Raw genomic sequence first — 72,089 nt, forward strand, 5'->3', positions numbered from 1 at the left:
GCAAAAGAATGTGTCCATTCCATAGGGCAGGGCCCTCAGCACTGGACCATCAGAGTGAGGCAGGAATGTGGGTTCTGTTGTTCCCAGACCTCCTCAGTTTTTAAGGAGCTGTTAGAAATCTGGATCATAAATGCATGTGGGAAGTGCCTATTCACATGTGTGTGTGAATTTTCAAAATTTTTAAATGTTGGCATCTACTCCATAATAAAAATGAATGCAGCACAACATTGTTTAAGCCAAACAGGACATGTTGAGAGCCAAACCTGGCCCGCAGAGAGCCAGCATGCTTACTCCCTCTTTGCAAGGACTGTACTGGTCAGGGCCTTCCTCCTTGATAGCTGTGAGGGGCTCCCAGGCAGGCTGGCTCAAATCTTGGCATACCCAGAGGCTCATCTGTGACATCTATAAATGCTAAATAAATGATCACTAAGTACATCAATGAATGAATGAATGAGTTCTGGAAACTTCTGGTTTGAAGGTTCTTAGATGGGAAATGCTTTTCTCTGTTTCCAGGGGCTGAGTTGTGGTCGTCCCCTGAAGGGGAATGAGGAACCAGCTCCTTCACTTCCCAAGACCCTTCTCAGTCGAGCCAACACTTCTGCAAAATATCCATGTCTTGCTGGCAAAAGGAATTACCGAACGTTCCCTTTTGTGCTGGGGCTGAAAGTTAAAAAAAAAAAAAAAAAAAAGTCGACACTGAAATGTTGGAACACAATTTTAAAATGAATCTTTAACCTAGAGCCATAGAACCCAGAGAGACTTTTGAACTCTTCCCTTCTCCTCACTGCCCAGGGGTTAAGACTGCATGCAGAGGGAGAAGTGACTTAGAGTGTCACCATCTGTAAGTGGACACGCTGGGCCAGGCCGTATGTGTGCTGGTCCCAAAGCCAGGGCTCCTTTAGGACGCCATGTAGAAGTGGACATGCTGCTGAAACCCAACACCCTGAGTCATCAGATGGGAGTGACAACGGGTGAAATTATGAAACCATGCGCTTCCCAGCGTCCTAGTTTTTGATGTATCTAGTACTTTAGAAATACTTGAGGTTTAAAAAAATTTTTTTAATCTGGTGACTTAAAATATAACAGTTAAAGTTTTAACCCTGGGAGCTAAACTTCCTTTTCTGAGCCCTGCAGAACCATCTCGTTACGAACTGTCCAGAATCCAAAGACGGGCCACTGCCCAGAGGAAGCCCTGGTGGGAGAGAAAGACGCACCTGCACGTGGACTGGAAGCGGAGCTGCTCCTTCCTCATATTTCTGTGCTGTGCTCACCTAAATAATTATTTATTTATTATTATACTTTAAGTTCTAGGGTTCATGTACACAACGTGCAGGTTTGTTACATATGTATACATGCGCCATGTTGGTGTGCTGCACCGATTAACTCATCATTTACATTAGGTATATCTCCTAATGCTATCCCTCCCCCCTCCCCCCACCCCACAACAGTCCCCGGTGTGTGATGTTCCCCTTCCTGTGTCCAAGTGTTCTCATTGTTCAATTCCCACCTATGAGTGAGAATAAGCGGTGTTTGGTTTTTTGTCCTTGCGATAGTTTGCTGAGAATGATGGTTTCCAGCTTCATCCATGTCCCTACAAAGGACATGAACTCATCATTTTTTATGGCTGCATAGTATTCCATGGTGTATATGTGCCACATTTTCTTAATCCAGTCTATCATTGATGGACATTTGGGTTGGTTCCAAGTCTTTGCTATTGTGAATAGTGCCGCAATAAACATATGTGTGCATGTGTCTTTATAGCAGCATGAGTTATAATCCTTTCCAGTAATGGGATTGCTGGGTCAAATGGTATTTGTAGTTCTAGATCCTTGAGGAATTGCCACACTGTCTTCCACAATGGTTGAACTAGTTTACAGTCCCACCAACAGTGTAAAAGTGTTCCTATTTCTCCACATCCTCTCCAGCACCTGTTGTTTCCTGACTTTTGAATGATTGCCATTCTAACTGGTGTGAGATGGTATCTCATTGTGGTTTTGATTTGCATTTCTCTGATGGCCAGTGATGATGAGCACTTTTTCATGTGTCTGTTGGCTGCATAAATGTCTTCTTTTGAGAAGTGTCTGTTCATATCCTTTGCCCACTTTGTGATGGGGTTTTTTTTTTTTTTTTTCTTGTAAGTTTGTTTGAGTTCTTTGTAGATTCTGGATATTAGCCCTTTGTCAGATGAGTAGATTGCAAAAATTTTCTCCCATTCTGTAGGTTTCCTGTTCACTCTGATGGTAGTTTCCTTTGCTGTGCAGAAGCTCTTTAGGTTAATTAGATCCCATTTGCCAATTTTGGCTTTTGTTGCCATGGCTTTTGGTGTTTTGGACATGAAGTCCTTGCCCATGCCTATGTCCTGAATGGTATTGCCTAGATTTTCTTCTAGGGTTTTTATGGGTTTAGGTCTAACATTTAAGTCTTTAATCCATCTTGAATTAATTTTTGTATAAGGTGTAAGGAAGGGATACAGTTTCAGCTTTCTACATGTGGCTAGCCAGTTTTCCCAGCACCATTTATTAAATAGGGAATCCTTTCCCCATTTCTTGTTTTTGTCAGGTTTGTCAAAGATCAGATGGTTGTAGATGTGTGGTATTATTTCTGAGGGCTCTGTTCTGTTCCATTGGTCTATATCTCTGTTTTGGCACCAGTACCATGCTGTTTTGGTTGCTATAGCCTTGTAGTGTAGTTTGAAGTCAGGTAGCATGATGCCTCCACCTTTGTTCTTTTGGCTTAGGATTGACTTGGCAATGCAGGCCCTTTTTTGGTTCCATACGAACTTTAAAGTAGTTTTTTCTAATTCTGTGAAGAAAGTCATTGGTAGCTTAATGGGGATGGCATTGAATCTATAAATTACCTTGGGCAGTATGGCCATTTTCATGATATTGATTCTTCCTATCCATGATCATGGAATGTTCTTCCATTTGTTTGTGTCCTCTTTTATTTCGTTGAGCAGTGGTTTGTTGTTCTCCTTGAAGAGGTCCTTCACATCCCTTGTAAGTTGGAATCCTAGGTATTTTATTCTCTTTGAAGCAGTTGTGAATGGGAGTTCACTCATGATTTGGTTCTCTGTTTGTCTGTTATTGGTGTATAAGAATGCTTGTGATTTTTGCACATTGATTTTGTACCCTGAGACTTTGCTGAAGTTGTTTATCAGCTTAAGGAGATTTTGGGCTGAGACAATGGGGTTTTCTAGATATACAATCATGTCATCTGCAAACAGGGACATTTGACTTCCTCTTTTCCTAATTGAATATCCTTTATTTCTTTCTCCTGCCTGATTGCCCTGGCCAGAACTTCCAACACTATGTTGAATAGGAGTGGTGAGAGAGGGCATCCCTGTCTTGTGCCAGTTTTCAAAGGGAATGCTTCCAGTTTTTGCCCATTCAGTATGATATTGGCTGTGGGTTTGTCATAAATAGCTCTTATTATTTTGAGATACATCCCATCAATACCTAATTTATTGAGAGTTTTTAGCATGAAGGGCTGTTGAATTTTGTCAAAGACCTTTTCTGCATCTATCGAGATAATTTTGTGGTTTTTGTCTTTGGTTCTGTTTATATACTGGATTACGTTTATTGATTTGCGTATATTGAACCAGCCTTGCATCCCAGGGATGAAGCCCACTTGATCATGGTGGATAAGCTTTTTGATGTGCTGCTGGATTTGGTTTGCCAGTATTTTATTGAGGATTTTTGCATCAATGTTCATCAGGGATATTGGTCTAAAATTCTCTTTTTTTGCTGTGTGTGTGTTTTTTTTTTTTTTTGAGACAGAGTCTCACTCTGTCGCCCAGATTGGAGTGCAATGGCACGATCTCGGCTCACTGCAGCACCCGCCTCCTGAGTTCAAGTGATTCTCCTGCCTCAGCCTCCTTAGTAGCTGAGATTACAGGCAGTGCGGCACCATGCCCAGCTAATTTTTGTATTTTTAGTAGAGATGGGGTTTCACCATGTTGGTCAGGCTTGTCTTAAATTTCTGACCTCAAATTATCCACCCACCTCTACCTCCCGAAGTGCTGGGATTACAAGCGTGAGCCCCCCCACCTGGCCTCACCTAAATAATTTTTACATTTGAAAACTTTGTACTTTTTAAGCAACAATAATAAACATAATTTTGACATCCTAAGTACTATATGTCAGCATGTGGGAGGCCAGCTAAAGTGCCCACCGTGAAAACAAGGAGAAAAATGAGAAAATGTGCAAAAAAGAAAATAAATTAAAAACAGCTCTTTTTAGGAACAAAGGTGAAATGTAAAGGCTCGGAAATATGATGGCTGATAAACTAGTACATTTTAGAAAAATTTTCATTTTCCAGCCTCCAGAGCATCTACCCCAAAGCTCTGCATCTGCTCAGCTCCTTTATGTGTTTTTGGTAAAGTGCACAGGTAGGATATTTTGGCTGCTCATGGCCAAGAACATCATCTCTGCTGTTCCACTTCCCCTTTGTCACACTATAGCTGACAGTCACCCCATATGCAGCGGTCAACTGCCTGTCATCCCTCTATGGGAACAGCTTGCAGGGATAGTCTTCCCGCCCACCTGCTGACTCACCGAGGTCAGACACAAAGGTACAAGGACACAGAAATTATTGAAACACAGATGTGTCCTCCAGTGCCTGACACTGGATGCATGTGGGCAGTGGAAGAGAATCAAGGCTTGACATGTATAGAATCAGAAATTACTTCATAGAAAGTTCTTCCAACATCTGGCATGAAAAGCGCGAGCTGAAGATTTAGTTCTCATGGATGCCTATTCCGAGTTAAAGCTCTCTTGTCTCAGGAGTATACTCCATAATTCAGGGCATGACATTATAAATGTGCTGCACAGCTTTGTTCCTCTTTGGTGGGAATCACACAAAATAGAATTTATCAGAACATCTGTGTTTGAAGGGCACGACCTGTTGCAGTATGGCAAAAAGTGAATCTGTCTGTAATAGCACCACGGGAGGGGAGCCCAGTGGAGATTTTTCAGGTTTGAAAATATTCCTAAAACTTTACACAGCATCATCAAAAATGACTTGGGAAGCTAACAGAAACTTTTCCTAACTGTCAATAGTAAAACAACCATGCTCAAGAGAGGACTGAAGTATCTTGATTTTCTCTATTAAATTGTCATCATAAGAAATGATCAGAATATGGGGCCAAAAATGCAAGGGAAGAGGCGTTATACAGCCAGGTAGGTAATTAAATAAAAGCAGTGTAATATTTTTCCAGGTCTTATGATGTTTCATAAGACAGCTTTAAAAAATTTTAATATATTGTGGCTTCTTTTCTCATTCTAAATTAATGTTTTCATTTTGTAGTCATCTTTATGTTAAAACCTTAATATTCTTTTTTCTTAAAGTGGACCACTCCCAAACTGTGTATGCTTCAGGCCCTAAAAAAGCAGATTCACTCCTGTCTCTGGTTGAAAGAAGAGAATAATATTCAAGAGAAATGTGAAACACTTATTTTCCTGCTGGCAAAGGAGAAAAAAATTAAGTAAAAAAAAAATTCTAACAACAAAATAACTTGAGGTGGGAAAATCCAAACACAGGTAGAATTTAGCAAAGAAACACAAATGCTCTGGGCCATACGTTTGCAGCCTCCCCCCTCAGCTCATGTCCTTCTAGCACCAATAGCTTTCCCAGGTGCAGCTGGGATGACAGACAATGACCAGGCTCCTAGGAAATGTCAACAAGGGTCCTCATTCAGAACCTGGCTTCTCTCCCTGTAAGACTCAATCTGGAGCTTGAGGATGGAGAATGAAATCGCATCTCTGCCTTGCAGTCCTCAAAGATGGTCCATCTCCCACAGGCAGATGCTGTCTGCTATGGTTTGAATATGTCCCCAAAATCTTATATATTGAAATTTTAATTCACAAATTTATATGTTGATGGAGGTGGGGCCTTTGGGAGGTAATTAGGATTTGATATGGTCAACAAGGTGGGGCACCCATGATGGGACTGGTGGCTTTATAAGAAGAGGAAGAGTCCTAAGCTGACATGCATGCTTTTGCCCTCTTGACATGTGATGCAGCAAGAAGGCCCTCACCAGATGCTAGTGCCATGTTCTTGCGCTTTCCAGCATACAGAACCATAAGTTAAATAAACTTACTTTCTTATAAATTACCCAGTCCACAGTCTGTGGTATTGTATTAGTCAGGGTTCTCTAGAGGGACAGAACTAATAGGATATTGAACGCTGATTCAGAGCATACACAGCCTTCTGGAGAACTTTGCTCCAGACCTGCAAAGTATTGTCACTTAGTTGGCATTGTAATTGTGACTTCAAAAGGCCATTCCACCATTTTATCAATCCAGCTGCTTCAGGATGATGGGGAACATGGTAAGACCAGTGAATTCCATGAGCATGAGCCCACTGCCACACTTCTTTAGCTGTAAAGTGAGTGCCTTGGTCAGAGGCAATGCTATGTGGAATACCATGATGGTGGATGAGGCATTCCATAAGTCCACAGATGGTAGTCTTGGCAGAAGCATTGTGTGCAGGATAGGCAAACCCATATCTGGAGTAAGTGTCTATTCCAATGAGGACAAACCTCTGCCCTTTCCATGATGGAAGAGGTTCAATATAATCAGCCTCTCACCTGGTAGCAGGCTGATCACCCCAAGGAATGGTGCCATATCAAGGGCTCGGTGTTGGTCTCTGTTGCTAGCAAATTGGGCACTCAGCAGTGGCTGTAGCCAGGTCAGCCTTGGTGAGTGGAAGTCCATGTTGCTGAGCCCATGTGTAACCTCCATCCCTGCCACCATGGCTCCTTTGTTCAAGGGCCCATTGGGTGATGACAGGGGTGGCTGGGGAAAGAGTCTGAGTGGTGTCCACAGAATGGGTCATCCTATCCACTTGATTATTAAAATCCTCCTCTGCTAAAGTCACCCTTTTGTGAGCACTCACATAGGATACAAATATCTTCACAGTTTTTGACCACTCAGAGAGGTCTATCCACATACATCTTCCTCAAATTTTGTTGTCACCAATTTTCCAATCATGCTTCTTCCAAGTCCCTGACCATCCAGCAGCCAAACCATTGGCTACAGCCCACGAATCAGTATATAATCGCATATCTGGCCATGTCTCCTTCCATGCAAAGTGCACAGCGAGGTACACTGCCTGAAGTTCTGCCTACTGGAAAGATTTTCCTTCACCGCTGTCCTTCAGTGATGTCCTAGAAAGGTACTGTAGCATGAACTCAAACAAATTTACAAGAAAAAAACAACCCCATGAAAAAGTGGGTGAAGGATATGAACAGACACTTCTTAAAAGAAGACATTTATGCAGCCAAAAAACACATGAAAAAATGCTCATCATCGCTGGCCATCAGAGAAATGCAAATCAAAACCACAATGAGATACCATTTCACACCAGTTAGAATGGCGATCATTCAAAAGTCAGGAAACAACAGGTGCTGGAGAGGATGTGGAGAAATAGGAACACTTTTACACTGTTGGTGAGACTGTAAACTAGTTCAACCATTGTGGAAGACAGTGTGGCAATTCCTCAAGGATCTAGAACTACAAATACCATTTGACCCAGCCATCCCATTACTGGATATATACCCAAAGGATTATAACTCATGCTGCTATAAAGACGCATGCACACGTATGTTTATAGCGTCACTGTTCACAATAGCAAAGACTTGGAACCAACCTAAATGTCCAACAACGATAGACTGGATTAAGAAAATGTGGCACATATACACCATGGAATACTATGCAGCCATAAAAAATAATGAATTCATGTGTTTTGTAGAGACATGGATGAAACTGGAAACCATCATTCTCAGCAAACTATCGCAAGGACAAAAAACCAAACACTGCATTTTCTCACTCATAGGTGGGAATTGAACAATGAGAACACATGGACACAGGAAGGGGAACATCACACACTGGGGACTGTTGTGGGGTGGGGGGAGAGGGGAGGGATAGCATTAGGAGATACACCTAATGCTAAATAATGAGTTAATGGGTGCAGCACACCAACATGGCACATGTATACATATGTAACAAACCTGCACGTTGTGCACATGTACTCTAAAACTTAAAGCATAATAATAATAAAATCAAAAAAAAAGAAAGGTACTGTAGCGCTGCAGCTCTCCACTTTTGCATGGTGCCTGCATATTCTGCAGAAACATCTGTGAACCAGGTCCTAGTCTTCTCTTCCTCTGTCAACTGATCACAGAGAACTCTCCATGAGGCCATCAGTGCAGGTTGGTGGAGAGAAGGCAGGAGTGTAGGCCATAGGCATTTGAGCCACTTCCTCATGTAACTTACTTGTGCTTTCAGGACCTGTTCGAGCCCGATCATGTATATACCACTTCCATTTGATGAAGGAATGCTGCTGTGCACAACCTACTTTATGGCTAGATGGGCCAGAAAGGACCCAGTTCATGATAGACAGTTCAGGTCACATGGTGACTTGATGATCCATAGTCAAATGTTCAGTTTCCACCAAAGCCCAGTAACATACCAAGAACTGTCTCCCAAAAGGAGAGTAGTTATCTGCAGAAGATGGCAGGGCCTTGCTCCAAAATCCTAGAGGCCTCTGCTATGATTCACCTAAGGGGGCCTACCAAAGGCTCCAAACAGCATCCTTATCTGCCACTGACACCTCAAGCACCATTGGATCTGCTGGGTCATATGGCCCAATAGACAGAGCAGCTTTCCCAGCAGCCTAGACCTGTTGCAGAGCCTTCTCCTGTTCTGGACCCATTCCAAACTGGCAGCCTTTTAGGTCACTCAATAAATGGGCTGGAGTAACACACCCAAATGAGGAATGTGTTGCCTCCAAAATCCAAATAGGCCCACTAGGCATTGTGCCTCTTTCTTGGTTGTAGGAGGAGCTAAATGCAGCAACTTATCCTTCACCTTAGAGGAAATATCTTGATAGGCCCCACACCACTGGACCCCTAGAAATTTTACTGAGGTAGAAGGTCCTTGAATTTTAGTCAGATTTATTTCCCATCCTCTGGCATGCAAATGTCTCACCAATAAGTCCAGTGTGTTTGCTACTTCTTGCTCACTGGATCGAATCAGCATAATGTCATCAATATAATAGACCAGTGTGATATCTTGTGGAAGTGAAAAGCAATCAAGTTCTCTCTGAATAAGATTATAACACAAAGCCAGAGAGTTGATATACTCCTGAGGTAGGATGGTAAAGGTATATTTCTGGCCTTGCCAGCTGAAGGCAAATTGTTTCTGATGGGCCTTATGGACAGGAATGGAGAAAAAGGCATTTGCCAAGTCAGTGACTGCATACCAAGTACCAGGAGATGTAATTTGTTCAAGCAATGAAACCACATCTGGTACAGCAGCTGCAATTGGAGTCACCACTTGATTAAGCTTATGATGATCCACTGTCATTCTCCAAGATCCATCTGTCTTCTGCACAGGCCAAATACGAGAGTTGAACGGGAATGTGGTGGGAATCACCACCCCTGCATCTTTCAAGTCCTTGATGGTGGCACTAATCTCCGCAGCCCCTCCAGGGATGCAAATTGTTTTTAATTTACTGTTTTTCTAGGTAGAGACAGCTCTAGTGGTTTCCATTTGGCCTTTCCTACCATAATAGCCCTCATCCTACCAGTCAGGGATCCAGTGTGGGGGTTATGCCAGCTGCTATGTATATCTATTTATGTCCAATTATGCATTCTGACACCAAAGAAATGACCACAGGATGAGTCCAGGGACCCACTGGACCCATTGTAGGTTGGACCTGAGGTAAAGCTCCATTAATTTACCTGACCTCCATAAGCCCATACTTTAACTGGAGAACTACAATGATGTTTTGGGTCCCCTGGAATCAATGTCAGCTCAGAGACAGTGTCCAGTAGTCCCCAAAATGTCTGATCATTTCCCTTTCCCCAGTGCACAGTTATCCTGGTAAAAGGCTGGAGGTCTCCTGGGAAAGGATGGGAGAAAGACTAACAGCATAAATTGTCAGTAGTGTAGTGGGGTCCTTGCTTAAGGGGAACCAGCTTTCCCTTCATTCAAGGGGTTCTGAGTCTGTAAACTGGCTCAAGTCTGGAAATTGATTGAGGGGTTTTGATTCTCTGTTTCTGTAATTCAAATTAGTCTTTTTTCCATTTGACCTGAAAGTTTTCTGCTTATATAAATTAAGTGGGAATGCAGTAGGCTTCCTATCAATTTCACTTCTAGGAATATCATGATTAATTAGCCAAAGCCACAGCTCTACATGAGTCAGACTATTCTGATTGCTGCTTTGCCTCTGCTGTCCATTATGGTAGCTATGCCTTTGATGTTTCAGTGCTGACACTTGGCCCCTGCAACCTCAGGATCCAATTATTCCCATTGTATTTAAATTTTGTAGTTGAGTGACTGTGGTTCCCACTGTTAGATTTGACATACAGAGAAGGGCAATTACAGGGCTCTTCAAAGATGCAGGTGCTGCCCTCACAAATCTATTTCACAAAGCATGGGTCAAGGGTACATCTTCTGGGCCCTCCCAGCTGGGATGAGTAGATCTAAAGTGACTAATCTACTCCACCATCCCAATCTCCCTAAGCCTTGGGATCCCTTTCTCTACATTAAAGCAAGGGAGATCAGGCATTTCCAGCTTGCTCACAGTGGGCCATTTTTTAATCCATATTTCAGCTAACCAAGCAAATTAACTCTTAAAACCTTTTTCAAGTCCCCAAGCTGCAACATTAAATGCAGAATCCCTACTTAGTGGGCCCAAATCAATAAATTCAGCCTGATTTAACAGTATGTTCCACAATTATCCTACACCTTAATATCCACTCCCATGCCTATTCTCCAGATTTCTGCTTATATAGATTAGAAAACTCAAGCAGTTCTTTTTTAGTGTAGTGCACTCTGAACCTCACCTCTAGGTGCCCGCCAGGACTTTAGTCTAGTTATAGGTCTAGAAGCAAACAGGGCCATTGGGGGTGGCTCCTGAGGAGAATCAACACTATCTTGCCTGGCAACTGCCTCAGGGGAGGCAATCACTGTTGCCTCAGGCAGTGCAGGGGTTATCTTCTCAGACAAAGGTGAAAAGGTTGATGGCAGTGTGGGTCAGGGAGGGGATGTTGCCACTACCGGGGATGGGGAAGCTGTTTCTTCTGTCAAAAAATATTCATCAGCATTTACAAGCTAAGTGTCCTGAGCTTCTCAGGGTCCTCCCACACGTCCCCATTCAAGTCGCAGGGTCCCATTCTTATCCAGTCAAGGCTGTCACTTTAACAGTAGACACCTGGCGAGGCTGTGCATCCACCTCTTGTTGTAGGTCAGCCACTTGCATGGTATGAGCTTGTGCCTGTTTTTCCACAATTTCAGCTGTTTCTCTACAGGAGATAAGATTCTCACTCAGGGAAGTCTTAGCATATTTAAGGCTCTGTATCTGCTTCTGAAGCCAAGAGTTAGAATCCCTGAGTTCATAATTTTCTTTCATCACTTTGTCCACTGAACTTTGGAACAACCAAACAACTTCATTATGTTCCCTGGTTCTCCACATATGGTCAAAGCTATTATGTATAAAGTCACTAAACCTCTTGCCTCTCATGAGCAGTAAATAAGGAGTGTCACATGAAATTATTTTGTATAACTTTCTAAACAGTTCATGCCAAGGACTATCAGTGTTCTCCATATTATTAGAAGTAGAATCCTTAACATTTTTGGGTCAAATCATATTAAGCAGCCAACTCCAGAAACCCCAAAACCAACAAAAGAACTCTATCCTTAATGTTCTGTCCCTCTAGAACCACTCCTGGTACCAAAATCTGTATTAGTCAGGGTTATCTAGAGGGATAGAACTAATAGGATATATATATAAAGGGGAGTGTATTAAGTGGTATTAACTCACACGATCACAAGGTCCCACAACAGGCCATCCACAAGCCGAGGAGCAAGGAAGCCAGTCCCAGTTCCAAAGCTGAAGAATTTGAGGTCTGATTTTTGAAGGCAGGAAGCATTCAGCACGGGAGAAAGATGTTGGCTGGGAGGCTAAGCCAGTCTAGTCTTTTTGCATTTTTCTGCCTGCTTTATATCCTGACCACACGGGCAGCTAATTAGATGGTGCCCATCCGGATTAAGGGTGGGTCTGCCTTTCCCAGCCCACTCACTCAAATGTTAATCTCCTTTGGTGACACCCTCACAGACACATCCAGGATCAATACTTTGCATCCTTCAATCCAATCAAGTTGACACTCAGTTTTAACCATCACAAGTATGCTGTTATAGTAGCAGGAAACAGACTGAGACACTGTTCTTCATGAACAAATGGGGAGCAACAGACCCAGGGTCTGAGGGTCTTGTGGCTTGTGTTTCTTTTTCCCACTATGAGGATGAAATTGTCCTGAGCCATTGACAGTCTTCCACTACTGGTTGTACAATGACTGTCCATGTTAGGCATATAGTATTCTTTCCAGCCCTGGCCCTATCAGTAATATATCTGGTCTGTTCATAAATCATGCATTTGGCAATTTATTAATGTAAGGAGAAACTAAAACAGGTTTCCAGAACAAGGATAAGGATTTCCCTCTGCCCTGCCCATGTCACCCACTACTGGTCCTTATTTGATATTGGTCTCGTCTTGCTAACTCTAGACCATCGCTCTGACGCCAGCTTCTGGCCCCGCTTCTGTCTTGGTGACTCTCTAAACTCCATTCCTGGCTTAGAAACCCTGGTTTTCCTATGCTGAGTCTGCCTTCATGCCCTATTGCCACCCAGAGATAAGACCTCATGGTCCTGCAGAGGTCCCTGTGTCTCAGAGTCTCCTGGGCTTCCACCTTCTCTCCTGTCCTCTATATGTCCTTGTCCTTGTTCTTGCTGGAGCCTCATTGCTGCAAAACTTTTTTCTCCTTTCTGTCAGTTTCTCCCTAGTCTTTCTGTTCTGACTGATTCTGATGTTGACTTTTGGCTCCAGAGTCTACAGCCCTATCCCTCCTCTATTCTAGGCCAGCTCCCAGAACCCAGGCCAAGTCCAGATCCCTGGAGACCCATTGCCACACAAAGGAATTTGAAGTCCAGCTTTGCTTTTTCCCTCCAAATGAACTTGCGTGTTATGTTAGATAAAGGACCCACACTCTAGCCCGACTCTGCAGTCTCCCAGGTTCACCTCTCCAACAACGGTGTGAGGTCAGGGTTTGGTGACTAAGTGTAGCAGGCTAGAACAGTTGGAAGTTATCTGGCCCAACACTCAGCCTGACTCTGTGGCATCACTAGCACTCTATAATAACCTTTGTTAACCAGACCCCTGGGTTCAGCCTGTTAGCCTCCCTCTTGGTCTGAGAAAACAAATAGCTTCCCAAGATCAAGCATGCCATGTGCAAAGACTAGCAAGAGATCATGCATTCTGTCGGCCTCATTGCCTGATTTAACCCTTGTCTAGGAGCATCTGTGTGAAGGCCAGGCCTGAGAAAGTGGTCACACACATGGATCTCTTCATCTTTCTTTACTTTTAGGTGGTGACTTTTAGGTGGTGATTTTTTTTCTTGGTATTTCAGAATGAGGAGGTCTTTCAAATGGCTGGTGTCTTAAACCCTTCAAAACAAGTTGTTTAAAATAAACTTAATTTAAACAATTTTGTATGAAGCAAATTAGGCAAAAACAATATTTTGATAGTGAAATGTGAGTAATTTCCTAAACATGGCACTTTGTCCATTGCGGAAATGTTTTCCAGCTTTTCCTGAGACCTCAACAGTATGTCAGCAGGACTTGCAACATCATGAAGGCAATTTTAACAGGCTGGGCCATCAGATGTCATATCTGAGAAATACAGTTAAAAGACTGGTGAAGAATTAAGGATTCTATGATTCCAACTGGAAACATTGAAATCTCCAAATTCTTCATTTCAACTGGATTCCAACCAAGTGAAAACACATTGAGAAATTAGGCCTTGCCCTAATCAGACAGGGGTAAGTTGAGAAGTATAGAGTGGTGGGAGGTAGCAGCTTCCTGGATGACAAAGTTCCTGGGCTCTCTCTGGGCTCCTGTAGTGGTGAGACTTGCCTAGAATTGCCACCATTCACAAACAAGTATCTAAGGCCACCTCTGGTCCTAGGAGCACAGGCCAAAGGGAAATTGCCAGAATGGGTTGGCCTGTGTTCCCACCCATGTTCGGTCCTGAGTTCTGTCTGAATCAGTGATCCCAATAAGCAGGCCGCATGGGGGCATGGCTGTCCTCCAAAGACTTCAGTCATTAAAGTTGTATAGTGTTCCCTTAAATCATCCAGTTACCCACTTTGAATTGATTATGCATTAATTACTCTAAGTCTCCCTTGAACAGATGCATACCATGTCTAATTCCTCTTCTGGACATATGAGGGCTCCAAGGTCCTGGTTCCACTTGGGATATGATGTCTCCAAACCCAGAACTGGACATGGGTGGAGGTAGGGGACCGGGAGCAGTACTTGATCACTAGATGCAATGAAGCAGCCAGTGGGAGTCAACTTGCCTTGCATAAGCTAAACAAAAAGACAGGCACACGGTCTAACTGCGTTCCTGATCAAACGAGGAGGGCAGGAAAGCCGTGCTCAGGTGGGAGGCAATGGGAGAGAGATGCAGGAAGAGTGAGGTGGTTCTGAGCAAAGAGTGAGAGAGACAATCTTGAGAAATAAAGAATTCACAAGCAACTTCTCAAATAAACAGCCTTTTGTAGCCTCATCAACTTGTGACTACAAAATAAACTGCACTTCCTTTTAATGTCATGGTTATACAATGAAGTCCCCTAGCGCTACAATTGCCAGTAGTAGCATATAGCACCCTCTGATTACATCTCCCCAGATAATTCTTTTAGCATGTTTTAAGATACTATTATACTTGTATTAGTTATCTGCTGCTGTAATCACAAGACAGTGGTTTAAAACACACATTTACTATTTCATAGTTGCTGTGAGTCAGGAATCCATGCACACCTTATTTGGGAGCCTTGTCTTCAGGGTCTGTCACAGGCTGCAATCTGGTTATCAGCCAGGGCCGAGGTCTCTGGGAAAGGCTCTACTGAGTGAGGGTCCACACAGCTCAAGTGGCTGTGGGCAGGATTCAGGTCCTTTCCGCATGGGACTCTCCACCATGGCTTCTTGAGACCAAGTGGAGAAGGCAGGAGAGATTGCTGGCAAGACAGCAGCCACAGTCTTGTATATCCTCATCACAGAAGTGACATGCCACCACCTTTGCCACATCCTGTTGGTTAGGAGCAAGTCACAGGTTCACACTCAAAGGGAGGGCATTGCACAGCCGTGAATGTCAAGGTGGGTTCATCCAAGCCATTTCACAAGCTGCCTACTGTGCTGTGCTGCCTGGATGAGCCCCTACATTTCCTGCTTCCCTGCCTTAGACCCACTGCTGCCTTGATGCCACCTTGGCTGCAGTGACCCTAGGGACATCCCCACAGTTGTGCCTGGAGCTCCCAGAGCCTGTGATAGATTGGGCTCTGCCCGAAACACACTTCACCAAGAGCCTTTGAGTTTAGGAAAGCACACCTCGCAGCACAGCTGCAGCTGCTCCTGAAGGGCCTTCTCCTGGGGTCCACACGCAGCCCCAGCCCGGCCCCAAGGTTGCTCTCCGGGGAGCTCCTACCTGCATCCTAGCCCACACCCTCTTGGAGCTGCTCACAGTCCAGCCGCTCTCCCAGCCTCTTCCCTTCCTGCTCAAGTCTTCCCTTCCTGGTCTCCCTGCCCTGCCCGGGGGGCTGAGCTTTTCCTCAACGGCTAAGGCTGGGAGCATACCTCCCACTCCCACCCGGAGTGCGTGATTGGCGGTCACTGAGGATCACCGTCCTCCAAACGCGACGATGAAAGACGCTCTGGAATCACCCGTCCTCAGTCCCCTAGTCCTGCGGTTCACCGAGAAAGTCGTGGCCCCAGGGGGTGTGGTGACGTTCAGCTCCTTTTGGTATTCTATTCTTTCCTCCAGAGTCGTGGGGAGGACACCAGCCGGATGTCCCTGAGGGTCTCCTCAGCTCTTGAGCTCCTGGGAGTGAGAACGAGTTTCCAGGCATGGGCAGCCTAACTCCGGGAGGCAACGGTCCTGGGAAATGCCCAGTTCACACCATGGGACTCGGCGCCTCGGCCCGAAGCTTCATTATTTGGGTGATTTCGCTGCATGCAAGGTTTGGCCATCCCCCCGGGACCAAAGGGAGATTGGAAGATATCCTCATCCCTACTTCAGAAGGCAAAACCTCTTTAGGGCTCAAAATGTCTGCCTTTCCAGTTTCAAAATAATGCGAAGTCTTATCAGGCGCCTTCCTCTGGCCGCGAGCGCAGGGAGGGGCGCGTCAGGAGTCCTGGTTCTGTTGTCCTCTTGAAGAGAAGATGCTGTTGATGTGCTTTTTGTGAGATAAAGCAGCCATGCCACATGCTTAGGTTCCCTTTACTTCTTCCGAACTTCACGAAGCACTTTCTCCTGCTGTTCCAGGATGGAGTGAAGGCGCCTAGCAGCCGCCGTGCTCCCGGCTCCAAGCTCAGTCAACACTCAACCGGCCATCACCATCCCTGCCGGAGAGGAGGGCAGAAGCCATGGTCGGGGCAGGTGCATGCGTCTCCCTGTGGGTCACAGCAGTCCTCCTCCCTGAGATGCCAACATCTCCAACCCATGCTGAGACCCCGGCATGAGGGAGGAAGATGTGTGTGATGGGTGCAGAGGTGACAGCACCTGACCCAAGCCTGCCCCCACTTCCCATCGCCCCACAGTGCACAAGGCATTTTCCAGGTCGCCTCCTGTGGCATGTGTTGCTTGGGTGGGGACAGGACGGGTAGAAAGATGAAGAGGAGGCAGGGATTTCGCTCTGAGGTCTGCCTGATGGAAGGGCCAACACCACTTTTCAGGAGGTCCCTGGTCCTGGCTGTGCAAAAGGCTGAGAAGGCAGAGAATCTTGCTGGTGAAGGGTGGGAGAATAATTTTTCTTGCTTTAGCTTGGTCTGTGAACAATTAAACAATGTCAGATGAAAACACTGCCAAGCACAAGTTTATGCACTTCAAAGAATTTTTATTTTTTCAATCAGAGGAGACATGAAATCCCAGACTCTAGATTCTCTATTTCAGTTCCAAATTGTCAAAGTGCTGATGTTGCAGTCTTTCCTCGAGTTTGTTTGGAGAAAGCAGCAAACGTATGAAAAGGAAAAATTGTATTTTACCCAAATGAGCTCCCTGAATTTGTACAGTGTATGATTAAGCGGAGCCTTGTTGGAACAAGAATCATTTTACATTCCTAAAGAGTGACTCTTTGCAACTCTTTGGTCTCAGAACTGGCAAGACCCTGGATGAATGATGGGAAGAAGAATTCAAAAATAATAGAGAATCTGGGGCTTACTGTGGGAAGGATGGCCGGCGGGCACTGCATGGATGCTTGGCTGACTCTGTTAGACCCCATGACACCGGCATGGATCAGGGTCTTGCTGTAGGCAGGCAGCCCTGCCTTGGGGGATCCTAGAAAACAGACCCGGGGTGGTAGATCCCACTCACCCCCAGCCGGGTGCCCTGTGCAGAGAGCAAATGCAAAGCTCTCCTGAGGTCCCTGCATCTCCCAGTCCTTAAACTTCCTTTCTGCATATCCACCAAGCACTCCCTTGCATGTGGACTGCTAACATGAAATTCTTTCCTTCCACAAGCACTAAACTAGAACCTCTAGGGGCTGGTCAGAGTCTCTAGGGAATTATGGGGGAAACAGATATGCAAACGACGGCACCTGGAGAGGAAAGGGTACCCTGAGGCATCTTCCAGAGGGATGTCTCCAGCTCCCAGCTCAAGGAGCTGCAGGGGAGGGGAGCATGGGTGTCAAAACTGAGTTTGGAAGGGTGACCAGGAGTTTGCCAGTAGACAAGGAAAGGAAGGCATTCCAGGCAGAGCAGGAGCCTAGCACAGGCAGAGCAGGAACAACACGCTTTAGGCAACACCATGAGAAAGTCTGTGTGTTTTGGAAAGTCCTCGGCATGTAACACTCTTCATAGTTTTATTTCTAAGTGGCTTTTCTTGGGAAATAAAAAAGACTCTAGTGATGTGTAATTGCTGTGTAGGCCTCTTAAAACTCAAGGAAACATTCAATGAATAATTTTGCTGGGGTCAAAGAGAAAAAACCAGTATAAAAAAAAAAGAAAGAAAATTAACGGAAGTAATGGCATTGAGCCTATCCTCAGGGCACTTCCGGTCTAGTGAAGAACAGCCTCGAGAACACACCACATGCTGCTGTTTGTGGCCTGTTCTAGGAGGATGGTCAGGGAGGCGGGGTGCCCCAGAGTGCTGGAGAAGCAGGGGAGGCTCCCTGGGGGCCAGCAGAGGCCAGGCTTGAAATGGCTCCTAAAGAAAGTGTGGGAGTGGTCAGGGAAACCCCTGTGGGTGGGGGAGATTCAGACAGAGGGCGCCTTGGTGTCTGAGGTATGGCAGGTGTGGGTGAGCACAGGTGGGAAGGAGGATGGGGAGGGGAAGGGACAGACAGCACAGGTGGGAAGGAGGGTGGGGAGGGGAAGGGACAGACAGCACAGGTGGGAAGGAGGATGGGGAGGGGAAGGGACAGACAGCACAGGTGGGAAGGAGGATGGGGAGGTGAAGGGACAGAGATCAGGGAAGAGGTGACGAAGGTGAGATTAGGAGGGTAGCCAGCCAGGCACTGAGGGTGGAGGAGCCAAACCAATGCGTTGGATTTTATGCTATAGCAGTGGAGGGCCAATGAAGGATTTAGTCTGAGGAGTAGCAATAGTGGCTTTAAAAAACAGTGTGCCTTGCTCTTTTCTTGAGTATAAAGTAATGCATGCTCATTGAAGAAAACATGGAGCATGTAGAAAGCACTAAGAAGAAAGTTAAAATGCAGAAAATTTAAGATAAGTAAGAACTCACAATCCCATTATCTGAAAGAACGATAAGCACATCAAACTGCGAGCATTTGGTCTTTTTCCTCCTGTCTTCCAGAGATACCATAGTTGACATTGTTGGCAGAAGATGAGAAGAGAGACCCCTAAAAGACCGCCCTACCAGTCAAGGTGAAAGGTGGAGCTGGGGGCAGGAGTTCAAACATAGAATTTTCAACAGGTTACCAAGTGGTCATGGTTTGGCTGAAGGTCTGTTGACTTTATTCCCAGTGAAGAAAATGACATTAATATGCAGTGTTATCTGAGAAATTCAAAAATATTGTGAAACTGTGCTCAACAGCCAGAAGCTGTTACTCATCTTTTCATCGGTTTCCTTTTCATAACGTTTAAAATATTAGCCTAAAGAAGGGAGAGCAGAGAATTAAGTGGTAAGAAATCTATGGATCATGAAAATTGTTAATGGCCTTGAGGGACTGTATTGCTTTCTTATTCCTGGAGACAGGGAGTTTTAATCTCTCATCCCTGTCCTCGTCTCACGCTACCCTGGTGATTTCAGAATTACAACATGTTTTGACCCCCAGAACTCTCTACAGTGCTGGAAGGAAAGGATCCTTGAAATGATCCAGAGCTGGTTTAGAAGAAAACTGAGACCCTGAGAGGTAATGAGATGTGGCCAGGGGTCCCAGACCGGCCGGAAGACAGAAGGGGGTGAACCTCAGCCTCACAACCTCCAGGTTCATCCCTTGTCTCTCGTCATGATACCAATCCCACATCTCCTATTGATGCCCCACAAATTTATTTGCAGTAGGTAGAAACATGCCTACTCGTTATTACTTAACTATCACAGGAATTAAAGGCGAGGCTAATACTGCAAATCATTTCAATATGCTGTGCGTGGCTTCAGAAAAACCCAATGTACAGAAACAATTATAAGTCATTTTTTGCAAGACTTAGTTTTACAAAAACGATTTGTTGGAAGTAATCATTCTCATTTTAAGAGAGGAAGTGAGGGAAAGAGAGACAAATGTACTGCCAGAGGAAAGCTATTTTATCTACCTCTTTACTTACTTTTTATTTGAGAAAATTTCAAGCACACACCAAGCAAAACAGAATAGTCTAATGAGCCCTCACGCACCCTTTGTTCAATGACTATCAACATTGTGCCAATCCTGACTTCACAGAGCTTTTAAAATACAGTTTAATCCACAAAGATTGTATTTACAATCAGCTTTTCATGATCAAATCTACTATGTAAAGAAAGATGTTTTAATTTATTTCCTGATCTGAATGGACGGGAAGATGATATTTCTCAGTTGGTTCTTCACGGGTTTGTCTGTTCTCAGGGGGCTCTGAGCACACATTCCAGGCCACAGATGGAGAGAGCACCTGGTCCTCCCTAGATGCCACTCCTGACAGCCCTGAGATGCTGAATAGGCTGCCACTGTCTGGAGTCGTGTGCAGGTCGGGGAGAGCAATGGGCTGCAGCCAGGAATGCCAAGATGTAGCCTTGGCTTTGCTGCTGAGCTGACCTGTGCAATCTGCTGGTCATTGGTGTTCCTGATGGGTCTCTCCAGGGACTCTAATTCTTTCACTCACAGACCATGAGTAACTGAGTCTGATGAGTGCCCCCGGTTTCCTGGAGAGGCGATTACTGATGACAGTGTACCCTGCTGTGCTGGGTGTGGGCACTGTGTGTAACCACCGTCACCTGTTCTGGGATTGCCACAATGCCCATCACTACCTAGTGTGTTCGTTTTTCACTGTGTTTATTCTGTTTTGTTTATTGTCCAACTCTTCCAACAAAACACATATTCCTTGGATGTAGGAGATGCATCTTTTCTTGAATCTCTGTGAAAATCCAGACCTCAATTAGCTCACTGTCTGGTGGACCAGGTGGGATGCTGTTTACAAAAACACCTAGTGCACTCAGCTGCAGGGTGTTTTTATGGTGTTGCTGTAGCTGGCTCTTGACTTGCTAAGCCTCGTGCTCTCCAGATGTTTATCCAAAAGCATAACTGGGAGAGGAGTCCAGCCATCAGCTTCCCTCTCTTCCAGTTGGCAAGCTCTTCTAGGGCTTTCACTGAATCCTTGGACTTCCTGAGCTGTCCCACCCCACAGAAGAACTGGAGTCAGTGCATGTCTCACAGACAGCCAATTAGAATTTATTCAGGAAGTGCCTTTGCTATTTAGAGTTTATAATATATCCCCCAGTTCCACAAGGAAGCCTGTGTATTTGGGGAAGTTACCGATGGCAGATTGTATCTTCCAAAGGTGGCTGAACCAATGCATTTTCCATCCCACATACTTTTAATGTGATTGCACTCATCTCCAAAGAAAGGTGGTATCTACATTCCCTCCCCTTGAGCCAGAGAAGTCCTTTATAACTGACTTAGCCGGTGGAGCGCAGTGGAATCAATGCTGCAAGCCTACCAAAGCTAGGCAGGGAAAGGCACACAGCTCTTCCAGGCTCTCTGCCTTTGTCTGGAGGATCACCATGTTGTGAGGAAGCCCAGGCCACATCAAGAACTCACATGTCAGTGTTCTGGCTCAAGGCCACAGGCCCAACCAGCAGCCAGCATCAACTAGCAGATATGAGAGTGATGACCCCCCAGAGGATTTCAACACTCTGCCTTTGAGTCTTCCCTCAAACATCCCAGAAGTCATGGGGCAGAGATGCCACTCCTGCCGTGCTCTACCTGGATTCCTGACTCTCAGACACCGTGAGAAATAATAAAAGATGACTGTTATTTAAGCTACTGCATTTTGGGTCATTTGTTATGCAGCAACAACTGATACACAGACTTCTTGAGACCCTCTCTTTTCACTCACTGTAAGAAACACTGGGGATGGGGGGGTTGGCCATCTGGTTAGAAGAGGGGTCTAGGGGATTCACATTGCAGCTATGCTTGTGTACCAAGCATGACTGGAGAGAGGTCGCCATGGAGATGCTACTACTTGGCATCTCGATGCCTATGCAAACATTTCTGCAATTTACTAATCCCATACATGTTATTTAGTAGCCCTTCCATAACTTTGTAAAGGTGCAATACAAAGCTCTTTGAGTTATCCCTAACAACAGTTAAATAAGCTACCACCTGGAAAAATTGGCATATTCTTGAATCCACAATATTACTGGAGTTCCCTAATGGATAGAAGTGGACCCCCCCATCCCCATTCCTACCCTCACACACTGAACCTCAGATTGTGTAAATGATAGAAATGATGCCAGCTCCTTCTTTGGAAGTTCAAGTCATTTTGGGGGCTGGCTTCGAAACAACAAACAATACCGTTTTTGGAATCCAATGCTGTCATGATCTCCAACATTTTGTGTTAATGTTGTGCATCTGGAATAAAACAGGAGGGGCAAGCAGGATGTCACAATAGCAGTGAAGACTCTTCTGAGAAGAAAGGGCTTCACAGAACTGAGTTCTGTGGGTGCCTGCAAGTGTCCTTGCTTGTTGAGCAGCTGCAGGGCACAGGGAAGCGCCATCTGGGTATTCACCAAGTTTTGTAAACAAACGGCCTTCCACGCACTGGCAGGACACACTCCGCAGCAGATCTTGAAAGCTCGCTCCCCTGGAGACTTTCCCTAGGAAAGTGACGAGACTTTTCCAAAGGAGTTAAACTTAATGAAAAATGGGTTAGGAACAAAACTGCTTTGAAGAGGGATAGAAAGAATGGAGCAGTGTGTTATTTAGAAAGCTTCCTTCCTTAAGGACCACCTTGGTTGCCCTATGATTCTTGTAGCTTCTCCTGCCACATTTCCCCCCACTACCCCCACCACCCCCCCAAGCCCAGGAGCTGTGTTATCTCTGGTCCACCTTTGAATGAACTGGGATAAAAATACCTGGCCTTGCAAGTGTCACACTGATCTGCCGATTTAAGTATAGTAGATCAAAGAGAAAGATAGGGTTACGCACTTTCTAGGAAATGTTTGAAAACTTGCCATTGTTCCTGAAAATTTTGGGACTGCTTTCAATGTGTGAAAATGAAGAGTGAAAGTTTAGAGCTTCAGAAAAAATAAAAGAGTTAAATTTAGGGCTGGAGGGTGAAGTATTTGCCTTTGTAGCGTTTGTATATTTAAATGATTATAGTGATCTTGCTCAGTAGGCTTGTTTCTCTATGATAAAGTTGTGGAGTTTTATTTTAAAAAAGGAAGATAACTCCCTTTTATTTGGGGGAGAAGATAGGTGTTATTATAAGAATCCTTGTGATTTACTTAACTGGATATTAGGGACCGCAAAGCAGAAAATAAGATAATTACGATATGCTGGTGTTGCATCTCACCTGCGTTTAATCTGATCACTAACTTTAGAACCGAAGCCCTTCCCCTACCAGAAACTATAACTCTACAAAACCATTGCCAAGGGATGAGAATGATACCATTCAGCAGAACTACAAAAAAGAAAGTCAAACTGGAAAACCAGAAAACAGATGGCTAAACTCTTTTCTAAACTTTTCCAAGAGCAGTGTTTATGCAGGTATGTAATTCTGATTAATCAAAATATAGATTTGAATCCAGTTAACATGTTTTGAGCATGGCATCTGTGCCAAGACCTTCAAACACACACACACACACACGCACACACACATACAACAGCAACAACAACACAAACAGACAAGAAAGCATGATAAGGTTTTAGACATTAAGATAGGATGGATTAAATACCACAGGTAAGGGGACCCCTCACTCTAAATTCACCTTTAAAGATTTGGAAATTATCTTACCAGTAGAAGATCAACATTCCTTGTAGCATATCAGCTCCTGCTGAGCAGCGACCCTAACCTTGGAAGAGGACAGCTGTGGCTTGGTTTACCCGGCAGTGGTAGCTGTGTATTCAGAGCACAGTCGTGTATTCAGAAGCACTCAAAAGAAAAAGAAGCAGAGGCCACCAGCTAAACCACTCATGGCTTCCTCAAACAATGACACTGAAAAGCCATGTGCCCCTTGGACTTGCCACATCACTGGCCTGGGTTGTGCAGCAGCAGGAGGCCAGAGTTAGGAAGACTTCATTTCTCCTGCCACTTCATCCCTTCATGCACGTAACCTGTGAGCCTGTTTTCTTCCTGTCCTCTATTAACTAGGAGATGAGGTAGAAATATGCCACAATCATGGGAAACATACAAAACTTGATGACTGAAATGTGCTTGGCTGTGAAGTGCCGCCTATGCCTTCAAGGTGATAAAGATCCAGACTGAATGCAAAAGAATGGCAAAGACAGAGCTGAGAGGGCCGCGGTTTTAGTGACAGCCTCAGCTGCGACAAGGGAGAGAAAACAGAAAGACCTGGGAAAGTGCAAGGATGAAGCAATTAAGTTTGAGAAATGTGATGTGAGGTTTAGGAAAGGTGGATTTTAGCCCCAACAGACTTTTAGCTAGACACGGACCTAATACCTTGAGACTTCATTGTTCCCATTAAAGAAAAAATTATCTTCTGACTTCCTAGGGGTTTGGGGATCCCAGATATCAAAAGATTTAAACCACTTAGGAGGTAAGTTCTAAGTTCTCTATGGAACTGCAATTATTGTTTTTGATATTTTTGTTATACTATAATGCATAAACCTGGGACTGGCTACATACTTTGCAGAGTTCAGGAGAAAATGAAAAGGAGGGATTGCATGTACAAAATTATTAAGACTCACAGGCTGGTAACAGCAAGACCCTTCTGATCAGGAGGTCCTGCCTGAATGCACAGGTCACCAGGCCTTGAAGCCAGCTCTGCATAAACCAGCATCAGAATAAAAAAAAAAGAATTTTTTTTCTGATGCTTGGTAGTCAAATACAGCTGATTGTATCAGAGCGCGAGCAACACAGGGAAGATTGAGGATAAGCCCCACAAGGGCAGGTATTTTTGTTGTTTGGTTCACTATTCTACAGGAATGCAGGTTGCCCAGTTAAACATGAATTTCAGATAAACACCAAAGAGGATGGTGAGGAGTAAGAAAAAACAAAACAAAAAAATTCTTGCTTCAGGATAGATCATTGTTTCCATAATCATTTTCAAGGATGCATACATAAATATATAATGTTCTTAAACACTTTTGGAGATAAAATCTAATTAATTTATAGATAAATGTATCAACCATAGAGAGAATTGCTATATCACACTCTGGGACGGCTGTTTGCATTCAGTTGTGCTTTTAATTTTTTATTTATTTATGCTCCCAAACAACTGATTATTTGATTAAATTGATTTTATTTCTTCAAAGATTTTCGCACCTTCAGTCTAAAAAGACTAAAAGTTTAATTGTTAAAGGAAAACGTATCTAACCTGTTGAGAAATTAGATACTGGGCATGCTCTTCTCTATTTTACTTTTTCTCTTTCTGCTTCTGTATATTTTTCCTTGCTTTTTCTTCTTTCCTCTTTCCTATCCTGCTTCCACCCTGCAGAAAGCCACCTGACTTTTACCATGTGTATAGTCTAGGTAAATTTTGAGTACTAACTACAGCCAGCATTGGGCACCTAAACATCACATATCATGTGATCAAACTCAATTATTCAGAATGCTGTCCTTATTTTAACAGAGATATTACAACAGCCTTAAATACTAGCCTACTATTAATATTACTGAGGTGTATTAGTCTGTTCTCACACTGCTATAAAGATGAACCTGTGACTGGATAATTTATAAAGAAAAGAGGTTTAATTAGCTCACAGTTCTGCAGGACGCACCAGCTTCTGCTTCTGGGGAGGCCTCAGGAAACTTACAATCATGGCGGAAGGCAAAGGGGAAGTAGTTACATTTTCACATGGCCAGTGAGAGAGAGAGCAAAGAGGGAAGTGTTACACACTTTCGAACAACCAGATCTTGTGAGAACTCACTCACTGTCACAGGAACAGCAAAGGGGAAGTCCACCGCCATAATCCAATCACCTCCCACCAGGCCCCTCATCCAACATTGAGGATTACGATTCTACATGAGATTTGGGTGAGGACCCAGAGCCAAACCATATCATTAGGAAACACTGGCCTTAGCCAGAGTGGGTATAAGAGAGAATATACAAAGGCGTATGCATGAATACATAAGCATGTTTTCGTGAATGTCACTTTATTTAAGCTCAATTCTTTGGAGTCAAAGAAAACTCCATACACTGAATTCCCTCCTGAAAGTGGCCATTGTGGAAGATTCATGATGAATTCAAGTACATTTGAAATCCTAAAGAGTTCTTCAGGACAAGTAAATAAACAGAAGTAAAGATCACCTCCATTATGTAGGTGAGATTTTGGTTCTGCCCCAGGATGGCACAGAGCAAAGCTGTCCACACAGAGGTTCTGCATGACCCTCTGCAGTTGCTTCTGGGCTGTCTCATTCACAATCCTACCATTGGCCTGCTGGTAAAAAATCATTTGTAGAGAGGGACAGTCCCCCCCACCCCACCACCAAATACTAACTAACCTTGTAAGTCTTCTCCAGCATGTGGGGTTGCCAGATAAAATACAGGCTGCCCAGTTAAATGTGAATTTCGGATAAACAGCAAAAAAAATTTAGTATGGATATCTCCCAAATACTGTATGGAACATACACTAAAAAGTTATTTGTTGTTTATCCGAAGTTCAAATTTAACTTGGCATTCTTTTTTTTTTTCTTGCTACATCTGGCACCCCTTGGAGCATGGAATTTAGCAGAACATGCTTTGAGTATTATCTGGGCTTTACTGAGCTTCTGTTCACACCCTTACAGCAAATGTACCCCAGAGTATAACGAATATCAAAGGTCAGTTGGATCCCACTGGAGGAACTGAAGCAGTCACATTGACCAGCAGAAATGAAAATGGCGTGCCACTGTGTTAGGAGGTTGTGGGTCAGGGGGGCCCTTGGCAGTGGTGTCTTGGGGCCTGTGGACACTGTAGGGAGTTCTATGAAAGCTGTGTGAAAGCTCAGACCCACATAGGTGGGTTTCAGAGGGATGCTGTGTGTGCTGTTTGTCGTCTTCTCCAGTTAGAGGAGGCAACAGAGTGTGGCAGAACTGTCTTTGTCATTAGTTTTCACTGGGATGTTTCTGCTTTGGCAAAATACTCATCAAATATCTGAGTCTGCAAAATGCATGGCTTGCTGGGAGAAGGAAACTTTGGGGCTGCTCCCAAGCCAGTGCTTGGGAGAAGACATCCCAAGTAGGGGTGAACACAGGCTCATGAGCAGAAGGCCTTGGCTTCCATGGGGATATCAGGAAATTCAAGGTCCATTATCCTTTCTCCCTCTTGTAGAAGCACATGCCCATTGGCAGAAAAGACTGTGAAGTTTGGAGCAAGCTCATCTTTTTTCAAGTAGTAAAACGGAGATTTAACTCAATGACTAATTTTATTTATTTAAGAAACACATAGCATTTCTTAACTGCCAGGCATTGTTCTAAGTGCTTGGCAAGCATCAACTCACTAAATCTTTTAATAAACTGGGAGGTAGGTTTTATCGTTGACCCCATTTTACAGAAAAAGAAACTGAGGCACAGAGAGATTAAATAACTTGTCCAAGGTTAGACAGGTAGGGTGGCTGAGCCAGGAATCATCCCAGGCAATCTTTTAACTACCTTGCTAGACTTCAAGGAGGGCTTGTTCCCACATTCAAGCAAGCATTCAGCCTTTCCTGATGACGATAAGAGGATGAAGATGCGTGATGAGGCACATAGCTCCATGCTAGCCCTGGAAGGGTCAAAGATACATGACCGCTGGCTGGCACATCATAGGCACTCTAGAATTACAGTCATTGCTGTTAGGCCAGGAAGCCTTTATTGTGTGTGTCAGGCCAATGCAAACTGCTAGGGACACAGAAGAAAAAGTCCTTACCTCTGTTGCAGAAGTTGACAGCTATGAATCATATTTTCCTCCCAAACAGGACAATCAATTAAGAGTAATGCAGTTAGCTGTGGTGAAGCAACTGGCCAAATAGTCCCTGAAATGCTCAGAAAAGACCACTAGTGATCTTCTAACTTCTAGCCTTTCTCCAAGCTGATTATCCGTTATCTGTATTTCCTAAAGATGTGCCTGGTGGCTACATTGTATACCCAAATATTCACTTATGTCATAAATCCACCAACGTTGGCCAAGTTAAACAATACCAAGGGATTGGGTATCCCTGGGACTTAAAAACAAGTTTTATTATTAAATGTTGCTGTATTTCCTGACATCTTAATAAAACAGATTTATGAAACAAGAGACATTAAGATTTGGGGTAAGTGAACCTTTTGCTGATATTTATAAAATCAGAGGATCTCAGGGATGGCCAATACCTCCAAGTTGTTCTGGCTCAGCAGTCTACTGGGGTCTGAATTGTCCTCTATCTCATTCTTGCTAACTTCCAAGAATCCCATTAAGAGCCCAGATGCATACACAGTGATTGTTTAAGCTAGTTATAATGCTACTATATCAGGCAGTTATGATTTATGTTATGAACTTCAGCTTCACAGCCTATACTATATCTTATCCAGAAAACTGTGAATGCATTAAAAAACCCCATAGATTGTACATTGAAAGTTGATTACATTTTCTTGAAATACATATACTTCCCTAGCTAGAGGTTTGTCATTTAAAAAAAATCTGTTCAAAGAACCAACTTTTGGTTTTACTGATTTTCTCCATTGTTTTTCTATTTTTAGTTTACTAATTTTCACTCTAATCTTTACGATTCTTTCCTTCTGTTTGCTGTTTTAGTTTGGTGTTCTTTTTCCAGCATCTTAAGGCGGGAGGTTAGGTTTTTAGTTTGAGATATTTCTTCTTTATTATATACTCTAAGCACTGCTTTGATTTCATCCCACAAGTTTTGGTGTGTTGTGTCTTCATTTTCATTCATTTTAAAGTACTTTCTAATTTCCCTTATGATTTCTTCTTTGACTCATGGGTTATTTAAGATATGTTGTTTCATTTTTACATATTTGTGAATCCCCCAAACTTCTTTCCGTTGTTATTGATTCTTAATTTTTTTCATTATGGTCATAAGAAAGAATTTGCATTAGTTTAATCATTTTTAATTTAATGAAGGCTGTTTTATGGTATCTTATATGGTCAATCCTTAAGAGGATTCCATGTGCATTTGAAAAAAAAAGCCTATTCTATTGTTACTGGGTGGAGTTTTCCATAAATGTCTGCTAGGTCTACCTGGAGTTGGTTTATATGTTGATCATGTCTATTTCCTTGTTTGTCTTCAGCCTACTTGTTTCATTCATTACAGAAAGTTAGTATGAAAGCTTCAAACTACTATTGTTGAATTGTCTATTTCTCCCTGATATGGTTTGGCTTTGTCCCCACCCAAATCTCATCTTGAATTGTAGCTCCCATAATTCCCATGTGTTGTGGGAGGGACCAAGTGGGAAATACTTGAATTATGGGGGTGGTTTCCCCTACACTCTTTGAGTGGTAGTAAATAAGTCTCATGAGATCTGATGGTTTTATAATGGATTTCATCTTTCACTTGGCTCTCATTGCGACTTTTGCCTGCCCCCATGTAAGACGTGCCTTTGCTCCTCCTTTGCCTTCCATCATGATTTTGAAGCCTGCCCAGCAGCACAGAAACATGAGTCCATTAAATTTTTTCTTTATAAATTACCCTGTCTCAGGTATGTCTTTATTAGCAGTGTGAGAACAGACGAATATATCCCCTCAATTCTGTTTGTTTTCACTGCATGGGATTTTGGAGTTCCAATTGTTAAGTACATATATGTTTTAAATTGTTATTTTCTCTAGATGAATTGACCCTTTTATCATTATAAAATATTCCTAGTTCTAGTAACTTTTTGGTTTGTTTTGAAGTCTGTTTTGTTTGATATTATAAAGTCACTACAAGGTTGCTGTTTGCATGGTATATCTTTTTCCATTCGTTTACTTCCAACCTATTTATATCTTTCAATCTCAAATGTGTCTCTTGTTGACAGCATGTAGTTGGATTTTGTATCTTTATCCAGTCTGATGATTTCAGCCTCTTATTAGATTGTTATCCAATCAAATCTAATATTTAGTGTTATATTGATAGAGTTGTGTTTACATCTGATAGTTTACTTTTTGTTTTCTGTCTCATGTTCTTTTTGTTCCTCTATTCCTCCATTATTGATTTCTTTCGCATACATAAATTTCTTTCACTATGCTTTTTACTTATTTTCTAGTAGTTACTCTAGGGTTTACCATATATGTCTTAATTTATCAGAATTTACTTCAGATCTATACTAACTTAATTCCAGTGAGATATAGAAACATTACTCCTATATAGCTCTGTTAACCCCACATCTGGTCTCTTTCACAGGCACATTTGGTTACCTGCTTTTGATCCTGTGTAGATTATGCTTTTTCCGTTTCTTTGCCTCACAACTTTTTGTTGATAACTGAACATAAAATTTTATAGTAACGCTGGATACCGATACCCTCTCTGAGCCTTGTTGTTGTTGTTTGCTTCTTTATTTATTTTGTGACTTGGCTAGACCATTCTAGGGATGTCTATTTCCCCAGTAGTGTGAGGCCTCTGATGTTGCTTCTCAAAGAGTGCAAAATTAGAAACGTGTACAGCCAGGTGGGATGAGAGTTGTTTGAGCAGGGCTTTCTTTGACTATTTCTTTCCCTTGTCACAGCCAGCTGATAGGCTCCACTAACTGCTTGCTGATTGCTCAATTGTTTACAAGAATGCCCTGATATAAATTGTTCCACAGTCTGATTCAATTAAATTTCAGCTCTTTTGCAGGGGTAGGTGTGAAGTCAGTGTTTGAGGTTTGTTCTGACCTCAGAAGGGCTCGTCATAGCTATGTCTTATAATTGGTTCTCTCTCATAAACGAACTGGTCTATTATTTAGCTTGGGTCTCTTGTGAAGTCTCCTCCTAATTGCTTAACCCTGAATATTCCATTGCTTATGATAGTGTCTTTAGGCTCGAGCTTCCCCACACTGTGTTTCAAAGGCAAGCTTTAGAAGGCTTGCCTCTCCGTCTGGGATAAATCTTTGAGCCATGGCTCCGTAGCTGAGGATAGGAATAGTGGTGACTCCCTGCTTTTAGGAGCAGGGCACCAGGTGAGATGGCAGCCTCTGGTTTTCCCAGCTTATCTCTCCTAATATGGAGACTGCTCCATATTGGAGCAGAGTCTGCCCTATGAACAAGCTGAATGAGAGCAAATGGGACGCCAGTACTCTCAGCGCGCTATGGCTGATTGAAGGATGGATGGAAGAAGGGATTCCTTGACCCAGCTGCGCTCGACTGGAATTTAGACTTTGCAATTCTTAGCTGGGGAGGATGAGAAATGCTGGCAGCCTGCCCTTCCTGGGAAGATACTGCAGCCGTCGATTGAGAACTGAGGGGAGAAGGATCTTGCGTTCTTGGCTGCACTCACTTGGGATGGAGTCTCTGTTGTGCTGAGCTAGGAGAGAGAAAGGAGGAAGTGGGTTGAGGTTCAAATGCCAGACTCTTACTGTTCTTGCAGAATTTTAGTAGACAGTCTGGAGCAAATTTTCTGCATTTGCTGTGTGCCCTTAGAGCAATTTCCAGAAACTTCAGATGGTTGTTGTTGCCTTTTATATTTTCACCAGTTATGTGTGTTTAATGGAGGAGAAGAGCCATGCAGCAGCTCACATGGCCATTCTGGGAGTGAGAACATATTCTTCCAGTTTTCAGTACTTTTTTAGGTATGCTTCATGCACACAAAGAACAACTTTCACAATTGTTCAAATGGCCTATAAAAGGGGAGGGGAAATACTTTACTTTATATTCACAATGTCACTGACCATACATGAGGTTTCAGTTTGATTGGTTAGTTGTTTGTTTATACACTACCAGCCACATCAGACAGGACTGGAGATGGTTTAAAAACTGGATATGCTATAGCAAGAAAAGCAAAACATTAATTCAGGGAAGCAAGGCAAAGGGAAAGTAAGAAATTCTTAGAGGTATTTCCAATAATGATTATGCATTTTGTTAAAGTGCTTGAATTTTCTTGACTACTTACTAATGTAATAAAAAACAAACATGGTTTTTCAAGGTGTCTAGTCTCCTTAAAGGGACAAATCATAGCCTCTGCTTTTTTGGGCTGCAATTTCCTATAGCATTTAATCTGTGGGATCAGCTACTCATTAACATAGGTTTTACAAGCCATTTGTTTTTATGAAACCGTTCCTTCTGTCCTGTGTTAATCTCCAGACTTCTGAAATAACTGCCTATCTTATTCCTCAGATATATTCTACTAAAATTTATTATCACATTGTCTTATAAGAATACATAACTAGAGCTGAAATGTGTATGAGTAACTCATTTGGATTAATTTGGAATAGCTTGTTCATAGCTCTGACTATATAGAGATACCTGATAGATACACTACTAAATTCTCCTTTAGTCTTGTTATTTTGGGCCCAAAGCACCAAATCCATGTCCTTTGCTTTTATTTCAAATTGTGTTGTCAGGTCACAAACATTAAATTCCCACACAATTGTCATTTAATGAAAGATCAGATCTTTAGAACATATAGTTTACTTGATACCAAATAAAGGTGATTGCATTGCCACCGGAATTTAAAGCCTTGGAGCTGCATTATTCAGATTTGGTAACAGCTTTTGTCTACCCATAGTTATCTCAGTCCTTCGTTCTTGCTAACAAAACCCTGACTTTATTCAGGGTGGCAATACGACAAGTTTCCAGCAATGATTCAGGACTGGTTTAGGCCAATTATGACAAGCTTTCCTCTTTGCCATATGAAAGGAGTCTTTTCCCCACTCCTTTGCACCTGGAGGTGGCTGTGGCCCTGATGTGGTCATGAGATGTAGAGGGAGTCTACTGGGTCAGGGAAAGGGGATCTTCTGGGAAACATTTTTCTCTGTTATAAAAAAGAAATCCCTTTTTTCATCACATTTCTTTTCCCTTCCTACAATAAATGTACCCATGCAAAGATGTAATATTAAACCTGTGGCAGCTATTTTGTAATGTTGAGGGACAAGCCTGAAGATGCAAAACTCATATCCTGAAGATGGGAGAGACAAAAGGAGTCTGTATTCTTAACAACAATTTTTAAGCCCCTGCAAAAATCTGGAAGCTTATCTTCAAACTTCTTGTTATGTAAAATAATTAAAAACTACTTTATGGCTTAACTGGCTTTTAGTCAGATATTCTGACTAGTTAGATATTGGAGCTGGAAGTGTTTCTAATAAATACGGTGCTCCTATGAAGTTGTTAGTTAAAATCAGGTGGATAGCCAATAATTTTACAATTAAGGCAGAAGAATTAGAGGCTAATCTTAATGTAGGCTAGTATTTAAAATGACCCTTGAGCGCTCAGTTTACGCAGGTATTTGTGTCACTAATAATTTTCAGACCTTGTATTTAGTAGTTCATTGAAAATCCAAACAGAACAAGTGCTATTGGTTTTATTTTTTCCCCTACCATTTGCATCTGAATAAACATGCCTGGGGCTCTGCAGGAGACCCCTGTCAGATTTCTGAGATGTCTACTAGACCCTCCATCATTTGGTGAGTGTATTAGTCCATTTTCACGCTGCTGATAAAGACATACCTGAGACTGGGCAATTTACAAAAGAAAGAGGTTTAATGGACTTACAGTTCCATGTGGCTGGGGAAGCCTCACAATCATGGTGGAAGGCAAGGTGGAGCAAGTCATGTCTTACATGGATGGTAGCAGGCAAAAAGAGAACTTGTGCAGGGAAACTGCCATATGTAAAGCCATCATATCTCATGAGACTCATTCACTATCACGAGAACAGCACGGGAAAGACCCACCCACATAATTCAACCACCTCCCACCAGGTTCCTCCCACAACAGGTGGGAAATGTGAGAATTACAATTCAGGATGAGATTTTGATGGGAACACAGCCAAACCATATTAGTGAGTGAATCTCACCAAATATTTATTGCTTTTAGATATCTTGCAAATTCCTATTCCAAGCTCATGGAGAGAAATGTGTAGGCTCTTTCCTTTCTTGCAGGTTTCCATTGGAAGGAGAAGACTGTCTTTAGCCCACTGCATCCCCTCAATGCCATCCCAAGCTTTCTCTGTGCCAGGGACTGGATGCGCACTAAAATATGAACCTGTGTGTGGACTTCTTTCTTAGGAGCCTTTGCACCAGCACAGTTGAGTTGTTACACCATTCACTTATGTCTCTAACTTAACAACCCACCATGGGAGGCTAACTCAATACATCTTTGTTACTATTTATAAAGTAGTGTGTCTGTTCCCCATTTCCTCTTCCTAAATGCATTGACTCGCTCTTCAACTCTTATTTCAAAACATAAAAGCAAAGCTCTCAAGAAGCTGTTGGCTCCTGCATCCCATCAGTCGACACCAAAACCTTACTAAGAAAGATAGTTGTCTATTTTTCATCCTATATGGTAATTTAACTTATTAAACATAGTAATATATTATATTGGTATATAATTTAGAGTTTACAGGTGCTTTTATAATAAATATTTTGTCATTTAATGTCCTAGGAATTTTATGTGTTGGGTTTTTATTCCTCTGTTTAAAACAAGGAAGTTGAGAGCCAGAGAGATGAAGTGACTTACCTAGGGCCACGCTGATACAGGAGGGGGACAGGGAAGTGCTGAGTAGAGAAGGGCAGGGTCCCTGGCAAGGGCTCCACTGTTGGGCCTGTGCCCACAGACCTAGGTGAGGAAAGGCACTCCTGTTTTCATGCCCAAATGTTGCATTTTCCAAGACCACTCTGACCCGCCACACCCCCAATCTGTGCCTATAAAAACCCTGACACCCTAGCAGGCACACACACAAGCAGCTGGACATTGAGAAAAACACAACAGCAGAACACATCAATAGATGCTGGCAGGTCATTGATGGCGAAATGATGTGGATGCCAAGGGAAATTTGGCCAAGGGCGGTTGGAGGAGAGCCCAGCTGCTGAGCAGCCCAAACTCCAGGGGAAGACCACCTTCCCACCCCATCCCCCTTCTGGCTCCCCATCCATCCACTGAGAGCTACTTCCACCACTCAATAAAACCTTGCACTCATTCTCCAAGCCCACATGTGACCCGATTTTTTCGGTACACTAGGGCAAGAACCCCGGGATACAGAAAGCCCTCCATCCTTGTGATAAGACAGAGGGTCTAACTGAGCTGATTAACACAAGCTGCCTGCGGATGGTTAAGCTGAAAGAGTACACTGTAATACACACCCACTGAGGCTTCCAGAGCTGTAAACACTTAACCGTAGACACTGCCCTGGGGTTGGAGCCCATGTGCGCCACGACCTGCCTGTCTGCCTGCTCCCCCTAGGGGTTTGAGCTTTGGGGCACAAAAGAAGCAAGCCACACCCCCATCACATGCCCTGTGAGGGGGATAAGGGAAAACTCCTGTCCCGTTTCAACATGGCATGACTCTCAGAGAGATGTTAGGTTGTGTCCCGGTTCTCCTTTACCAGTGTTTGAATAGAGGGTGAAGATGGCAACCCTGGAAAGTAAGTTAGAGAGTATCTTTCATTTTTATGCATAGCACATTGAAATTCTATGTCTTACTCCCTTTTCCATGTGGGAGAATTAAACCTGCCATGTGTCAAGGGAAGTTGAGTGATATCAGGGAGGGGGGTGCTCTGAAGAACAAGAGGCAAATATAAGCTCAGGAGGGGCAAGGTCAGCCCCAGGAAGCAGCATCAAATCCTGGGTCTCCAGAGTGGGTGCGAGATGACAAAGACACAGGCAAGAGGCTGGGAGCCGGGGCATCAGGACAAGGCCGGAGGCAGAGGCCAGATCACGTGGGGCAAAATAGTGTGATCTGGTTCACAATATAAGCTACAAATACAGAAAAGCATCTTGACCGGGTTCTGACCAGGTGCTGGTCTGGTGGCACAGGAAAACTGTCCCACTGGAAGGCTAAAGAAACAAAACCACTGAGGGTTGAAGAACGGGGTTTCACAGTTGCTCTAAAATAGCCATCGATCAATGCAAATGTGAACCGGGTCTGACCAGAAATGCTCTGATAGAAGGTGAACATTATTTTAAGATATTATCCTTGAAAAACATACACGAAGATAAATGTCTTTGACCAGAGACAATAGAGTTATGCAAATTCCGATCATTCAAACTGCATATGGGAAGGAAGAAGGTGCATCCTTGTTGCCGATGAAGACCCTTAGGAAAAGCCAAGCATGGTGGTGGGGTGAGGATAGGCACCACAGAAAAAAAATACTTTCTGGCATCATCTTGATTGAAGAAGGCAAGGGAAGTCTTTTATGACTAAGAGTAGACAGCAACTCCTGAAAATCTTTTAGCTCATAGTTTTATCTGAAAAACAGTCAAATTTTGAGTCCAGTCTAGCTGAAAATGTGCATCCCTTGGCTATGGGGTGGGTGCTGCTTCCGTGGATAGAGGTGATTCTGAAGGGGACCAAGCACCCTGGTTTGCCCAGGACTGCGGGTGGTTTCCCTGGACACAAGACTTTCAGACTGGGAAAAGTATTAGGCAAACCAGCACAAGTTGGCCATCAGGGACAACCTTTCTCCCGCAGTGACACAATTCTTCTTAGAATAACCCACAGCTGCCAGGATGCCCCTCTCATGCTCACCCATGACATCTGCCAGGTCAGGGCCAGGACACCAGACAGATGGAGCTGGGGATGACCATGGTGTGGGGCGTGCGCTGGGGCAGGCAGACTCCTCAACAGCTGAGCTCAGCAATGGCCTCTGTCCCAGCACATTTTCTGAAGACTTTAGCTGTCTATTTTCAGAGGAAAAATACAAATGTTAAGTCCTTTGTGCATGCAGCAGACCTTTAAGAATTCCACTTCCACCCCACCCTCAAAATTGTGCTTTATTTATTTATTTATTTTTACCAGAGAAAGAGACAGAGACAGTTACAGCAAGACTCAAGCACGCATATCTTGATGGACTCCAAAATGCTCTTCCCAATTCCTTCTCTGCGGCTCATTGTTCATCCTCTATTTGCATTAGTATGCCAGTCATTGCTGACACTTCGGTGGATGACTTGGAAGTGATTTTTAAAAAATTATTACATCAATGTCAGTATGACAAACTTTGCCAGTTCAAATGTGTACTGCCTTGGAAGTGGCATTGCATGAGGAAAAATTATTTTCTAACAAAAATAGGAATAAAATTCAAAATTATATATAAAAATCTAAAATGAAAATGACAGAACCTGTAGTAACCTCTGCATGATGTAAAGGTGGTTGCAATAAAAATTGAGAGGAAAACTGAAAAGCAGACCGCTTCATTCCCCTTGTGATTCATTGGCCTTGGGGTTTCAGCCTCTGAAAGTTAGAACGTGTGTTTGTTTGATGTGAAAAGTATCCAGAGAAAAATATCAAATCTCACATAAATTTTTTAGTACCTTGGGTAGATTGTAAAATCAAGACTGCTTCATGAAGGCAACAGGACTCTAAATAAACTCTGGAACTAGAGTCAGTCTTTTTATAGTGTGGATACTATATGTAGGGTAGGTAAGTTATTTTACAGAATAAGAAATCTAGACACGAAGATTCAAATGAATTTAAGGTTTTGCCTAAACTCATACAACTTTTAAGCCACACCTGGGCCAAACCATTTGACCCCAGATCTGTGCTTTTCCTGCTATCCCACATGGAAATGTATCTGGATGATGTGGAATTTCTCCTGTATCCCTCCCCTTTTCTGACTGCACCTTGTGTATTGGTCTAGCTAGGTAAATGCAAATACACATAAAGCCCCACCCCACCGCCTATTACCTGCAATTTTTTTAACCACTCTGAGTCATAGCTGGCTGTTTAAAAAATGTTCATATAAATTCATACCTCGTGGGGATATTGTGAGACTTAATGAGACAACATTTGTAAAGAATTTGGGGTAGTCTTTGGCACATAGTAACAGCTCAATATATGGAAGTGTAAGGTAGCAAAACTACATAAAAATAACACTCTGTAAGCAAACTTCTGCAAAAATTGTCATTATAATATGTCAAATTGTAGCATGCTTGTTTTAAAACTGCCTTTGCAAGAATTATAACTCAGACAATTATTACAGTCAAACAGATCTGACCTAACTGACCGCATCTTGCTTCTAACTTCCAAACTGTCCTTGTCCATTCCTGGATGTAGGCCAAACTCACTTTGGGAGGAACTTAGTTTATAGTTTAACTTTGAAACAAAAATGATAACAGCCTTTTCCCAAAACAAACCCCCTTCCTGTCTGAGGACTAGACTTCCTTTGTAGTGCTAGCCACAAGATCAGAGATGACGGTTTAGGGGTCATGTGGCTGGAGGCTGCAAGATTCTGAACCTCCCCAAATTGCTCCTGGGGATAACATCACTACTGTCGAAACTAAGATCAGTGCTTGAGATATTTTGTAGACCCTGCACTGGATGGATCAGTTGGCACCACTCAGATCGATAAACTAGCTCATCTGGTCTTGTGGCCCCCACCAAGGAACTGACTCAGCGCAAAAGGACAACTTCGACTCCTTATAATTTCATCTCCTACCCAACCAATCAGGACTCCCAACTCACTGCCTCCCTACCTACTTACCCACCAAATTATCCTTAAAAACTTCAATCCCTGAGTTTTCAAGGAGACTGATTTGAGTAATAATAAAACTCTGGGCTTCTGCACAGCCGGCTTCATATGAATTACCCTTTTTCTATTGCAATTCCCCTGTCTTAATAAATCAGTTCTGTCTAGGCAGGTTACAGTTTGCAAAGCAGTTTGAGTCATCAGCACCACTTGTAAGGATTTATTAAATCTCCCATCCATCTGGGGGCTATGTGTATGTGTGCACATGCCTGGGTGAGTGTTGTGTGTGTGCTGGGGTCAGAGTGGACAGTATAGGGCAGGTTTTAAACAAATGTGATACCTGGGCTTAGCTTTCAAGAAGTTTCCAATCTTGTTGAAGATTTAACTCTGGAACTGAAAAATTTACAACTAGATCTGATGTTTCTCAAATTAATTACAGAAGAAATAAGACCTCCAGGAGCTGACAGGAGGGAGTGGGCATCCCTGGCTAGAGTGACCCAGGAGAGCTTCACTGAAGACATGGGATTTGCAGTCACCTTGGAAAGATGAAGAGGATCCGACAGGCAGAGAAGGAGCCAGCCATGGTGGCACGTGCCTATAGTCTCAGCAATGGGTTTGGGGGTGGGGTGGGCAGTGGGGGTTGGAGGGAGTAAGGAGGCTGAGCAGGAGGAGCTTTGGAGCCCAGGAGGCTGTAGTGAGCTATGATTGCACCACTGTGCTCCAGCCTGGGTGACAGAGCAAAATCCTGTCTTAAAAAAAAAATAAAAAGCAAATAAAAGCAGGCACAGAAGGGCCAAGAGTTCTTAAAAAAAAAAAAAAAAAAAAAAAGAAAGAAAAGAAAAGAAAGGAAATCCCAGAAATCATCTTTCTTCTTGTTAAATTAAGTTTAGCCTAAAGCTGACTCTTTTCATATTTTAAGCCCAGCCGAAAGGTTTCTAGACACATAGTAAACTGAAACATAACTAGATGTGTAAACAGATTAAACTACTCTTATGCCAGTCACCAAGTTTTGGACCAATTAAAGGGGCTAACTTTTCAAATCATGTTCAAAAAAGACAAACACCAAGCTGTAACCAATCGAGCTGTTTCTGTACCTCACTTCCGTTTTCTGTCCATGAATCTTCTTCCACCACGTGACTGTGCTGGAGTCTCTCTGAGCCTACTCTAGCTCAGGAGGCTGCCCAATTCATAAATTGTTCTTTGCTCAACTAGATTCCATTAAATTTAATTTTTCTAAGGTTTTAACAATCCTAAATTTGGCCATCAATAATCCAGAAGTCAAGACATAATGGATGTCCCTATCAGATAACTCTGAGGCCTGTGTCAACTTTAAGCTCTGCTGGCATCTCTGCCACAGGGGAAAGAAGAAAAGGATGGGGAACCACACAACAGGGACAGGGTGGGGCCCTCTGCAGCAGGGGCCTGAGGTCAGCTGTGGCCCTGGGCCCATATCCCAAGCTCTTGATGACTGGCAGGCACTTTGCAAAATACGGAGTCCTGGGAAAACTTCAACAGCTCCTCTTTGGCAAGCAGATAGCTATACCACGAGAGTGTACCAGCCTCAATATACCAGGGGCTGTAGATGGAAGAATGCAGTGGAATTCCATGCTTCTACCTTTCTAGCCTGGGCTTCTCATGGCACACTGCGTAAATGGATATCTGGGCAAGCAAATGAGTGGCAGACCACACTTTCACAATCTGGCTTCACAGCAGTAGCAACCTTTTGCAGAATTTGAAATGGCATTATTCACTTACCTCTAAATAATCCTTATTGCATCCATTCAATATTCCAGAAATTGAAATTTTATTAAAATTCAAACTCAGGAAAATGACATTTATTCCACCTCAGGGAAATGGTATTAATAACATCATCCCACCCACTCATATTTTTCCATGAGCCCTCACTGACTCTTCCCCCCAACTTCCTTTAATATCCAGGATGATTAATGAAAGTTTTTTTATTTGTAGTTCTAACTAATGGCTCATTATTCATGTTTGTAATGTTATCTAAGAGAAGGCGCTGTTGGCTAGGCCATTTTGATATGCATAACCAGCCATTTCTCTTACATTTGAAACGTCTTCATTCCTGTAATATTTTCGTGGCTGCAGCAGCTGTTGGACATTTTCTAGTTTTTGCATAGCTTTGCAGCTGTGGAAAAATCTTTACTAAAGTTTCTCCAGCTTAGTTTAATGCAGATGTCTGGACCTAGTGTGGTTAGCATAAAAATTCAATAGCAGCAGTAATTATTTTTTATTATTGTAATATACAGGAAGAAAATCCTGGCTTCCAAGTTGGAAAGTCCCAGAAGGAGTCAGTAAAGTCTCCACCTCTGACCTCCTAGGAGACTGGGACAGGGAACCCAGGGACTCAGGGTTCAGGGGACACAGGGTGCATGGTCTTGCCAAGGTCAAGCCCCCAAGGCCCCGTTGTGAGCCGTGAGCCGAGGTCACCCCGGCCTCTCCATTGTGGCTCCTGCGTGTCGGCTGGGACTGGCAGTGGAGCTGTGCGCACAGCCCAGGAGAGATGCTCATGCTTTTTCCTTTGTTTTTCTGGCCCCAAGAAAAACATCTCTGATTGAGACGCTTGAGAGAACTCCTTCACTTTGGATATTTGTGATGTCACAAAGAGATTTGTGGCAGTCCTCTTACAAGGGATTACAAATGTTCCAAGGTCAATGCACCATATCGCCATGGTTTAGGGACACCCCGCTCCTCGCACCCCAAGACAGATGCTGAGGGATGCCAGCATTGAAACTGCATTTTCCTCTGGTCTCTAGATTACAGATTTTCTTCAACAGGTTCACAGGCTCTCTTGGCATCTCATGGCTTGTTCCAGCCCCTTTTGCCCCAGAGGGGACCATCTTGTGACAAACCTGCTGCAAGTCAACCTGTGATTTTGCAGGTGCTGTTGCTGCCTCAAAGCTCACCTTAACCAGGCCTCCCGGGGAGGCGGGGTGCATAAAAAGTCATTTTGAAGTTTCCTTTTCCCTAGTTTCTAAAACACTCTGTGAAGAGCCTAATTTTGTATATGTGGCACCATTTCTTATTTTTAAGTTTTCTCATCTCCCAGGCAAGATGTGTAGTGTGAAAGGGTGATGGATAGAAACACCACAAGCAGAGGGAGGGATGCCATGGATGGCCTGTGAGTCTCCCTAAAGACTTGGTGACTGGAGTCATTTTTTTTTCTCAGAGAGTCCATTCAAAGGACACCCCAACATCATCAGTTAACAGAATGTGTGTTCCACCCCAGGGAAGGATGGCGTAGGGCCGAGAGGAATCACGGCTGAATGGTCTGAGATCCCGACCTGCAGAAGTAACTCGGCACTTCAGGGAAGAGATGACTAAGAGCACTTAGAATTTATCCAGTTCTCAAGGCGACTTCACCAAGGAACAACCACAGTGTTGTTTTTTCATAGAAACACCAAACTTGGAAATAAACCCTTCCAGGCTGTATGTGGCACCTCAGTATTCTCCTAATTGTATTTCCAGAGGCCACTCAGAAGGAGGGAAGTGAGGCTTCCAGGTCTGGACAGCCAGGGTGCGGTCACACTCGGTCCATCCCCGTCCTCTGCCAGGAGGATTAAAGGGGTGCCCTGGGTGCTTCATGCTGGGTTCCTTGAGTTGTGCTGAACCCCTCTCAACTTCAGTGGGGATGGCACTAGGTTCAAGAGGTCAAAGAAGAGACCCAGAGCCAGTGAATGAGACATGGGGTTCTACTGGGGGTTTATATACATGGGAGAGAGTCCAGTGGTGGAGGTTGGACAGGAGAATTACAACCATTTGCAAAAGACACGTAGTTTACATAGCATTTTCACTTAGCACCTTCCCCTAACCACCTCCACCCGGCAACCTTCATGCAACCCAAAACAAAGGGCCTCTATTTCCTGTATGCTCAGCATCCCACAGGAGGAGCCAGGGGCTCAGATGTTCCTTATAGATACAGAAGGGAGCCCTGGGTTGGCCACTCCTGGATTCCTTAGCTGGGAACTCTGAACACACATCCAGGTGTGTCTGCCATGCAGGGTCATTCTCAGGGTGCACTCAAGTCCAGTTACTGCTGTCAGGTACATCTACCACACACCATGGGACCGACCCTTTGAGGACCAGATCTGCTGCCCTCACCGCCCACACTGAGGTTAGGAAGGGTGGGAAGCAGGAACCAGCCACACTTCTGTGCCTCCCCAGCTGCCTTGCCAGTCCCTATGCAGCTCTCCATGAGAGACGCCAGTGTTTTAACACAAAGGAGCAACTAACGGGGGAATTCCAGGCAGCCACATGGGAAGTCGGCTTAACTGGGGAGGGAGGAGGGACCTTTCTGTTCTCCACCCCACCAGCCCCCTCCAAGCCTCTTGCTCTTTGGGCTGTGGCTGGCCGCACAAAGACACCACATTCAGGGTGCCAATGCCTTTCTCTTCCAGCAGCTGCCTGCCGGGAGTGGTGCCAGGCTTGGGCTCAGCCGGGGCTGAGCACAAGGGAAGCTGGGAGGGGCCCCTCCCCTTTCTGGCTCTCCTGGGCTCCCGTGGGCTGTGTTGGTGCTGTCCCTGGCTCACATCCTCCATGGGAGGTCACCAGGACTGAAGCGGGTGGCCAGGAGGGTTGGATCTAGATAGCAGGCCCTGGGCCCATGAAGCCAGCTTGGCTGTGTGAACCCATCTCTAGGGCCTCTAGGTCCCATCATTCCCTGTACATGGCTGAATGCCTGGTGTGATTTGAGGGACCCCAAAATTCACTGCCACCACACACCCACTAAAAATTCGTTTGTACCCATTTGAGGAAGGATAGTCATTACTTTGGAGTGAGGCTTTCTCTAAGAGGTATCTCCCCACCCCCTTTAAATACAAATATTTGTATTTAAAGGCAGGGCAGGTAATTCATTGACCCTTTATACTTCATTTTTCACAGATTAGCTGTTAGATCCCTAGCAAAATGGCTGGAATGGGCCAAAGGACAGGGGAAATGTTGCTAAAAGGAGAAAGGAAGTGTGGCCCACAATGTGGGAAAGGAAGCAGGGTGGGCCAGTGCTGTGGCAGTGGAACCGTGAAACCAGAGAGTTCCTGGGGTGGGGGGATTATGGGCTGCCTGGAGGGCAGGAGAATGAAGGTGGAGCAGGGAGAGTGCTGGGCTGTGGAGGAAGGAGGGACTCCAGAAAAAGCTAGAATGAAACTCAGGCTTGCCTTGCCCAGACCCACTGAGTGAACCTGACAGCAGATTTAAAACAGCACCGACCGGCTCGCTTCCCTTGGGATTAACTCGCTTCCCTTGGGTTGCCTTCAATGACTTTCAGTGAACCCCTGAAGTCCCTCCTTATCCTTCACAGCCCTACAAAGCCAGCCGGTGGATACAGCTACTTTTGCTGATTTTTACATGAACGAAACGAATTAACTAAACAGATACTTGATCAATGGGTAATAAAATCCATTGTTGGTGGATTTCATGTTTATCCATGCAAACAAATTTCAAGCATTAAAATCAGCACTTCCCAGTATCACACTTTCCAGAAGGCATCCTTTGAGAGTAGTTCCCTGAAACAATAAGCCAGGGTGGCCATCTTCTCCCTGCTGAAAACTCCTGCCTTCTTGGGGCATCCCAGTGGAAGCTATGTCCCTTTTCCAGCCTAACAAAACTTTGCCCACCCAACACAAATTCCACTGTAAAGCAAGTATATTTTGCCCTTTCTCAAAATAGTGTCTGGTACACATATCTAGTTAGCATGACAACAAAAGCATCCTAGAATGACATTGACCTATTATGACATTAATAGTCTTAATTAATTGTCCTAATTAAAGTCCATATGACATTAATTGTCCTAATTAATCACTATATGAATGGGAGGCTGCCTCAGCACTGCAGAGAGCAAGGATCTTCCAGAGGCACGGGGTGGAGGTGGGGATGGGGGATGGGGAGACAGAGAGAGAGAGAGGGAAAACACTTGTTCATCCGTCACCTATGGTCCACTGGTATCCAAACACTGCAGAAACCACAAAGCACGGTTTTATTTTCTTAGTAATGTGCTGACTTTGGAGAAGTCATGAGACATGCATGTTTCGTCATCATATCCTTCAGTCCTCACTGAATGAGCATTAGGATCCTCAGGGGAGCTGTGCTCAGAACCTCACAAACATAATCTCACAGGAGCATCACACGCGTACTGAGAGGTCAGTGCAATTATGATCGCTATTCTGCAGATGAGGAAACTGCTCTCAGAGAGGCCAGGTGATTTGCCCAAAGTCGAGTCAGGACTGTAATCTGAGTGAGTCTGATTCCAAAGGCTAAGCCTTAACCTACCTCACATGGTTGATGATCTCTGTCAGTCACATACCCTCCCACCTCGATCTTGGCCTCAGGCTACTAAGCTTAAAGGCTAATAATAATCTTGACGAATATTTTAAAATCTGAGGCTAAAAATAATCTTGGCCTTAACCTTAATAACTTTCCATGGCTCTAGGTGGGGGTTTGCCTTTGCCTGGTTACCAAATTCCCTTCAGGGCCAGGTGCTCTAAAACACTCTGCTTGGATCAAAAGTCTTAGCATTTTATCTTTTTATTAATTTTAGAGACAGGGTCTCACTCTGTTGCCCAAGCCGGAGTGCAGTGCCGCGGTCATGCCTTACTAGAGTCTTGAACTCCTGGGCTCAAACAATCCTCCTGCCTCAGCTTCTTGAGTAGATGGGACCACAGGCACATGCCACCACATCCAGCTTTTTTTTTTATTTTTTAATTTTTTGTAGAGCTGGGGTCTCACTATGTTGCCCAGGCTGGTCTCAAACTGTTAGTCTCAAGCGATCCTCCCACCTCAGTCTCCCAAAGTGCTGGGACTATAGGCATGAGCCACTGTGCCTGGCTTCACATTTTAATAAGAAACAATAATTTAAACTTCACACTGAATAAATTACCTGTAAATGAATTAACTACACAGACCTGACATTTCCTTTTATTTATGTTAAGGATGGAGACTTTCTTAAATTACTTGTTGGCATAAGAACATCTTTTTTTATGAGGACTTTGTTATGAGTTCTTTAAATGTGAACTATTTTCAAACTTTATTGCATTTATTAAGTTTCAGCTTGAAATGTGGCTGACCCATTAGATTGTCTTTGGGAACCCAGGTTTGACCACTGAAGCAAAGAGAACATTCAATAAAGAACTTCCTGGAAGGCTCATGTGGAACTCACGGTGGTTGGATGATGGTTGTGTAGTATTCTGGAATGTCAATCACGCTCTCATCCCATACATTTCAGGCAATAAAAGAAATAGCTGTCTCCTTTTTCAATAAAAGAAATAGCTGTCTTCTTTTTAAGTCACACTTTCTTTAGCATCTGAAATATAACAATAACTTTATTGTGTATCTGCATCTTAAACCCTCACATTATGTAAATAATCTCTCTTAAAGTCATTAATTTTAGGATAGGCCAAGCTTCTTAGGTCTGGCCAACCTATGCTCTAGTGTTAGAACTAAAGAAAATATTCACTTATCCTTGGAAACTATGGTAGGGGAAAAATAAGATTCTTCAGCTCATGCTAAAATCTCCATGAGATGTTAGCCACGCAAGGGTGTTTTTTTTTTTTTTCTACCACACCTGAATGCAAAAACCATAATAAGATGCATCTTATATTTAGAAAAATTTTCAAATCATAACATTTATATATTATATGTAAAAACACTGTTTTCAATTCCAATTGGGTTAAAATTAATGGGATTTCCTTAAGATTATTACTTCTTTATACTATGCATTTCAAATGGACACATAGAAGAACTTCCACTTTTGGCCAGATTGGAGTAACTGATGCTGGAATTACCTTATCAACAATTATAAAGCCTGACAAATACATGCGGACATTGTTTTCAGGCACTGAACCCTAGGCACTGCAGGGCTGGAGTCCATGACAGAAAGGAAATATGTGAGGTGATCCCCCCTCATTCACCTTGGCTCTCCACTTGGGTACAGTTTTTTAACTTCAGCATCAGGAGGTATAACTAACAAAAGAGTAGGGTGGTCCTAGTGACCTTCAGAAAGAAAGCACATTTTGGTTTTTGGGGCTCAGGATATCAGAGACTTGCATTGGGGAGAGGGGAAGCAGAAAGTTAGATAGAAGTAAGGAGGAACAGAAGTCTATATGATGCTTCTCTGTGGGTCCTTGGCCAAGGGCTGGCTGTACATTGTTCCAAGAGTTCTAGCAGAGAGTGCTGCCACAGTGTTGAGAAGGGGACAGAGATACTAGGGATGCACAGTTCTGGAAGACAGTGGAATTCCAACCCCGCCAGAGTAAAGAGACTTCAATAACACCCCAGGTATTCATTTGGGGCACCAGAATAACAACTTCCAAAATTAAGAACTCCTTACGCGGTATCATGTACAATGCCCAGCATATTAATGACAAATTTTAGATACAAAAAGAAGTGGGAAATTTTGACCCATTAGCAAGGAAAAAATAGTAAATAGAAATAGACTGTGATAGAAGCCAGCTGTTATAATTAGCATACAAGAACTTTAAAACAGCTATTATAAATATGTTTAAAGACTTAAAGGAAAATATGGTAAATATGTATTTCAAAATAAACATATATGTCTTAAAAATACTGGTTTCCAAGCAGATAGGAAATCTCAGCAAAGAAATTAAAGCTATAAAAAAAGAACCAAATGAAAATTCGAGAAATGAGAAATACAAAATCTACAATGGAAAAATTAATTGAATGATTGGACTAGAGATGGAAGGAAAAAAATTGTCAGTGAACTCAATGACAGATCCATAGAAATTACCCAATCTGAATAACAGAGAGGAAAAATGATAAAAACAAATAAAACTTCAGTGACCTGTGAGATACCAAGTGGTTTATCATACATGTAATTGTGGCTCAGAAAAAGAGAAGAGTAAGAATGGAAGAAGAGCAAAAATTATCTGAAGAAAGAATGGTCAAACTTTTTCCATATTTGAATGAAGAAACATCAACCTATGGAACCAAGAAACTTAGCAAATCACATAGTAAAAAGAAAACCATGCCAAGAAAGATTATATCAAACTCCAGAAAAGCAAAGATAATGAAAAAAATCTTAAAAGTGGAGGAGGAAATTATGCCTTACGTTTGGAGAAACAACAATTCTAATGATGATTGACTTCTCAGAAACAACTGAGGAAAGAAGACAATGTGATGAGATCTTTAAAGCTCTGAGATGGGAGAGAGAACATTTTTATATAAATAAGTCCTGAGAAAATTTACTGCCAATAGACCTTCTATTCAATATTACAAGAAATATTGAATAAAAGTATTTAATATGAAGGGAACTTATACCAGGTGGAAACCCAGATCTATATGAGTAATGGAAGAGCACAAAAATACATGGGAAAATATTTTAGGAAATAAGGCTAGACGTGGTGGCTCACGCCTGTAATCCCAGCACTTTGGGAGGCTAAGGCAGGCTGATTACGAGGTCAGGAGATCGAGACCATCCTGGCCAACATAGTGAAACCCTGTCTCTACTGAAAATACAAAAATTAACTGGGTGTGGGGCGCATGCCTGTAGTCCCAGGTACTCAGGAGGCTGAGGCAGGAGAACCACTTGAACCTGGGAGGTGAAGGCTGCAGTGAGCCAAGATCATGCCACTGCACTCCAGCCTGGGTGATAGAGTGAGACTCTATCTCAAAAAATAAATAAATAAATAAATAAAATAAAGTAAAATAAAATAAAATAACTAAGGGATTTTAAAAAATTTCTGAATTAGACAAATAACCATTAAAGCAAAAAAATAGTATTGCAAGATGGGGCTTATAATATATGTAAAATGAATGACAGACAATTGTAGAAAAGGAAAAGATGGAAAACTGCAAGATCCTTTTATTTGTGAAGTCTGAAATATGAAACATAAAGTGAACAAAATTATTAGACTGTTAAAAATTAAAGATTCTTCTTGTAATATCTATAGCAACCATTAAAAAATAATTAAAAGAGCTAAAAAGCCAATAACAGAAATAAAATGAAATACTATCAAGTATTTTATGAACACAAAAGAAAGCAGCAAAAAAAAAAAAGAAACTTACAGAAAAAAGGGCAAATTACAGTAAATAGCGATACGATAAACTTAAACCCAAACATATCAATAATTACATTAAATGTAATAGGAATAAACCACTCTAATTAAAAGGCAGAGATTATCAGGTTAGATTATAAAGCAAAATTCAACTGTCTGCTGTCTGTAAGAAACACATTTTAAATAGAAAGGTATAAAGAGGTTGAAAGGAAAGGGTGGAAAGACAGACCAAGAAAATGGTAAACAGATAAAAACTAATGTGCCTATATTAATATTAGACAAAGTAGACTTTGAAACAAGAAGTATTACCAAATACAAAGAAGGATAGTTCACAAAAATAAAAGGGTACATTCTATAGGAAGATGTGCAAATGCACACATAAGCTATTTGTGTTGTAAACCAAAATAGTGTCTGAGTGAGATTTCAATCAATTTAGAGGTTTATTTTGCTGAGGTTGAGGATGCGCCCAGAATAAAGAGACATAAGCCACTGTAGGATCTGTGACACGCACTTTTTCAAAAGAGAGTTTTGAGGGCATCCATATTCAAAGAGGAAAAAACAAGCTGGAGTGGAAGAAGTTAAAAACAAGGGAGAGGATAGACAAATGAGATGAACAGTAACATTCTTTTGAAGCTTTGACTGGTGCTCACTGAATCCACATGTTGCATGTGAAAAGGAAGGAGCAGAGGAACAGTCAATTATGTATGAGCAGAGGAACAGTACTCATGCTTAGTAAATTGAACTTTATATAAGATAAAGTAAACAAGTAGAAGAAATAAAATCCACCTGCCCTGCATTTATCTCAGGGCAAGTGGATGGACAAATTCTAGTCTCCTCTTCACCCATACCCATGAAGATAAGCTGTTAATTTACATTGCCAGGGTAAGGGAGGCCACCAGAGGCAATATATAGCCTTCTACTGTATAGCTATCTGTTTCAGAACAAAAGGAAAGGCAGTTTTTTGCTTGACTCAGTTTCCGAGATTAACTTTTCCTTTTGGCATAGTGAGTTTGAGGTCCTGAGATTTTATTTTCCTTTCACGATATGGATACATGTGTTTTCTCTCTTAACTCTCAATTCTTGCACCATTCTACCCTGATTCAAAACACTTTCCTATGCTCCAGAGTCTGGAGAACTAGAATTCACATATCCCAAACTTTCTTGCATCTAGGGTCTTCTATGTGGCCTAGGATTACAACAATCAAATGTACTCATGGGAGGTTTGGAAGGCAAAAGTGAGGCAGAGGCTGTGCATCTGCTGTTTTTGCTGGTAAGCACTGTCGAAGATGTGCTTGGGGTTTTTACATCAATGCTAGTAAAGGTCTCAGGGTCTGACACCCAAGAAATAGGGCAACCTTTTGCTAGTCTAGAGCATAGCAAGTACTGGAGCCAGTAGATTCACCAGATTATCTCACTGTGGCTGCCTCCTTATTATACTGGCCCTTATTTGGTGGGTTGATTCTGCAGCTAGAGGGTTCCTGATCACTGGAGGGTCAGGAAATCCCTTGGTGGCCAAGTTCTGCCATGAGCCTTTGGGACACATTCTAAAAATCTCAACAGAGTCTGTTACTTTGGTACTTCTCATGCTTTTATAAACCAATAAATGACCTGTTGTAAGTTCTTTCCTGTGTAAGACAGCTAAAAAGAGGATTCTATTCTCAGCAACATAATCTTAACAGACACAGAGCCAATCTTCTACCCACAGATATCCAATTTAGATACGAATTTGACTATTTTTATTAGTTAGGATGTGCTTGAAACACCATGCCTACTGTATTCTTTAGATGAATTTCCATCATCATTTAAGACTTAGCTATCTCTTCTGTGAAGGCCTCCCTGACTGTTCTTCAGGGTTACTTATAACTTTCCTCATCTATGTTTCCACAACATTTTGCCTATACCTTTTTTAGTGGATTTTTGCATTGTATCATATTATTTATTATTTACAGTGTGTCATGCTATTTCTTTTCCTGTCTTTTTCCTCCACAAGCCCATGAGATTAAAGAATATCACATCCATACCTGCACACCTATATCTAACAGAAGATGTAATATGCTACACATTCCAAATATGTTTGTGATGAATGGATGAATGTGCAAGTAAAAAGCTGACAAGAACATATACCTATTTTTAGACATACACATTTATGTGTGATTAGAAATCCTTCCAAATTAAATAATGACAAATTTTATTTTATTTTTATCTTACTAGATAATATGATGGGTTATTTGATAGATAACCCATCTCTTTCTTTCTTTTTAATTTTTTTAAATTTTTTATTTTTATTTTAAGTTCCAGGGAACATGTGCAGGATGTGCAGGTTTGTTACATAGGAAAATGCATGCCATGGTGGATAACCCATCTATTTCTATTTGAGAAATAGAAATTCATCTTGATAAAGAAAAACTATTGATAGAAAAGTAGAAAATATGACCCTTATACTTAGATCATCATAATCTTTACAACTACATATACTAAAAATACTGAGCACTTACTCTAAGCCAGGCACCAGGCTAAGACCTTTACATAACATCATTGCATTTGATCCTATGGCACATCTAAGGCATCTCTCTTTACAATTGAGAGAATTGAGGTTCAGAAGAGTTAAATAACTATCCATAGTCACACAGCTGGTAAGTGCCTGTAGCAGGCAATTAGGGCTCACCAGATATTTGTGTTTCATTTCCCGGCCTCCTTTATAATAAGGTTAGGGCCCTCTGACTAGTTCTAGTCAATGGACCAGGTGTAGAAGTGACAGGTGTCACTTCTGGGTAGAGGCAGTTAAGAGTTGGTGTGCTCCTTCCTTACTCTCTTCCCCTGCTGTTGGAAACCATGTGTTTCAGAGGTACAAAATGAAAGAGACTATAGATTACAAAATGAAATGCATCATATGAGTGAGAGGAACATTTATGGTTCCTCTCAGGTGTTAATTTCAGTAGATTAACACCTTTATTGTGCTAATCTACTGAAATGTTAGGGTTTATATGCTATGCCAGCGTGCTCTGTCTTATCCTGATGAATGCAGAGACTAGGTTGGCCATCTAACCTATATCCGTTTAACTCCAAATATCTGAACCACTCTTTGCTGCTCATTGTTCTCTTGGAGAAATAAGATAGATATGCAGCCATGAGAGACTGAATGACAATAGACAATAGGGAGGAAGGACCCACATGAGTGAGGCTGTAGAAATACATGCAAGTGCTCAACAAGGGTAGGGCTGGTGAGGAGGTATAAAGCACAGGACTGGGACTAGGGCTATGCATATTGGGCAGAGAGGAGAGAAGCCAGAGCTCTGTGGTTCTCACAGATCCTGCCTTTACTCTCCTTATCAACAGTCCAGTTTCCTGATTCCTTCCTTCTCTCTGGCCACATGACAGTGATGAACACTCTCATAGTCACCATTTGGAACAGAAATCCAGGAAAAAAAATGGCGCGGTAGACTGAGTTGCCTATTGAGAGAAGATCGTACAGGTTAGCTCTGTGTCCATCTTCAGATGTAGTGCAAGGTCACTGCAGAAGTTTTGTCTGAAGACTCCCCCAGGCAAATAAGCTTCAGCACACACTACCCACATGTCCCCACCCTGTTCCTGGCAGGTGCTAGTTGACGAGTTAACATCCTAAAAGATGGTTGAGCTTGTGAGAAGAAATTTCCCCTTGGAAATACCCATGTCTAGAAGGAAGGAGAATATATATTCAAAAGTAAATCTCTTGCATTGTGTAGAATTGCTGCTCTTTTGATTTCATTGTGATTAATTCATACTGTGGGCATGTTTTATAGATTTGAAATAGCATCATTATTTATTAATAAAAGCAAACAATCACAACAGATCATAGTTTGAAATAAAGACATCTGATTTCAGGTTTCTGCTATACCACTTAATAGCTTTTGATGTTGGGCTAGTTATTTAATCTGTCAAAGATTCTATTTCCTCAACAAGGGCATGGGAATAATATCTGATGATCAAATGAATCTATTTATTTATTTATTCATTCTACCTACATTCATTGAGCACCTACTGCATAGTGTGAGACCCAGGAAACATAAAAAATCAATGGGAAAAAAAGCTCAAAGCAAATGTCATTTATCTCTAATATTTGCTTCCATTCTGCTTAAAGGTCCCAAATTCCTGTTCTAATCCCAAGCAATCATTTCTACAACAGCCACCCCCCGTGGCAAAATGGATGGAGCACAGACCCTGCTTCTGGGCAAACACTTTAAAATTAGTCAGGTCATCTTTCTAAGTGGAAAGCCATTGCTGTATATCTGATGACAAACCCTCAGGGATGCTGCAGTCTAGTGCCTTAGATGCTCCATCAGACTGGAGAGCCTGAATAGGAGAAATAATCCTTCAGACGCATGTGCTTCTGAGCTCATTTCTTTTAGCTGAAAATATTTCTGAGCCCCAGTTTTCTCACCCACCAAATGGAGGACATAAAAGCTCTTATCTTACAAGGTTTTTATCAGGACATGAAATTAGACATACAATGTGCTTAGCAAGTCACTAGTGTGTAGTAAGTGCTCAATAAATCCTTATTATTATCATCAGAAACTTCCACATAATACCCACATTTCAACTTGCCCTTTCATCTCAGTAAATTGCTCCGTTTCCATGAATGCTTCCTCAATGCAATGATGTTTCCCTTCCCTGAGGTCTAAGTCAGAGATGTGACTGGATGAGAATGTGACCAGCAGCTTCTCTTTGGCTACCAACAGGGTAACTTCTGTTTGGAAACTTTTATTCATTACAACAAGCCACCTCGTTCAAAATCAATAGTGTGGGAAAACACTCTGTAGGGAAGAAGGATTTCATGGGAAAGAGTTCATGCCACGTCATAGGCTTTGACTGTTTCTCCTCCAAATATCCAAGGGCCAATGTCTTACCGTAGGGAAAACAAATGGGAGGCTCTTTCCACCCAGTCTGGCTTTGCAGTATTGAGAAAAGTCATATAATCTTTAAAATTTCCCCATAAGAGGGAATAAGAAGTGTGGAGCAGACACATTCATAGAAAAGGTCTGAAAGAGCTTCAAAATCCCTAGCTGACTGATAAAATGTCTCTCCCAAAGCTATTCAGTAAATACTGGAGGAAGTAACTGCTTTTTCAAATGTGAAGACAGCAACACGAAACTTCAAGAAACACATAAAATCAAGGAAACATAACATCATCAAAGGAACACAATGATTTTCCAGTAACCAATGCCAAAGAAAGTAGATATATACAAATTGTCTGACAAATAACTCAAAACAATTGTTTTAAGGAGGATCAGCAAGCTATAAGAGAACACAGATAGACAAATAAATGATATCAGGAAAACAATCTGTAAAGAAAATAAGAGGTTCAACAAAGAGATAGAAGTCATAAAGAACCAAATCAGGCGCTGAAGAATTCAATGAATGACATGAAAAATAAAATAGAGAGCATCATCTTAAGCAGAAGAAAGAATTTGTGAACTCAGAGATAAGTCTTTTGAAATTATCCAGTTAGAGGAGAAAAAAAGAAAACAGAATAAAATGAAATGAAGAAAGCCAAAGAGAAACTTCATAAAGCTATCAGCAGATTTCTCAGCGGAAACCTTGCATACCAGGAGAGAGTGGGATGACATATTCAAGATGTGAAAGAAAAAAAACTGCCAACCAAGAATACTTCACCCAGCAAAGTAAGGGGGCACATAACCACTTTCCCAGACAAAACTGAAGGAGCTCATCGCTGCTAGACCTGCATTACAAAAAATTCTAAAGGGAGTTCTTCAAGCTGAAATGAAAAGATGCTAATTATAACATGAAAGCATTTGAAAATGTAAAACTTACTGGTAAGTATAAGTATATAGTAAAATTCAGAATACTCTATAACTGTAATGACAGTACATAAGACACTTGTAACTCTAGTTTAAAGGTTAAAAGGAAAAAGCATTAAAAATAACTATAGCTATAATAACTTGTAAGATGCACAATATAAAAAGATGTCAATTGTGACATCAAAAACATCAAATGAGGGGGAGTAAAACAGTTAAGTTTTTGTATGTGATCAAAGTTAAGTTGTCATCAGCTTAAAATAGACTGTTACAACTACAATATGTTTTATGTAAGCTGCATAGTAACCACCTATAAACAAAAATCTATAGTAGATACACAAAATATAATGAGAAATGAATCAAAGCATACCACTACAGAAAGTCATTAAAACACAAAAGAATACAGCAATAGAGGAAGAAAGGAGCAAAGGGACTATAAAACAGCCAGATAACAATTAACAAAATGGCAAAATTACAAATCCTAATATTTGTCAAGAGCTCTTCCAAGATAAAGGGGTTTTACAGAGTTTTATTCAAGAAGAGACTGTTATAGTACTGTACAGACAGCCATGTACCTAAATCCTGAAAGCCCAGGAGTCTGTGTGACTCAACAGGGAAGGATAACCCCTTCAAGATATGCTGGGAAAGTTACCATTTTGCTAACTCCTCAGGGCAGTGTCTCCAGGAGCATCTAATGGGACTACTTTAAGTCTCTTTTGTGTGTATGTGTGTCACTAGAAGCTCTTACTTTGGGGGCCCCAACATATGTCATATCAAATTTATTAAAATGTACTTACATGCTACAATCAATATAAGTTTTGCTACTAAGAAAAGTCCAGGTGGCATCCCTCATAGTAGGGACAGGATATATTACTTAGGCAATGGTGGGAAAAAACAAGTTTACTTTATAGGGAAAAATTATGTAGATCCCACCACATCTATGGCCACTCTGTTCCCTTCTCTGCCTCTGCCTGAACTTGGTCATGGGCTTCTTGTCTGGCCCACTTGCTCCAACTGTATCATTGACACCAAAACATCCCTCAGGGTATTGAACTTAACATTCCTGGTTTGAGTTTTTTGATGGCTCTTTAAATAGAGAGAGTGCTTTTAATTAAATCATGTTCATAATTAGTAGATCACATGAACTCAGTCATGGGTTTCAGCGTTTGCCAACTGCTGAGTTATTCACAGTTGAAAGTTGGCCTGTGCACATGCACAACAACAGCTTTTGAAGGAGCTCTGGGCCCTGCTCACTTTGTTTGAAACGTGTACACACCAGGATTAACTTCCACCCTGGCCAACAGCTAGGAAATATCCCAATTCTAGTTTTGTAAGTGACTGATGAATCATGGCTTCAGCTCACTCAGTGGCAAGTGCCAAACTGACCTAAACCTGGGATGGAGGTGGGGCAGGAAGAGCTGACCATGAAATCTTGTCTATCCTCATGTGCTTCCACAGACATTTCTAGTTCACATTCCCAGCAGTTTTTATGAAGTGTGAATCCCAGTGGCTCCACAGAATCTGCTAGTATGATTATGACTCATTTAAGGAAAGAAAAATGGAAGCAGAGAGAAAGTCAGTGTGTCTGCAAAGCTCACCAGGGGCAGAGGCCAGTGGACAGGCAGGTCCAACATGTCTGCTTGCCCAGGGCTTTGGGTTCAGAGAAGCCCTGAGAAGCCCATACTTGTATAAAAGGGTTCCAAGGACCACTCTAAACCATGAGCTTTGTGATGGGCATCAGCCTTCAGATTAGGGGAGAAGCAATGTGTAGGGTGTGATGTGAGGCTTTCTTAACCAGAGATCTAACAGGAGAATGTCTCATCCAAATAGTCAGCTGGCGCATTAGGCCTTTGATAGGTAGGGAGCTGGGCAGGGAAAAGGGATACTGACTAAAGGTGAAGGAGGCTAGAAGAGGCAAAAGACTTTCACAGAGTCATGATGACCTGACTAATGATCTGACTTGTAACTGTCCAGATGCTGACAAATCCCATAGGAAATAAGAATTACATTCCTCTGCCTTATTCTTCCTCCTTGTTAAATGGGAAAATGAAGTCTGAAACTTTTAACATGACCAACAGTCGCTGAATGATTTGGCTTCTGCCTAATATTTAATGTAATACTTCATTAATACAAAATAATCTATTCTATATCCATGTGGGTTGTAAAACATAATTATAAGAGGAACGTCTGTGAACTCATCACTCAACCTAAGAATCACTAAGAACCAGATTGTTGCCAATACCTTTGAAATCACCTATATGTTTCCTCCTTAATGACTGGCATATGAGAAGCAAAATCCTCAAATTTGCATTTGTTGTTGCTTCTATTAAAAATGGTGAAGGTATGTATCTTTAAGCGATACATTGCTTAGTTTTGCCTGTTTTGGGGCTTTATAAAAAATAGTACCACAGTGAATGCAACTTTCTCTGATAGACTTTTTATACTCAGAATTTTTTCCAAGATTCACCTAATTTGTTACATGTAGCTAGAGTACATTCATATTGCTAGCTATTTAATGTGCCACTGTGTGCGAATACAACACGTTTATCTACCCAGTCCCAATAATGAACATTCGGGTTGTTTCCAGGTTTTTGCTTTTACAAATAGTACTTTTCAGGGCATCCTTGTACTTGTTTTCCAGTGCGCATGGGCAAAATTTCTCTACCATTCACATACACATACCCTAGAAGTAGAATTGATGGGTGGAAGAGGATATTTATCATGTCCTCAAATTTACAAGATAATGCCAAATTGTTTGCCAAAGTGACTGTACCAGTTTTTACTCTCATCTATACAGTATTTAAATCTTCTCCAACACTTGGTATTTTCAGATGTATTGATTTTTGATAATACAGTTCATCAAGATGTATCTCATAAGTTCTTTGTTTACCTTTCCTTGATTATAAATGAGGTGGCCATATTTTATATGTTTATTTATCATTCATATTTCCTTTCCTATGAAATACCCTTTTATGGCCTATTACTATTTTTCTACTGGTTGTTTGCTTTGTTTACGAAGAAGATTTTCAAACATATGGTAAAGTTGAAAGAATTTTATTGTGACCACTGTATATCAACTATTAAAGGTCTGTTATACTTATTTTATCAGAATATATCAATGTATCTGTCAGTCCGTCCTATTTTTTGGTGCATTTCAGTAGATTGCACACATCTTCACCCTGCCCTCAAACCACAGCAGCACGCCTACTGTTTAAGTTCAGGGGTTAACAGAGAGAAATAAACATTCACAAGCCCCTCCCAGCTGTCAAACCTTGTTATCCAGCTTAATCCTCACCACAACCCGACAAAGAACACATGAGCAAACAGAGCAGGCTCCACCACAAGTTTCCTTCAGTCAACAATTGGTACTAGCAGCAGAGAGCTGTGAGTCCCCACCCTGTCTCAGCCTCATTGCTTGAATTTACACCGAGGTAAATTAATACTTTAATGAAGAACATACTTTGCAGCATAAAATGTCCCTGGGTGAGTGATAGTTGAATAGTTTCCCGTTCTTCACACCTTGGGTTTTCATTAGCTTCTTCCTCAGCCAGTAAGTTGAGACAACACTGAGGGAATGAGCCTGTTGATGGAACCCAGGACTTATACAGAGGTGCTGAACCAAGGGATGACAAGCATGACAGGGCCTGGAAGAGCCCCCAAACCCCAAGGGTAATGAAAGTCTCCAGCACTTAGTGAGCACTTGTGGGTGGCAGACACTATCCTTAGCATTCTGCTTGCTCTTTTGTAACATAATCCTTACAACAGCTCTTTGCAGTAGATTCTAGTACTGTCTTTGCATTGCAGATGAAAAAAAATGGACCCTGAAATAAATAACTTGCTCAAGATCACTCAGTTTTCAAGTGGCAAAGGCAGGGTTCATACTCCTGTCTGGATAGCTCCAAAGCCCAAGGTCGTATGGCCACACTAACCTGCTGGGGAGGGCATCGGGAGCCGCAGGGAGAGTGTGCAGTGAGGACATGGAAAGCATCTATCTCAGCGGTCAACTTCAGCTAGGCCCAGCTGAGTGGGGGCCGTGCTTGCATGGAAACCATCTGTATTAGTCCGTTCTCACACTGCTATGAAGATACTACCTGAGACTGGATAATTTATAAACAAAGGAGGCTTAATTGACTCACAGTTCTGCATCCTGGGGACGGCTCAGGAAACTTACAACCATGGTGGATGGCAAAAGAGAAGCAAGTACTTTCTTCACAAGGCAGCAGGAAAGACAGAGAGGAAAAGAAAGGAACTACCAAATGCTTATAAAACCATCAGATCTTGTGAGAACTCACTCACTATCATGAGAATAGCACGGAGGAAACCGCCTCCATGATCTCCAATCACCTCCCTCCAGTTCCCTCCCTCAACACCTGGGGATTACAATTCGAGATGAGATTCAGGGGGGGACATAAAGCCAAACCACACCACCATCTATCTCACAGGTCAACTTCAGCTAGGCCTAGGCTGAGCGAGGGCTGTGCCTGTGTGGAAAGCATCTATTTCATAGGTCAGCTTCAGCTAGGCCTGGGCTGAGTGAGTGCTGTTCCTGCGTGGAAAGCATCTATTTCACAGGTCAACTTCAGCTAGGCCTGGGCTGTAAATCTATGTTAGTCTTAGACTGGATCGGGTGGGATATGTGTGGAGAGAGAGCCTGGTTTGGCTTCAAATCAGGTAAAACGGATGCTAGGAGTCCATTCCTGTATCTCGAAGTGAACTAAACCCTCCAGGGACCCAGCACAATGAGTGTGTGTGATAGCTCTTTTGAAGACACTTGTTCAACAAATGAAGGCATCTGGTTTCTCAATGATGAAGACTTGGGAAATGACAAACTATGATGTTTGATAAAGGGACAAGCTGTTTTCTGAATGCTAGAACAAGCAGTACATGGGAAAAGAAGGCAAGAAGCCAAGGAATATTAGGGGAAAGATTTGTAATGCTCTATTTAAACCAAAGCAGACATGCCCTGACGTGCTGGCCTTGAGGTTTTGGAAGCTGGGGGTGGGAGGAGTGATAGAAGCCACAAACCATCATTTTAAGAAACTCATGGAGGGCTGGAAAAGGACTGGAAATTCTGAAGGAAGTTTGAGAGGAAAATACAATTCTGGAAATTTCACCTGGGAGCCCTCTTGTGTTGTTTATTGTAGTAGAGGCTGGCAGATTTCAAGGGGGTTGAGTTGTATTTTCTCTCTTAGTCTCAGTGACAGTCTTTATGTTCCCTGAGGATAGGGACTAAGCCTTGGTCACTTCTATTCCCTCACCCGCTACAGATGCTCAGTAGGTGTGTCCTGACCTCGGAGCCTCATGGAAAGCAAGCCTTGTGCATCCAGGTAGAGTGCAGATCGAAGCCTGTGGGCCAACCTCTAGGAATTCAGACCCGGATGTTGACAGGAGACCTCTGAGTTTTGCTGCCTGGGGAACTTCTATAGATCCCTGCAATGAAAAAGATGATTATCGCTTCTTTCCTCATTTTATCTCCTGCTCAACTTATTATGAAATGAAAAGCCACAGGAAATGGGGGCTTTAAACGGTACACGGTGTTCTCTCATCCCATTCTCCATCGGTGGTGGAAGAGGAAGAAACAGTGCGCTTGGAATGAGAATACTGAACTCCTGCGATGACTGAAACAGTCAGAAAAGTTAGCAAGAAAAGTCAGTAGGGCCTGTGTTCTCCAACAGGTTGTCACTGTGGGCAACAGGACAACGGTCCTGCCGGAGACCCTCTGTGGCCTTGGGGCATTGCATTACAGCAAGCTGATGAGAGGGGGCCTGTGCAGCAAGCACGGTGGCTTCATCCTAAGCCTAAGCCCTGGACCCATGTTAAAGAATGCTGTCATTTTACATTACAAGTGCAGGTGACTTAACCCCTGTGTTCCTGCTGTGGCCTGTGACATCTGCAGATGGTAGCTCCTGGGTCATCTCAGTTTGACTGAAGTGCCCTAGCGTGGGCCAAGCAAGTTCCTAGTGAGAGTGGAGGAAATCCCAGGCGCAGAAGCAGAAAGGCAGGCAGGAGGTGGAAAGGGGCAGCTGTCAGCGTGCATGGGAGCAGGTGAGGGGGATGTCAGCGCCTGCTCAGCTGTGGGCCAGGGAGAGGGGCGTAAGGCATTCGCATCCTCTGCCAGCCACTCCCAGCTCTGTCACTTCATGTAAGACTTTGGGCAAGCTAATTAACCTCTCCAAGCTTCATTTTACAAAGCGTAGACTTGACAATGAATGCGTTTGTGCTCAGAAAGTGCTTAGAACAAGGCTGAACTTCAAGTCAGCCTCCTCCTCTCTCCACCCAGGACCAGGCTCAGCAGTCTGGATTTACGCTGTTCCTAAGAATGCCTGGCTTCCCTTTAGGGTCTGAAAGATTTGAAGTGGTCTGGCAAAGGAAGGAGTTCTGTCCCGCAGGGTCACCGTGACACAGCTGTCCTGTCACCAAAGTGGCCTGTCGCTCATGACTCATTTTCTCAAAAAGAGGAGCCGACGTGACAGTGGGGGCTGGGGGGCTGACGGTGGGGGCTGGGGGACGTGGCGGGGCAGTGGCGGAGGATTTCTCGGTTCTCCAGAGTCAAGTCTGGTTTTGATGTAAATGCCTTGCAGCCTGTTTCCCACATGACTGACCCCCACACGCAGTCTTATCTTTGAATGACTCATGCCATGGGTCCAAAGGTGAGCATTTTTACCATAACTTTCTCGTAACCTCCGTAAATGTTCTATTGTCCTTGGAAGATGCCATTGCTGGGAAGCAGGAGGCGGTTCCTCCTGTCTGGCTCAGACTGTGGAGCCTTTCCTCGCAGGGTCCTGCTCCCTGTGTGCCCCTTACTTGGTCCAAGGCTTAGAGGTCAAATGTTCCACTCTCCTCCTGCGGTTGGTGCCACGACCTGGTCCTCGGCCCTCTGCAGTGGATGCCTTTGGCCTCCTGCCCGGCTTCTGAGCTGTGGGCATGTTCATTCCAGCGACTGCTCCGCCCTCCTTGATCCAGGTGGTGACAAGAGTCTCCTAAGAGTTTTCGTGATAATTTTAACTGACAGTTACTGAGCACTAAGTGCCAACACAGAATTAAGTGGCTCATTTAATCCTCACGCAGATCCTATGAGGCAGGTGCTGTTCTTTGCCCCGTTTAGCAGATAAGGAAATTAAGACTAGAGAGGTTTAATAACTTGGCTCGTATCTTATAATCATGCCCATGAAGTCCAACTCCCGAATCTGCACCCTAATATTCTGTGTCTCACTCCTCCTTTCTCTTTGCACATCCAAACCTCTCCCTGACTGAGGCTCATTAAGACAGCAGTGGGCCTGACCCAGCAGAGGAAGAGTCTTTTGTCTGCAAATTTAGAATATTGGGACTGGAAGTCTGTGTGTGTGTGTGTGTGTGTGTGTGTGTGTGTGTGTGTGTGTGTGTGTGTGAGAGAGAGAGAGAGAGAGAGAGGCGCCACATGGTAGAACCAAGATGCAAGAGTTGGGATTACCTCTTCCCTCACTACTGTCCTAGAGGCTGAGGAACCTGCCTCCCAAGACTGGAGCACAGACACGATGGTGAAGGCCTAGGGTACAGGGCTCCAGCAGCCGTCCCCGGGCCACTGCATTGCCAACCTTGAATCTATATGACATCCTGGGATCCAGGGCCACATTTTCACCTTGAAAGGCCCCAAAACCAGAGAAGATGAGTCCTCCTGAGTCCTGCATTAGCTGCTAAAAATGATGCTGAATCATACATTAAGCATAAGCAAGTTTTGCAAAGTTATGATTTGCATGCGATAACTACTTTTTAAAAATTGCATATCAGATTCTTAATTTTTTTTTTCCTGTACCTGCTTTGCTGGTGCTATAAGCATGTTCATGGTCTGCTTTTGGGGCCACCCAGCACTGTTTGTATATTTCTAATAAATTCTCCTTTTAAATTGAAGGAGTCCATACCGGTTTCTGCTCCTTGTTCTGCCCCTCTTGCAAGCTGCTCAGTCAGGTCTGAATTCAGAGTAGGTTCACAGCTTAGACCCTCCTGCTGAGACCCTTGCAAGCGAAGCAACCACTTGCAATGACTTATAACAGCTTTTAGGCTAAGTTTTGTCTTTTTACTGAGTGTTGCTGTTTTCAGTTGAATATAGATCTTTCAAAAATATTTCTATCTCTGCCTCTACCTCTATCGCTACTGCTACCGCTACCTCTTCGGTCTCCCTCTCCTTCTTTCTTTGGTCTCCCTCTGTTGCCGAAGCTGGACTGTACTGCCGTGATCTCAGCTCGCTGCAACCTCCCTGCCTCGGGCTCCTGTGAGTCTCCTGCCTCAGCCTGCCTAGTGCCTGGGATTGCAGGGGCGCGCCGCCAGGCCTGACTGGTTTTTGTATTTTTGGTGGAGACGGGTTTCGCTGTGTTGACCGGGCTGGTCTCCAGCTCCTAGCCCCGAGTGATCTGCCCGCCTCGGCCTCCCGAGGTGCTGGGATTGCAGACGGAGTCTCGCTCACTCAGTGCTTAATGTTGCCCAGGCTGGAGTGCAGTGGCGTGATCTCCGCTCGCTACAACCTCCACCTCCCAGCCGCCTGCCTTGGCCTCCCAAAGGCTAAGATTACAGCCTCTGCCCCGCCGCCACCCCGTCTAGGAAGTGAGGAGCGTCTCTGCCCGGCCGCCCATCGTCTGGGATGTGAGGGGCGCCTCTGCCCGGCCGCTCCGTCTGGGAAATGAGGAGCTCCTCTGCCCGGTCACCCCGTCTGGGAGGTGAGGAGCGCCTCTGCCGGGCCGCCCCTTCTGGGAGGTGAGGAGCGCCTCTGCCTGGCCGCCCCGTCTGGAAGGTGAGGAGCGCCTCTGCCCGGCCACCCCTTCTGGGAGGAAGTGAGGAGCGCCTCTGGCCGGCCGCCCCGTCTGGGAAGTGAGGAGCGCCTCTGCCCGGCCGCCCCGTCTGGGAGATGAGGAGCGCCTCTGCCCGGCCACCCCGTCTGGGAGGTGAGGAGCGCCTCTGCCCGGCCACCCCGTCTGGGAAGTGAGGAGCGCCTCTGCCTGGCTGCCACCCCGTCTGGGAGGAGGTGAGGAGCGCCTCTGCCCGGCCGCCCCGTCTGGGAGGTGAGGAGCTCCTCTGCCCGGCTGCCCTGTCTGGGAGGTGTACCCAACAGCTCCGAAGAGACAGCGACCATCGAGAACGGGCCATGAGGTCGATAGCGGTTTTGTTGAAAAGAAAAGGGGGAAATGCGGGGAAAAGAAAGAGAGATTAGATTGTTACTGCGTCTGTGTAGAAAGAAGTAGGCATAGGAGACTCCATTTTGTTCTGTACTAGGAGAAATTCTTCTGCCTTGGGATGCTGTTGATCTATGGCCTTTCCCCCAGCCCCGTGCTCTCTGAAACATGGGCTGTGTCAACTCAGGGTTAAATGGATTAAGGGCGGTGCAAGATGTGCTTTGTTAAACAGATGCTTGAAGGCAGCATGCTCGTTAAGAGTCATCACCACTCCCTAATCTCAAGTACCCAGGGACACAAACACTGCGGAAGGCCGCAGGGACCTCTGCCTAGGAAAACCAGAGACCTTTGTTCATGTGTTTATCTGCTGACCTTCTCTCCACTATTATCCTATGACCCTGCCATATCCCCCTCTCCGAGAAACACCCAAGAATGATCAATAAATACTTAATAAAAATAAATAAATAAATAAATAAATAAAAGAAAAAAATTTTTTTTAAGATTGATTCAATGAGAGTTTTTAATGATATCTTCCTAGAGACTGACAAAGACAATGTGAACAGGGAAACATTGCAAATGGGAAAAGCTATGTACTGAGGATTGGGTTAGGTCTTTAGAACCTCGCATGTTATTGGAGGAGGTATGATCAACAGGTTTCATTGTATCGCACACACATAGGATGTCTCACAAATATTTAGAAAAAAGAGCCGTCAATCTCATGACCATAACGACCCCATGAGCAAGTTTGCTGGTGCCACGAAAGGTACCAATGAGCAATCTCTCCAAAGACTCTGAGCAACATCTGTGCCAGCAGCTGCAGAAGTGTCTCCATGGTCACTCAACTCACACAGAGGCTCAGAATGGCCTTATTGCAAAGGAATGAACTCGGTCATCGTGTCTGTGTTCATTTCCTGGGGCTGCCATGACAAATGACTGCAAACTGGGTGGCTTCAAATAACAGGAATTTCTTGTCTCCCAGCTCTGGAAGGCAGAAGTCTGCAACCAAGGTGTGAGCAGACCCACGCTCTCTCTGAAGGCTCCAGGGGAGAATCCACTCCTGCCTTTCTCTTAGCTTCTGGTGATTGCTGGCAATCCCTGGCCTGTAGACACATCACACTAACCTCTACCACCTGACATCCTCCCCTGTGAGCCTTCACGGCGTCTTCCCTCCGTGCATGTCTGTCTGTGTCTTCTCTTCTAATGTGGACAGCAGTCCTATTGGACTAGAGCTCACCCTAATGGCCTCATCTTAGCTTGATTATATCTCACAAAAACTTTATCTCTGGATATAATTGGGAGTTAGGATTTCAACATATTGTTTGACGGGGACACAATTCAACCCATGACAATGTCCAAACAGCCTCATCTTCTCCATCCCTTGCCCCCTAACTCTTAGTGAGGACCCAAGGCCACAGCTGGTCCATTTCCCACTGGCCCTTCCAGGCATGGTTTTCCCCACTGCCCTTGCACACTCTGGCCTCAGCCAAAGTCAGTGCCTGCATTTCCAGGTTCTGTCCTGTGAGCTTCTTTTCTTCTCAGTGGCTTCTGCCACCCTTCGATGGTCCGCTCAGAGACCACCTTCTCTGAAGCTAAAGTCAGGAGGGATTCTGGAAAGCTTTGAGGGCTCTGGCTCACTTCTGAGTCATGTATGGCTTCTCTCCATGTTTAATTTTTGTTAAGAATGGTAGTGTCATGTGCAGCCTTCTGACCCCTGCAAAGCCACACAAGAGAGGTCTCAGCCAGGAACGTTTCCTTCCAAGGAGATAAGGGCCCTCCCAGCTCATGCTGGGCAGATCTCTTTGTTTGGGAATATCTCTCTGTTTTGGACTCAGTGTGTCCTCCTTTGCTCTGCATAAGCAGGTGTGTCAATGGCCCCAGAGAGGCCCCCAGCATTCTGTATCTTAACTTCACAGAGGAGGGGTTGGGGTCCTTCCCCTGCACATGAGAGGGGGAAGACCATCTGCCTGGCCATGGGGTACCGACACCCATGATTGATGCTGATCAGGCTGTCTCTTTGTGAGTAGAGAGTTGTTCTATCCAATGCCTGTGTGAGCTATGCCTTCCTTGGTGATCCCAAACCATGGAGTGTGTTGAAATCCTGAGTTTACTGCCCTAGGTGGAGTGCAACTCCTCCTCTGGAGGTGATAACAGCTGTCACTTGCTCAATTTTGTATTTTATCTTGCCTCTGAAACCTTAAGTACATTAAGGGTGGAAAATGTAACCTTTGTAACCTTGCAGAAGGTGCACAAAAACGTATGTAGGCTATGGAGTACTTACTGAGTAAATGAACGAATGACTTGTAAGCACAGCCTGAGGTGAGGTTGAGCATATTTTAAATTTGTGACCTAACACGTATGTACACACCACATGCCCACACACCCTGTTCAATTGGTTTTGACCAAGCTGACTGGCCTGTTCCGCTTTTAAAATGCTGTGGCATATGTCATGATAATGGGTTATTTTCATTCCTGTATCCAAACAAATATGTTGGGTGTTTCATTTCCAGCACAGTATTTTGACATGGACATCATCATCACTATTCTAATTCTGGAGGATTGGCCCCAAGACCATGGGGAGCTCAGTTGCTTGGATTAATAGCAAGAGAGTAAACCAGGAGGTGAAGGAAATGGAGCTGGTCAAAATGACTCACTTAAAGATCTGAGCCTGATGGTAACTTCCCAAACACGGAGTCCAGAGGCATGTGGGGATGCAAGACTCATAGGAGTGGGCCTGATCTCCACGGTGCACAGTGAGTACAGAAAGCTGCAGCAGCAGTCCTAGTCTGTGCTGTGCAGCACCGTGCATCCCAGTGAACTTCCACATGGGGCAGGACCCACAGGGTCTCCAGGCTGCCCAACCACAGGAGGTACAACTCCATCTTGATCTATTTGGCACTTGGAGCAGGGCACCGACTGTCCAACAAAGACCCACGTGCTCCTCTTGTTCCCTAGTTTCCTTATACTGACTGGGGCCATGTGACTAGCTCTAGTCAGTGAGTTCTGCTTGGCATGGGTCAGTTTTGGGTAAAAAAACAATTAAGAGCCCATTTTCCTCATTATGCAATGAGCCCTGAAGCCATATATTGACGAGGTGGTATTAGAGGATGATTGATTCTTGAGCGGGTGGCTGGGGAAGTTTTATAGAAATGGAAAAACAGTATGTGCATGGAACAACACAGCACATATGGGAGGCTGACATTTCATGAGGGGAGGACCAAAACAGGCTATTTGCAGGGAGAGTAGCGGCAATAATGAAAATAAGTTGAAAATACAAATTTTATTAATCAATTTGACAAAATCTCTATGAAGGAAGTACTGCTTGAATCTTTGTTTGATAAATAAAAAACCATCAGCACAGAGACATAGAAGCTCACCCAAGGTCCTGCATCTACTAAGAGAAACACCGGGATTGATATGGTTTTGCTGTGCCCCCTCCAATCTCATTTTGAATTATAGTTCCCGTAATCCCCACATGTCATAGAAGGGACCTAGTGGGAGGTAATTAAATCATGGGGACAGTTTCCTCCATGCTATTCTCATGACAGAAAGTTCTCACAAGATCTGATGGTTTCATAAGGGGCTTCCCCTTTCACCAGGCACCCATTCTTCTCCTTCCTGCGGCCATGTGAAGAAGGATGTATTTGCTTCCTTTTCTGCCATGGTTGTAAGTTGCCTGAGGCCTCACCAGCCATGCTGAGATGTGAGTCAATTAAAACTCTTTCCTTTATAAATTTCCCAGACTCTGGTACATGTTTATTAGCAGCCTGAGAATGGATTAATACGTGGATCCAAACCAAGCCAAGCAGAACCAGCTCCCAGGCCCTTAGCCTCTCTGTATGAGGCAAGCAGTGTAAGGAACAGAGAAGGCATGGTAGCCCTGGGGGGGCCACTCCAGGATTTGAGGGCCTGGAATGTTACCTGAGCTCACCCTCCTGTTTTGCCTGATCAATTTTATTCTTTGTTCACTTAGAAGATGTGAGTGTCCACGCAGTAAAAGACAAAATGAAAGGAGAGAAGAGACAGACCTGGAGCAGAACATGTGCACAACAGTGGTCACTGTCATTACCCACTCACGTCATGCACTCAGGAACAACCAAATGAGAACACGCAGAATGGTTCCTTACACATACAGGGAAGAAAGAAAATTGTTTATCAGCATGGAGGACAATTATCTTTTGGCTTCTGCCCAGCATAGAGTAGCCTCTATTTGAGCTGTAGTGAATTTCTCAGTTTTTCAACTGCTGTCTTCATTTTTGTTCCTAGTATGGGGAGGTGGGTATTACTATCTTCATTGCTCTTGATTGTTTCTTTTTTTCCCTTCTGGACATGTTTCCTGCATAAAGGAACTCTCTAAAAGTTCATTTTCAGGGGATTGTTTTTCTTTAAAAGAAAAAAAAAAACTCTGCAGATTTTTCTCTGCAGACTTAACGTCTGAAACACACCCAGTTCCCGCTCCCAAATAGTTTCCTCTGTACGTTTCTCTGTGTGGGTTTTCTTCCAAAGTGCCACAGGCCAGACAGGGCTCTTTTTGAGCCCATCCAAGAGGCCCTGGTGTTTCTACAGGTTACAAACACAGAAAGAAAAAGCACATTCCCCACCCCAACACTTGCCAGAGCTTGCTGTCTCTCTTTTTAGGCAAATGATGTTTTTACAGATTCCCCTTCATACTAACAACAGTGATGGATTTTCTGCTGCAACCCTTGAAATGTCTGCACACACCATGCGTTATAATCAGATAAACCCTCAACCGAGCGAAGCATGGCTGTCTCATACCAGCCACTGTCTGCAGCCTTCTCTTACCTTCAGTTCTTGCCTGGCAGCAAAACTGGGCACACTCATGTCGGCGAGAAAATAAACCAGGAATATGGAATATATTAAGCTTAAAATGAGGGTCTGGAAGGAATGAGCACTTTATTTGCTTAAGGCAGCTTAGTTGCACCTGACATTAATAAATGAAACGAAGGCTGATCAGTATTTAAAACAACCATACAAACTGGAACATGTTCATCCTAGTGAACAGAATGTGAAGAAAATCCAGAAGTTGGCAATAAATAAACTGCCTCAACTCGGTCAGTCATTTCTGTTTTCTTTCTGTAAGATATTTATGGGAATCGGAATTTTGGAGGATCTCCATGAGGTTTTACTTCTTGCAAGGAACTTGTATTCCCTTTCCATTGTAATAGAAAGTTCCAGGGGAGCATCAATGAGAAGGGGTTGGGCATCTGCAAATACAATATGACCTAATGCAAATTTTGCTTCCTGCTAAAACTTTTTGAGACTCACAAAGATGTATGTAAAGCAACATTCATTAAGGTAACAATAACTAACTTTTATTTTTAGTATGTGCTGGATATGGACTAAGTGCTTCACATGAATCATTTCATTTAACCCTCAGTAAATTTCAACATACATTACGCTTCCCATTTTAGAGATGTAAAACTGAGACTTGGAGAGGCTTAGGGACTGCCCAAGGTTACACACCTAGCTGGTGATCCACCAATTCCTAATATCACTAACTAAAATTTAGTGATCCAGGTGCTAATCATCTGGTATTATCATTTTTTGTGTGAGTAGCACACACCAGTAGTTTGCATAAAACAGAGACAGTAAAATAGGCCAATGTTACAATTTTTTATGAAAGGCACAAAGGTAATATAGCATGAGGCTTCTATCTACCAAAAATTCATAAACCATTTGTACAGACAAGACTCACAATTGCAGTAGACGCTTGAACAACACAGAGCTTACAGGCATGTGGTCAAAAATCCACGTACAACTTCTGACTCCGCAAAAACTTTACTAATAGTCTACTGTTGACTGGAAGCCTTACTGATGACAAAAACAGTCAATTCACGTGTATTTTGTATGTTATATGTATTACATTCTTTATTCTTACCATAAAGTAAGCCAGAGAAAAGAAAATGTTATTAAGAAAATTGTAAGGAAGATAAACTTTATTTACTATTCATTAAGTGGAAAAAAGTGGATCATCATCAAGGACTTCATCTTAGTCTTCATGTTGAGTAGGCTGAGGAAGAGGAGGGGTTGGTCTTGCTGTCTCAGGGGTAGCAGGAAAGATGGAAAAAAATCTGCATATAAGTGGACCCGTGTAGTTCAAACCCATGTTGTTCAAGGGTCAACTGTAATTAAACTGAGTTACAATTCAAGTTAATGTATAATCTTCACTGAACTCATAGCATATTTTATCAAAGCTAAGAATCTTGTCATAAAAAGACCAACACAAGAAAACACCACCTCTCAATACTCAAATGTTCCACTTGATGAAGTCACTGTGGCTATTGCACTGAAGTTTCTATCTGAACCTATCAATCTTCAGAATTCTTCGGGGTGGGCGTGGTATGCAGAGGAGAAGCAGGGGCCAGAGGTCAGGGAAGAAACATGAAGAGCACCTGGCTGGTCCCAACTTCTCTCTGGTCACACTCCCTCACCCTTTGCCGCTGCATCCCTCCTATCTATCCTTGTTGAGGAAGAAGAGATGGGAGAGAAGAGAGCAGAAAGAGAGAAGGAAGTGAAAAGAGTATTAAAGAAAGACTTAAAGAAAATGGAAAGAAACTTCGAAGGGTCTTTGCATTGCTCTGAAGGTGAGAAGGTAAAATTAAACCTCCAAAAGAAAACTTTTCACTGTTAGCAACAACAAGTTTTATAATACTTGCTTTCCTTGAAGAAAAGAAAATAGGCAGGGGGAAATGAGTGCATATTTCAAGGAATGTTATATAATGTCATAATATAATGAGGGTTTGTGTGCTTTATGATGTTATGACAATTTGCAAGATTAATCCATTCAATCTCCCATTTTTCCAGGCACGGATTCTCATCACGGATCTGTTGACCTTAGAGGAATCTAGAAACCTGAAAGTTTTGCAAATTATTAGTTTTCCGTAATTTTTCTGGGGAATGGTTCTGAAGCTTCCAGCAGCATCTCAATGGGGTTTCCCAATTCTGCAAAGATTAAGAACTGCAAATTAAGGCAGATAGATTCCAGAAACTTTCGCTTTAAAGTTCTGACTTGGCAGGCAATTGGGAATCTTTCCACAGAGTGCTTTCCTCAAAAGGATAAAATAGTGACTTTATCAGACTTTCCAGAAGCCCCAATATTGCATCAAGTCCTTTCCAGGCAAGAATTCATATCCTCTTATCATTTCTCTTATGATCGGGTTTAAAGTTTTCTCACCCTCCACCAGTTGCTTCTAAGTATGCCCTGACTTGTCAATTTCTCCTTAATGCATGGCACCGTAAAGTGACCACTGCAATCCAGGATGAGTCGACCCACGAGGAAGCAGGCACTGCCTACCTTATTTTGAACACTATGTTTCTGTTATAAAACCAAAGATCCCAAGAAGTTTTTTGAAAGATACATAATCCTTTTGTCTGGCAGGGATTTTTGACAAGTAAATTTCCTAAATCTTTCCTCATGTGTTACCTCTGAACTCAGTCACTTTCCACTTATCTCATATGTATACACTTGAGTTTTAGAAGACTAAAGAGCAGGATTTTATATTTATCTCTTTTAAATTTTATCTTGTCTAATTCAGTAAATATTTAGCAAAGTGCATCAAAATATTCTGGAAGCTCGATTTCTCATCTAACGTTAATAGTTGTCCCTCCCAGCCTCATGCCACTCATGGGTTTATTTATCATGATCTCAAAGGCCTATCCAAGTCTCTGGTTTCCATATGGACAGGAGCAGGAGACCAAAGACTAGCAGCTCCTCCTATCTGATGCTGATTTAGGTTGATCAATGAATCAATGCTCTTTAGCTTTAAAGCATTCAACCAATTGTCAATTCAGCTGATTAGAATGAAATTCAGCCCATATTTCTCCGTCTTGGCAATTTGAATATCAGGCAATTTTTAAAGAAACTTGCTGAAACCTAGATACTCTTCTTATGCATAGCATTCTTAGACATTTTCCACTCTACCTCATGACGACTCTTGCAGAGAGTCTGATTTCGGCTTAACAAAGCTGCTTGGGGCTGGAATACACCTGCTTCAGGTGGTGAGGTCTGTCATTGGAGGTTGAAAACATCTGGCTGGAATAAAATAGGAAATAAATAGGAATAAAGTAGGAAAGATTTGGGTATCAAACAAGAGATTGAATTCTGTATCTGTATAGTGACTTGAGACTCTGAACATTTTTGACTACAAATGATGCTTCATGGGTGTTGAGTAAGTCAAATGGTAGCTTGAGGTAAGATTTGATTGAAGGATCAATGATGTCATCATGATCCCTTTCTGTTCTTCTTTTGCGTGCCGGAGTGGTTCTCGGGCTGTCTCCCCTCACGGTAGTCAGTTGGCTACAGCACCTTACTGAGCCCAGAGGAGAGGAGAATGTCTATAGTCTAGCATGCCTTGCAAACATCTTAAGACTTGCACTGATTTAGACTGGATTAGGTCATGTGTCTATCCTGCAACAATCACTGTGGCCACAGAGATGAGATATGCTGTTCTGGTTATCTATTGCTACATAACAAATCACTTATCTCCCATGGTTTCTGTGGGTTAGGAATTTGAGTATCAGCTGGGTGACTTTGCCTGGGGCACCTCATGGATTTGCAGTCAGATGGTGGTTGGGGCTTAGAACAGTGGTGGGGAAGAGGAGTCGATGGTGCTAGGAGCTACCTGGGCATCTTTTTTCCTTAATGCAGTCTTGAGGCCTCTCTATGTGATCTCTCCAATTGTGCCAGTTTGGGCTTCCCCACAATATGTAGGCCTCAGAGCCATGAGACTGCTTGCATACAGTGTCCCAGGAGAATAAGGTGTAAGTGTTTGGCATTTCTGTGGTCTAAACTCAGAAATCACATAATGTCTCTTCTGCCCTACTCTGTTGGTTGAAACAGTCACAAAAACCCACCCATATTCAAAGGTAGGGTACATAGACTCTATCTCTTGATGGAAGAGGGGCAAGATTCTAGAAGAAACTTCTAGAAG

General features: G+C 43.2%; 1 long non-coding RNA gene across 1 annotated transcript; it reads left to right on the forward strand.

Annotated features, from left to right (window-relative positions):
• The first annotated feature begins 24,011 nt into the window (after positions 1-24,011).
• LOC112133894 (uncharacterized) lies at positions 24,012-36,897 on the forward strand. Its single transcript, XR_002915502.3, has 3 exons — positions 24,012-24,258; positions 33,662-33,806; positions 36,516-36,897. It is a non-coding gene; the product is annotated as an uncharacterized LOC112133894 (long non-coding RNA).
• Positions 36,898-72,089: the final 35,192 nt, after the last annotated feature.

Source organism: Pongo abelii, chromosome 5 (genome assembly GCF_028885655.2).
Source record: "Pongo abelii isolate AG06213 chromosome 5, NHGRI_mPonAbe1-v2.0_pri, whole genome shotgun sequence".
NCBI classification, from domain to species: Eukaryota; Metazoa; Chordata; class Mammalia; order Primates; family Hominidae; genus Pongo; species Pongo abelii.